The sequence below is a fragment of the Ranitomeya variabilis genome, chromosome 7, assembly GCF_051348905.1.
Source record: "Ranitomeya variabilis isolate aRanVar5 chromosome 7, aRanVar5.hap1, whole genome shotgun sequence".
Classification (NCBI taxonomy): domain Eukaryota; kingdom Metazoa; phylum Chordata; class Amphibia; order Anura; family Dendrobatidae; genus Ranitomeya; species Ranitomeya variabilis.
The window spans coordinates 36,226,568-36,291,333 of record NC_135238.1 but is presented as its reverse complement, the minus strand read 5'-3'; the positions used below and the strand labels follow the sequence as shown (position 1 = coordinate 36,291,333).

The window sequence follows — 64,766 nt, the reverse complement described above, 5'->3', positions numbered from 1 at the left end:
AAATATTCCAGGATGGCCCGCCAACACCGAAGAATGAACCTCGGAGATGACTCTGTTGGTCCATCTATCCGGGACAAACAGTCTCTCCGGTGGACAGCGATCAGGTCTATCCGCCTGAAACTCTTGCAGCACACGTCGCAAATCTGGGGAGATGGCAGACAAAATCACCCCTTCAATAAGGATACCAGCCGGCTCTGAATCTCCAGGAGAGTCAGGCACAAAACTCCTAGAAAGAGCATCAGCCTTCACATTCTTCGAACCAGGCAGGTACGAAACCACGAAATCAAAACGAGAGAAAAACAACGACCAACGAGCCTGTCTGGGATTCAGCCACTTGGCCGACTCGAGGTAAATCAAATTCTTGTGATCAGTCAAGACCACCACACGATGCTTAGCTCCCTCGAGCCAATGTCGCCACTCCTCAAATGCCCACTTCATAGCCAACAACTCCCGATTACCGACATCATAATTCCGCTCGGCAGGCGAAAACTTTCTTGAAAAGAAAGCACATGGCTTCATCACAGAGTCATCGGAGCTTCTCTGCGACAAAACAGCCCCCGCTCCAATCTCGGAAGCATCAACCTCCACCTGGAAAGGAAGTGAGACATCTGGCTGACATAAGACCGGAGCCGAAGAAAACCAGGGCTTCAGCTCCCGAAAGGCCTCCACAGCCGCAGGGGACCAATTAGTCACATCAGAACCTTTCTTGGTTAAATCCGTCAAAGGCTTAACAACACCAGAAAAATTAGCAATGAAGCGACGGTAAAAATTAGCAAAACCCAAGAACTTCTGAAGACTCTTAACAGATGTAGGCTGCGTCCAGTCATGAATAGCCTGAACCTTGACTCGGTCCATCTCAATAGTAGAAGGAGAAAAAATGAAACCTAAAAAAGAAATCTTCTGGACTCCAAAAAGACATTTTGAGCCCTTCACAAATAAAGCATTGTCACGCAGGACCTGAAAGACCATCCTGACCTGCTTAACATGAGACTCCCAATCATCTGAAAAAAACAGAATATCATCCAGATACACAATCATAAACTTATCCAGATATTCACAGAAGATGTCATGCATAAAGGACTGAAAGACTGAAGGAGCATTAGAAAGTCCAAAAGGCATCACCAGGTACTCAAAATGGCCTTCAGGCGTATTAAATGCAGTTTTCCATTCATCACCCTGTTTTATACGCACAAGGTTATACGCACCACGAAGATCTATCTTGGTGAACCAACTAGACCCCCTAATGTGAGCAAACAAATCAGTTAACAATGGCAAAGGTTACTGAAATTTGACCGTGATTTTATTCAAAAGGCGATAATCAATACAAGGTCTCAGGGAACCATCCTTCTTAGCCACAAAAAAGAATCCTGCACCAAGAGGGGATGAGGACGGGCGAATATGTCCCTTCTCCAAAGACTCCTTTATATAACTCCGCATGGCAGCATGCTCCGGCACCGATAAATTGAAAAGTCGTCCCTTAGGAAACTTACTACCAGGAATCAAATTTATAGCACAATCACAGTCCCTATGAGGAGGTAGAGAATTGAGTTTGGGCTCCTCAAATACATCCTGGTAGTCTGACAAAAACGTAGGGACTTCAGAAGGAGTGGACGAAGCAATTGACACCACAGGAGCGTCACCATGAATTCCCTGACAACCCCAACTTGACACAGACATAGCTTTCCAATCCAGGACTGGATTATGAGTCTGCAACCATGGTAGACCCAACACGACGACATCATGCAAATTATGCAATACAAGAAAGCGAATCACCTCCTGATGAACAGTAGTCATGCACATGGTCACTTGTGTCCAGTACTGAGGTATATTCGATTCTGCCACGCTGAATGCAAATGGACAAATCATCAAGATCAACTGCTGGCAGCTGCCTGTGCAATTACCAACCAATGAATTCCCAGATGTGCTCAATGGGAGACAAGTCTGTAGACGCCAAAAGCAATGGTAGCACATTTACTCCATACAGGCTGCTCAGAGTAGAACTTTTGATGTTTTGGGTCCCCTTTTTTGGGTCTTCAGAGGGAATCCTCAACTGAATTAGGAACTGAAACTGGAATTTGGTCTGAAAAGAGGCTTAAAGAGATCTTCCACCTTCATATTAAATGTAACTATGCAATTATAATGTTTAGTCAGTATACCTTACATGATCCATTCTGCTATCGCTGCTTCAATCTCTGAGATAATTACCACATCTTCATCCACAAAATGGCCACTACATAGGCATGAGGAATATTGTGAAAAGTCTGAACCCTGCATCCCCAAACTCACAAGACGTGTTAGTGTATGATGTGCATGCTGTCACAATTCCCTTGTAAGAATTGCATACCTGCAGCCACCTTCGCAACACCATCAGTGGTAAGGTCCACATAACAACTAATACGTGGACCAATAAGCACGCACAGGGATGTTACATTTCCCTAACTGCCCACTGGGTAAATATAGTTGCGGCTGGGCCAGAGGCGGAAGGTCTCATGTCCTACCACCACCGAGGATTGCTGGATGTTTCTCTGTCCTGTTTCTTCCTCCTACTCAGCTTCCTCCACCATCTAATCATCTGCTCACAGTAAGATCTGTACCACCAACTTGAGCACAGCCAAGTCTCAAATACACCCGATATTAATGTTTGAAAATAAAATGTTTTATTTTCAAACATTAATATCAGGTCTATTTGCGAAGCGTAAAGTTAATTGAGATTGGGGGGCACTCATTTTTTCTAGAGCTCATTAATAGCATAGGCACATAATCATTCATTAATACATGCATTCTTTGTTAGTTACCGTTCACTTCTGGCTAGATGGCTGGAGCACGTACCGTGCATGCGCTGCCTATCAATGCGGGGACTGGTGATCAACACAGGCGTTGCGTCGGTTTGGTAACATGTCTGGTCACATGACCAGATCATGTGGCCTGCTGATGTGCACCTTGAGTGCCCCTCTCCTCTTGGTGACACTGTGAGGGAGCGGCAGGGTCGTAGTCGTGGCTGAGAGTACGTTCTTAAATGCGCCCTGGTCTCCCATCACATGAATATAATGTCCTCTCTGCAGCATACCTTCTGTTTTACCGTCTGCACTGTCAGGGTCCCATCGAGCTGGCTGAGGTTCGGCTGCCGGCATTGATGCATATAAAGAAACAGAGTCTATTTCAAACTTATAACATAAAACTTTCTTCTGTTAGCAGCACATCGTTTTCAGATACAGCATAAGCACATAGTTCCATTCAGTCCACATTCTCCACTTTCCATGAACAATGCAGCGTATAACTTTACACCAGCATCCTACTCTTCAAGACTCTCTCTGTCAGAGGTACAGTTGAATGCACCACCATGAAAAGAAAACAGAGAGGTCTCCTTAAGCTGTTAATTGTCCTTATCTTGACTACCATACACAGTGGCAACAGTTCTCTTGTCACTGTCTGAGGTACCACAGCAAGTCCCAAAGTCAGATTGTATCCTGGATTATAATACGTTTATGGGTTTTTTTGATCTCTCAGATCAGGTCCTCAAACAATACAGTTTCATGGGAAAAACTAAAGTATGGTACAAAAATTTGTCTGTGCACTTTAATTGAAACCTTATGGCCCCCATTATTGTTAAGCTATAGTACATTCCATAACTATCCTTGTGTCTAATATTTAAAATATAGGCTGTTAGGAATGAATATTGCTATTTGTCCCTTGTATTGTGTATCCGATCCTCAAACAATGAATTATTCTATATCTGCCTCTGAAATTGCACTCCCTGTTTAATCACGCCTCTAAAGTACACCACTTTCTTACGATTGCTTTTTTTATGAAAAAGGTAAAAATACAAGTGAAAATGGTCATCGGAGCTTGTTTCCTGACCCATCGGAGGGAGGGTGCATTAGGGGTCCTATTACCTTAGTCTCTGACCCATTCCTTTGCATGGGGTGGTTTCGACATTGACTTCATCTGCCTAGGGTGCCAAAACACATTGTCCCGGCCCTGATCCTGCTATAACTAAAAATTAATTCAAACATTAGTATGTGAATTTTATACCATGGAAGTGGTACAACTGCAGAACAGGTAAGATAAAATATTAAAATCATATTCATTTAACCCACTATACAATATCACATTATAATACACATTGGCCATCCTGTATTTGGGTGAAGTGCATGATGCAATATATGTAAAAACAAGGTTGGGCAAAGATTGTGAAAGATTAAGCTAAGACTGTCTGGCAAATTTAAATGGCGATTGGCCAATCTGCTGGTTAATAAATATTGACACATGTAGGAAAAGTAAGCCCAAGTGTATAAATATGAGATCAGCAGCACAATCAGAACGGACTCTTACCAGAACTTCGCTATGGCTTTTATTGCCTACTTTTTGGCTAGAGCCGATGTGTTAGTATACTTTTCAATTTTCATTGCATTATTCATCTATTGGATACATGGAATTAAGAAGAGCACAGCAAAGATGCCCCCTGGACCGATGCCTCTGCCGGTCATTGGAAACCTCAACCTGGTGGACCTGAATAGGCCCTACGAATCTCTGATGAAGGTAAGATACTGGACTTACTGTATAGTCAAGGAGGGTGGGGGCAAAGAAATTGAGGGTGGTTGGTGAATGAGACCGGTATGAATAGGTTCAAGGTGAGCATTAAAGGTCTGGAGGTCTTGTCATTTACTGCATTATACACAAACCACTGATGCGAATGGACACTGTGTAATGCTACATTTCTTTTGTGGTGGCGAGGGAGAAAGATTGAATACTTACTGTCATAGTTTCCCTAGAATAATAGCTGGCTACTGGAGCTGGACACTTTGTGATCAAATTATTGTCGAGGCACCATCTAATTAAATAGGGATTGTTCAAAGTCAAGAAACCCTTGAAGTCGCGTAGACTTGTCATGTTGCTGGGGCTGTGTTAATTTACTCATTTAGTGCCCTATTACTTTAATGAAACCATGGGAGAAGAAAAAATGGATTAATAAAAATACCATAGCATTTAATATATGGCCAAACGTAACTTCAATAATATTTCCAAGAGCGTTGATCATTATACCTGTATATGTAAACTATGGCCAATATTATAGGGTTGGTTCTCCCTCCTGGTGCTATAACAATTTCCAGTATTTTGAGGAGTTTTCTATCAAATATTACAATTATTGTAGAAATTTTTGTCCATTGAGGCATTAGTAAAGTTGGGCATTGCTTTTGGGTTCTTTGACTTTCCCCACGATTAACAGTTGATCACCATGGATGAAGAAAAGCCAAATCTACATTGGCCAATTGATGGCTGCACCAGATTGTTCTGAGTGGACATTCTCTTTAATAATTTTCAGAGTCGAGATCTGAGTTTTGTTGAGATCTGTCACCACGCTTTACATTTTTACCAGTTTTACCAGTTTTGCTTCATATGCAGAGTCATGGTCTTGTAGTGACTGAATATTAAATATCTTATACCATTGGGTTGAAGTGAGACAATTAACCATAGGAAATTGATTTTCTAATGAAATTACTGTATATCACTTCCTACGGGGGTTAAAATATACAGCAGAGGGCCCCTATTAAACCTATTCAAAAATTCCTCTAGTAATGGCAGATCTTTTAGTTCAGCTTAATGCCATGAAAAAGTGTAGTCTTCCATTTCATTACAGGATATGTAAGTACATTTTAATGGTTAACATTTGAGAAAGGCATGGACATATGAAATCATCAAAGAGTAACTAAAATTATAATGCATTTTTTACATTTGAAGGCACTTTTCATGCAGAGAAGTAAGCAGAGCACACCGAATAGACTGCGGATACACGGGAAAGTCATAGTCACTCTATTGTATCCATACACTATTCTTTGTATTCTCATGGGCAGGAGCTGTGCAGTCCTGCCTCCCATGTTCACCCTTCTCCAGCTACATGGACTCAACAACAACTGTGGCTTGTTGGAAATGTACCTTAATTGGCCCCGTGTGAGTGACATTGTGGTTTAGGACACAATTTTTTTGTCCTTTGCAGAAATAATATTCAAATATATGTTTATATAACTATAAAATACAATATTTTACAGCTTTCTGAGAAGTATGGCGAAATATTTACTGTACATTTTGGACCCAAGAAAAAGGTGATACTTGCTGGATATAAGATTGTAAAAGAAGCACTTGTTACACGAGCTGATGATTTTGGAGAACGGGCGATTGAACCAATCTTCGAGGTTTTCTCTCATGGATTAGGTATTTAAAGAACTTTAATATTGTGCATTCCATGAATCAAAAATCCACAACAGTGACCTGTTAGGGGAGCAGAATACTATAAAGTACAGTAACTATTAGAGATAAGTGAACCCTTTCAAGCTTAGTTTTGATTCGCTGAACATTTAGATGTTCGTAGAACATGTTCGACAAATGTACCCGAACAACATTAGATTCAATGGGAGGCAAAACCAACACCTTAAGGGGTGACAAAAAGCTTCCCAAACGGCTAAAGTTAGGAGCAGAAACCATGAAAAGGAGCATGAATTGACCCACAGTAGAAATTTGACAATGGCACAGCAGCAGCAGCCGTGGGTCATGCATGAGGTATCAGGGTCTGGCCCAGCATTTACAGCTTGGAATTGAAGTTTCAATGAGCATCTGGTGGTTAAGGGAGCAATGTAAGTCTTCTTAGCTGTGAGACCTGATTCCTCATGCAACACCGACAATTTTTTTTTATATATATATTCCAGCCACACTCAGCTGGCACAAACATCAGTTTCATACAGAAATATTGGTAGAAAAATGTAAGTAAAGTAACACAGGTAATTGACAGAAAGTAAGTGCAGGCCTGCCTGTCTGGGAGCCCTACTTACACAGGTAACCCACCAGATGGAGACCCAACTTCGAGTCTCCATATTTCAAAAAATAATTGTCACACATCACTAAAATGGCATCAATTTCCGCAGAGTAGTGTAGAGCAGCGGGGTTGGTGCAGTGCGATAGACAGTCTGGGACCACAGAAAGTTCAACATAAACAGTGTCTTTATTTTCAGACTCCCATACAGGAGTGATATCCTCTGGATCGCAGCCGGGTTTCCTCAAATACATTCTGTGTTCAAAACCCGTTGCCATGGACAATGGCACTGCCATGCCTCTTGGGTGCGTCAGCCGCCTTGAAGTCCCTGGCTCTTCGTTAGCTTCACACAGACTTGGGTTGTACTGAGCCTCCTGCTCTGCAGCTTGCAAACTACAAACTGACACACCCAAGGCCAAACTAACAGGTTTTAAATGGAATCTTGCCCAAAGAGCCACTTCCGAAATCCGGAGTGGAGAGAGGGATTCACCCCACTACCAAACCTGCAAATCCCTCTAAAAAAAAAAGCCCTTGACTGGTTTTCCAAAAAATCTGACTGGGTCAACTACTTGGACCCAATCCACTCTTTCTTTTATTTTGCCTTGTGATTCACAGGTGTTCTGCTGTGAAACACAAGGCACTCCAGTGGGTTTAATAACATTCCTTCTGCATCCTGGGGGACACATATCAAACCTCGTATATGATCCCCCTTACTGCCTCACAGTAGAAACAGTATAATAGGTCTCTGACACACCTTACATCACAGGCAACCCACCAGATGGAGACCCGACTTGGAGACCCTTCATTTCAAAAAATAACTGTCATGCACCACTGAAGTGGCATCAATTTCCACAGAGGAGAAACAATATAATAGGACTCTGACAGACCTTACACCACAGGCAACCCACCAGATAGAGACCCAACTTCGAGTCTCCACATTTCAACAAATAATTGTCACACACCACTAAAGTGGCATCAATTTCCACAGAGGAGAAACAATATAATAGGACTCTGACAGACCTTACACCACAGGCAACCCACCAGATAGAGACCCAACTTCGAGTCTCCACATTTCAACAAATAATTGTCACACACCACTAAAGTGGCATCAATTTCCACAAAAGTAGAAACAGTATAAAAAGCCTCTGACACACCTTCTACTACAGGAAACCCACCAAATAGAGACCCAACTTGGAGTCTCCACATTTCAAAAAATAATTGTCACACACCACTAAAGTGGCACAAATTTCCACAGAGTAGAAACAGTATAATAGGCCTCTGACACACCTTCTACTACAGGTAACCAACCAGATGGAGACCCAACTTCGAATCTCCACATTTCAAATAATAATTGTCACACACCGCTAAAGTGGCATCAATTTCCACAGAGTAGAAACAATATAACAGGCCTCTGACACACCATCTCCTACAGGCAACCGACCAAATTAAGACCCAACTTGGAGTCTCAACATTTCAAAAAATAACTGTCATGCACCACTAAAGTGGCATCAATTTCTACAGAGTAGAAATAGTATGATAGGCCTCTGACACACTTTCCACTACAGGCAATCCACCAGATGGAGACCCGAGTTGGAGTCTCCACATTTCAAAAATAATTGTCACATACCACTAAAGTGGAATTATTTTCTACAGAGTAGAAACAGTATAAAAGGCCTCTGACACACCTTCTACTACAGGCAAGCCCCAAAATAGAGACCCAACTTGGAGCCTCCACATTTCAAAAAATAATTGTCATGCACCACTAGTGGCATCAATTTCTACAGCGTAGAAACAGTATAATAGGCCTCTGACACACCTACCACCACAGACAACCCAACAGAAGGAAGCACAACTTGGAGTCTCTACATCTCATAAAATTGTTTGCATAAGCAACAGTATCAACAACAGGCACAGAAGACACTACAAAGAAGGCACAGACTGCAATAACGCGATATCAATGCATGACAATAAAACGACACCATCCCTTAGTCTTCCCAGTCTGCGACTGGGGTGCAAAAGTCATTGGAGATCCATGACTTGTTCGTTTTGATGAACGTTAGGTGTCCTACACTTTTATGAGACAGCTGGATGCACTTCTCCATCAGGACACCACAAGCAGCGTTGAAGAGACGTTCTGACAGAACACTGGCTGCCTGGTATGACAAAACCTCCAAGGTGTGACAGGCAAGCTTAGGCCATTCTTCCATTTTTGAAGACCAAAATGCAAAAGGTCCCAACCCCCCTTGATGGAATTGATATTGAGCTCCAGATACTCCTGTACCATCCTCTCCAGTCATTCACAATGTGTCAGACTTGTACTCTGTTCTGCTGGTGCATGGGCTGGTCTAAAAAAATGCATGAAATGACTCACAGAAATTGCTTATACAACTTACACTGCTGCTGCTACCAATGTTTTTGTGATGACGTCATGATGTTGCCAGGGTGAATGGTTTAGAACTGGGATAAACACAGTGTGCCATACTGGTGTATTGGGGAAAACCACTCTTAGTAAACCTAAGATGGCCCTAACCATCTTAGTAGCAATTTCAAAACTGTGTAGAAGGGTGCAGAGGTACTTCATCTGTGCCCACTCCACAAGCGTGATTTGCACCACATCCGGACTGCATTGGCCCAGACTATGCAAAAGGACATACTGCCGCAGGGCTCTTTGCTGCTGCCACAGTCACTGCAACATGTGGAATTCTATCGTGTCGGAAAATCGTAAATCAAATGGTTAACCAGTATGCCGAAAGACCTCTGTAGCAATGCAAGTCGATGACCTGTGGGGTGCCATCGTTGGAAGTGAAAATGCAGTGACCTTGCTTTCTGTAACATTGCATCCAGGCAGGGATAGTGGCAGAGAAATTGCTGTACCACCAGGATGATGACGTGAGCCATGCAAGGCACATGTGTGAAGTTGACCGGGTGTAGGGAAGCCACCAATTTGCACCATTATTGCACACAGCCTTCCCTCACTCCAGGTTCAGTGGACACAGCATTGCTCTAACTTAGAATGGATAGGTGTCCATACCTCTTGAGCTGTGTGACTGCGATCCCCAAGGCATATTAAGTTAAACACTGACTGAATGCAGTGAGTCATGGCTGCACTGTACAGAGATGAAGGATATTCTATCTATACTGTTGGATTGTGTGTTTTATTAAGGGAGAGGTTAAGGGCACAGATGGAGGCCCTAGAGGAGGTGGAGGAGCCAGAAGCAGTGGAAGAAGTGTTAGATACAGAGGTTTGTCCCGCAAGCATTGGGGATTCAAACACTTCCCCCACAGCCACCAGAGTCACCCAGTGCCCAGTCAGTGAGATGTAGCATCCCTGCCCATGTTTGCTTGCCCAGGTATCAGTAGTGAAATGCACCCTGGCAATCTGGCCTTCTCATTTGCCCCGAAAGACAGTTTTATCACATATGATTTGGATTAACTAATTGGCAGTCTAGGCTGCACCTGAATATTAGAGCTAATGATTTTTAAGTGGAAATCTGGCCTTATGATGTTCCACTGAAACACAGTTATATCACAAACAATTTGGAACAGCTAATTGGCCCTCTAGGCTGCACCCCATTATTAGGCCTAACGATTTTTAAGTGGAAATCTGACCAACTGATTTGCCACTGAAACACAGTTTTATCAAAAACGATTTGGATTAACTAATTGGCCCTCCAGGCTGCACCCTAATATTAGGCCTAACAATTTTTAAGTGGAAATCTGGCCTTCTGATTTGCCACTGAAAGACAGTTTTATCACAAACGATTTAGCAAATGGGGCCTCCAGAGTCCGCCACACAGTTTTCCCACAATCTACTTTGATGCTGGAAGATTGATTTCACACTGGACAGGATCCTATCTAGTGAACTGACAAGTTCACTTTCAGCAGAAGCACTAGCGCAGGAGCGACCTCTCTGCACTGTGACACTGAGACAATGGTGCCAGCAGAACAAAATGTCTGATTTTTATTTTCCCAGGGACATGTGATTTTGGCAGCCAATTACAGAAGACCTTGCGTCATGATGTTGAGGATGGTTTCTGAGCCCTGATTGGCTGCCAGAATCAACACACATTAAGTTAAGAAAGAAAAAAAGGAGCGCGCTGCTCCTCTAACCTCTCCACACACCCCCATCAAACACGTCCCACCATCCCCCGCTCATCATAGAGCACCACTATCCTAGCCAAAGTAATAACAAAAGCATTAGTGGAAACGCGATGATTTACCCATTTGTGACCACATTTTGCCGACTTTGAGTAAAAATGCTCATGACCGTGAATACGAATCCGAGTGTGCTGCTTTTGTGCTGAATTTAAGATTGGCGAACGTTTTCCGAACAAGTTTGCTCATCTCTACTAACTATAGCTGATTCTGATAATTGAAGATTCACTGAAAACATAAACAAATGTAATTTATGGACAAATGTTATGAATTGAAGAAGACGTTTAACACCTACGCTAATTCTTAGAAGTTGTGCAAAGACTGCAGAAAGTTGTAGTGGTTATTGACTATACTTCTCCATTGTTCTTACTCCGACTTCATCATCGTCATCATTCTACTTCCTTTATATCCTTTTATTTATTTTGCAAATTTTTTATTGAATTTTGCACAAAATAATAAATGTTGAAATGAATCTGCTGATATTTATTGAACAAATCCAGGGAAACAAAAGCCTAAACTTTTTTCAGTCAAGGATGAAAATGAACAAGGAAAACACAAAAGAAAAATGGGAGGGGATGGATGTGATAAGCTCATTCCTACAAAGTATTCAGCAGTCCTCTTTTTTGCTTTAATCTACATTAACCTTCATCTTCTTCTACTTCTATACATCATTCATCTTCTGTTTCCTTCTTCTCATCATCTACATTATTCTTCCTTCACCTTTTTCATCTCCAGTTTTCTCATTATCATCTTCATTCTATTTTTCTTCCTTCTTCGCTTCTTCATCCTCATCCATCAACTTCTAAATAATCCACTCATTGAATTCTTTAGGTTACAATCCTGTTTTCTATTTAGTAAGACTAATTCATTCTTTTTCCTATATAACTATGTTTTAGGCATAACATTTTCCAATGGAGAAACATGGAAATCCACGAGGAGGTTCACAATATCAACACTTCGAGACTTTGGAATGGGGAAGAAAAGTGTGGAAGCCAGAATTCAAGATGAATTAATGTCCCTTATAGAAAGTGTTAAATCTCAGAATGGTAAGATATATATTTCCCATACATCTCATAACTTTTATACAATTTAGTTTCTTGTCTATCTCTCTCTTCAATCCCGTCTACAGAATCCAAATTGTCAATCCGCACCGCAGTTAAAGTACTATGCTACTCCTAGGAGTTTTACAAACGCCCTTTCACATATAGCGGATGCTTCCATTACGTATTTAAGGATTTGCCACAAATTGTCAAGTTTTTACTGGAAATTTGCATCACATTTTTCTGCACATGGAAAACATCTCCAGCTTCTAAACGTATCATTAGGATTTCAATTGTCATTCTGGCTGTAAGTTTAAAATTGTATAAGGTTGATTCAGTGATCTTCTGTCATCTACTGAACATTGTTTTAATTTTGTGGTTGCAAATGTCTTTTCATGTTGAGTCACTATTTAGTTTTACAATTTTTTATTCATTTATATTTTAACCCTATTTTTTTATTCTTCTAGGCAAACCATTCAATACTCACATGCTGATAAACAGTGCAGTTTCCAATGTAATCAGCTCTATTATCTTTGGGAAAAGGTTTGATTACGATGACCCAACATTTAAAAAATTAATCAGCTTGATAGATGAAAATGCCAAACTGGTCGGTACACCCAAAGTGTTGGTAAGAAAACAGTCAGATTTTATGTCTTAACGTTTTAGTGAATTCTTAGAATAGTTTGAGGATCACCTTTAGGACTAATGGTGTCACGATTCTTTTGTTGGGTATTCCGGGACAAGGGGCTCCTTCCCTGTCCCTAATGCTAGGGGTACCCTAGCTTACCCTATTCCCCATATTACTTCTGAAGGTGAAGACGCCGGGGCCACATACCTTGCCTTAGCTCCTGAATCAGCTCTCAGTCTGTACCCTTCCCTCATCCAGGGAAGAGAGGAGTAGTAGTGTACCGGTAAACACCAACCAAACTAACAAGGTCTTCCAACTAGTATTCTGTTTCCCCTTTCTCAAATTTTGTGGGTTACTCTACCGGAGCAGAACAGTCCTTCTCAGATGCTCACCAAATACAGTCATGACTAGGGTTGAGCGAAACGGGTCGGCAATTTTCAGAAGTCGCCGACTTTTGGCAAAGTCGGGTTTCATGAAACCCGACCCCTGTGTGGGGTCGGCCATGAGGTCGGCGATCTTCTGAATCTGGAATCGGAATTCCGATACCGATTCCCGATATGTTTAAGATATCGGGAATTGGTATCGGAATTCAGATTTAAGTGTAAAATAAAGAATTAAAATAAAAAATATCGCTATACTTACACTCTGACGGGCCCTGGTACTAACTGGGAACCTTCCTTCCTTAGAATCAGCCTTCCAAGACCTGCGGTGACGTCACGGTGACGTCGCGGCTTGTGATTGGTCGCACGGCCCCCATGTGACCGCTCGCGTGACCAATCACAAGCCGCGACGTCACCGTGACATCACCGCAGGTCTTGGAAGGCTGATTCTAAGGAAGGAAGGTTCCTGGTTAGTACCAGGGCCCGTCAGAGTGTAAGTATAGCGATATTTTTTATTTTAATTCTTTATTTTACACTTAAATATGGATCCCAGGGCCTGAAGGAGAGTTTCCGCTCCTTCAGACCCTGGGAACCATTGGAAACCCAATGCACTGCATTGGGTTTCGAGTTTCGGCCGACCCCGACCCCGACTTTTTTATAGGATCGGCCGATTTCACTCAACCCGACTTTTGAAAAAGTCAGGTTTCGTGAAACCCGACCCGATCCTATAAAAGTAAAGGTCGCTCAACCCTAGTCATGACCAAAAGTGTTAGCACCCTTGTAATTGCTCCAGAAAATGAAGTATTTCTGCAGAAAATATTTCAATTACACATGTTTTGTTATACACATGTTTATTTCCTGTGTGAAAAAAGACAGAGGCAAATTGGACATCATTTTACACAAACCCCCCAAAATGTGCAAGGCAAAATTGTTGGCACCTTTACATTATTCAAACATACTGACTAAATTGCTATTAAGCTACAGTCAGTCAAATTAGTGTTTCTTATTTTTTTTATTAAAAGATACAACTTTATTTAAACACATGTAAAATACATATACAAATAGATAAAAATAGTGCCTCTAACCAAAAACAAATCTGTTACAAGGGGCCAGCTGAAGTGTATACAATCAAAAAATTCAAGTATAACGCCGACAGGATATATAAATACTCATTTAATTAATTGCTCAAAAAAGATATGGAATACTAGCTGAGGAAACATTTTTTTTCCAAAATCATACCACCATCATAGCTGCTCCTACTGGGATGCTAGCTAGGGGAATTTCCAAAGTCATACTGATATCATAAATACCTACACATATTCAAAGAATTGTAATGGAATTCCCTATTGCATGGAAACAAGCTATCCTTTTAAAGTGCAAAGTGCATACAAATTTTTAAATTTCCATATCTAATATTCCATAGCAAAATATGCGTCTCAAAAATACATGTGGTATAGGCAAAAAACACTAGTAACCATAGCCGCTAAGAGCTACAATATCACAGAACCCCGCACTATTAACCATAATGTGTGCGTCATGCGGTTTTAGAAATAATAAAGAGTTACGATCCCTCATAAACACATATTACCTGACTGAATGTGTCTCTTCCAAAAGTGTGATGCCGCGTGGCATGCTGTGCCTCCGAGATCCCCGGCCCCCAGGAGGAAGCTAACGCAAAACGCGCATCGGGGATCTCGGAGGCCAATTTATGCGCTAAACGCTCTCATTTTTTCATATTTCTAGTGCAGTAATGCAATTCAATTTTCATGTTTCATGTTTGCATGTTTTAGCGCCGCAGTGTGCTGCCTTATTTATTTGACTGTATACGAGTTGGTGACTCTAGGTTCAGCACCTGTTCACACTTATTCTATGTTTGAAAGTGACGGTCAGTTTTTTAAAATTTGTATATAAAAACCTGGTCATATGTATAGTACCTGTATGAGCAGGATTCAGAAAGGAAAAGTCCAATGTGGACACAGCATAGAAAGGCGTTTATGTGCACGGCTCACAAGGAAGGGTGGGAACCTTCCTAGTCTTGTAGAAACAAGAAAACAATTGGTTAAAACAAACACATGAGCCAAGCACACAGTGAACAGGCCTGTAGGGTCACCGTTCACACCACTAAGAAACTGAAACACAAAAAAAGACACAGTAAAACCAAAAAACACTGTGTTGCAGAAAATGTCAGTAAGCAGGAAGTGCTAGTAAAAAGATGGAAAAACACAGGGTATTTGGTTAATACGTTTTTTGCAAAAACTGTATATTAAGCCGCTCTACCAAACGTCAAGGTATACCCGTATTAGAGCAGTCCTAGCTAATGTATGTAATCCCTATCTGATATGTTTAAAAACCTGGTCATATGTATAGTACCTTTATGAGCAGGATTCAGGAAGGAAAAGTCCAATGTGGACACGTAGCATAGAACGACTTTTATGTGCACGGCTCACAAGGAAGGGTGGGAACCCACCTAGTCTTGTAGAAACAAGAAAACAATTGGTTAAAGCAAACACATGAGCCAAGCACACAGTGAACAGGCCTTTAGGGTCACCATTCACACCACTGAAACCCAAAAAAAGACACAGTAAAACAAAAAAAACATTCTGTTGCAGAAAAAGTAGCCCATATACATTATAAAAGTGATACTGCAATTACACATAGAGGTTGCAGTATCACCTATATAATGTATAAAGACTGTTGTATATACATTATGTAGGTGATACTGCTACTGCTGTATATACAATATATACAGTAGGTGATACTGCAACTGATGTATATATACTGTATTATGTAGGTGCTACTGCGACAGCTGTGTATAATCGCAGTATCACCTACGTAATATATACAGCAGAAGCAGTTTATTATATATATTGTATATACAGCAATCTATATACTTTATACAGGTAAAACTGAGACTGATGTATATACAGTGGGGAAAATAAGTATTTGATACACTGCTGATTTTGCAAGTTTTCCCACCTACAAAGAAAGCAATGGTCTGTAATTTTGATCATAGGTACACTTCAATGGGAGAGACAGAATCTAAAAATTAAAACCAGAAAATCACATTGTATGATCGGTACATAATTAATCATCATTTTATTACATAAAATAAGTATTTGATACACTAGAAAAACAGAACTTAATATTTGGTACAGAAACCTGTGTTTGCAATTATAGAGGTCAGATGTTTCCTGTAGTTCTTGACCAAGTTTGCACACACTGCAGCCTGGATTTTGACCCACTCTTCTATACAGATCTTCTCCAGATCTTTCAGGTTTCGGGACTGTAGCTGGACAACATTAAGTTTCAGTTCTCTCCTAAGATTTTCTATTGGGTTCAGGTCTGGATACTGGTTGGGCCACTCCAGGCCCACTCCAGGGCCTGGCAATGCTTCTTACGGAGCTACTCCTTAGTTGCCCTAGCTGTGTGTTTTGGGTCATTGTCATGCTGGTGGACCCAGCCTCGACCCATCTTCAGTGCCAAAAAGTCGCGATACATCCATCCTCCCTTCATTTTGGTGCAATCGTTTTGTCCCCTTTGCATAAAAGCACTCCCAAAGTATGATGTTTCCCCCACCATGCTGCACAGTTGAGAATGTGTTCTTGGCGTTGTACTCATCCTTCTTCTTCCTCCAACAAGACGAGTGGAGTTAATACCACAAAGTTATTTTTTGGTCTCATCTGACCACATGACCTTCTCCCATGTCTCAAACGGATCATCCAGATGGTCATTGGCGAACTTCAAACAAGTAAGGCACGTCTTTATTGTTCAACCATCACAACCCCTTTGGATACCAGACCAATGTCCTTCCCCATAACCTCCCTCTCCAACATCACTGAAGTGAAGCTTAATCTTCTCCTCTCCAATTCACAACTCACCACTTGTGCACTCGACCCTATCCCATCCTATCTCCTCCCCAACCTCACCACTACATTTATCCCATCCCTAACCCATCTCTTCGACCTATCAATAAATTCTGGTACATTCCCTTCTGCTTTCAAACATGCCACAATCACGCCTATCCTTATAAAGCCATCCCTCAACCCAACCGATATGTCCAGCTATTGTCCCATATCACTACTCCCATTAACTTCCAAACTCCTGGAGCAGCATGTCCATGCTGAACTTTCTTCTCACCTCTCATCTAACTTGCTGTTTGACAATCTACAATCTGGTTTCCATCCCTATCACTCCACTGATTCTGCCCTGACCAAAATTACTAAATACTTAATTACTGCCAAAGCTAACAGACAATTCTCCATACTCCTCCTTCTAGACCTGTCCTCTGCCTTTGACACAGTTGACCACTGCCTCCTACTACAGATCCTCTTTTCCTTTGACATTAAAGACCTCCCCTATCTTGGATCTCCTCATACCTTTCCAACCGCACATTCCACGTCTCCCACTCCCACACTATCTCTTCATCCTGCCCACTCTCTGTTGAAGTCCTTCAAGGCTCTGTCCTAGGACCCCTACTCTTCTCAATCTATTTCCTTGGCCTGGGACAACTCAGAAAGTCCCATGGTTTCCGGTACCACCTATATACTGGTCTATCAGCCATATCCTTCTTCTTCTCCTCTTGCTTCCTCAAACTCAAAGTGTACAAATCTGAACTCATCATATTTCCTCCAGCTCACAGATCTTCCTTGCCTGATCTATCCACTGCCTCGGAGTAACCCATGACTCTGCCTTGTCTTCAAAATGCACATCCAAGCTCTTTGCACCTCCTGTCACCTCCAGAATCCATCCTTTCCTCAACCCTTAATCTACTAAAATGCTTGTACATGCCTTAATCATTTCCCGCCTTGACTACTGCAACATCCTCTTCTGTGGGCTCCATGCTAATATTCTCGCATATCTCCAGTACATCCTTAACTCTGCTGCCTGACTAATTAATCTCACTCCTTGCTACTCCTCCACTTCTCACCTCTGTAAATCTCTTCACTAGCTCCCAATTCCTCAGCGTATCCAGTTCAAATTACTAATACTGACCTACAAAGCCACCCATAACCTGTCTCCTCCATATATCTCTGAACTAATCTCCCGATATCTTCCCTCACGTAATCTCCGGTCCTTCCAAGACCTTCTTCTCTCCTCCACACTTATTCGTTCCTTACCCTATTGCCTCCAAGACTTCTCCCGAATATCCCCCATTCTCTGGAAATCTGTGCCCCAACACCTCCGATTATCAACCACATTCGGCCCTTTCAGGCGCAACTTGAAAACCCATGACCCTATGGCCTCCTCCCTGTCAGGACTCTGAACTTTTTTTTACCTTTTGTGCATTACTGCCCTTTTCCAAGATGGTGTCTTTGGTCTCATGTGCACTGTGTCTCCCTGCTATAAAACTCCACCCCAGCCTTCAGTCTGTGCTAGAGTATTATGCCTTGCATCCACCTCCTGACCTCTGATTACTCCCTGGCTATATACCTGCTCCTGTGAACCTGTGTGGTGATCCTGCTACTCTGCTCTGAGTTCCTGCTGCATACACCAGTTCCAGTAATCCTCCTTCATCTGCTGCTCGTGTTTACTTCCATCTGCATTTGCTGGACATGTAAGCTGTTTCTGCTCTGCAAGAACCTGCGACTATTAACCAGGCCTCCCTGGTTGAGATAAGATATGATTTGAACTGCCTTATAAGCTTATCTATCTGTGCCTGGACTAAGACAAGGATTTATTCGTGTCAAGTATCCTCAAGAAAAACTGTGCTTCATAGACTTTCTGCTTGATTGCATTTTCCTCTGAAGTTTCCTATAGACTGCTAAGCTGCGTTTAATATTTGCACCAAGTGTTGTGGACTTGAGTTTCTCTCTGCACCTGTTTTAATCACCGTGTGATAATATAGACTTTACTTCTTATAAAACTGTGTCCTGTAGTTGTCTTGTTCCACGCAAAGAGTTTCCTGAGTTATCCCCTATAATTATTACAGGATACTGTAGCCATAAAAAAAAGGAGACTGCTGGAACAATGACTGCAGAAAGAAGATTAGAGCTGGTGTTTTCCATAATTAGATCACTGCAGAAAGATGTGGAAGGTCTGCAAAAGAAGTTTGGAAGCTTTGATCACAATCAACAAGTGTTTGGACAAACTTTGCAGGACTTAAGCAACCGCATGGCAGCCCAGGAAAACAAACTTGCTGGCATAGAGTCCCAGTATGGATGGGCTTTTCAGGACATAAGCACGCAAATAGCTGCACAAGTGACTACCCTCTCGGCAACCGCCACCAGCTAGCCCACCTAAGTTGCCCCCATTCAGATTTAATGGTGATAGCGACAAATTTCATGGCTTTGTGAATCAATGTATGCTATATTTTGATGTGCATGCTGACCATTTTCCTACTCATAGATCCAAAGTATTGTGTGTAATAATGCTACTGACCTCACGAGAGTTTGCCTGGGCGAATCCGATGATTGAGTCTCGTGACCCACGGTTAAATAAGTTGGATGATTTCTTGGCCGCTATGGCATTAATGTTTGATGACCCTAATCGCCGTGCAACTGCTGAATCTGCTTTGTTGTCTTTACGCCAGGCTAAACGTTCTGTTATTGAGTATGCCACTGAATTCAGGAGATTAGTGGTAGATACTAATTGGGACAGTTATGCACAACTGCCTATTTTTAAAAGGGGCTGTCTAGTATTATAAAAGATGAACTAGCTCACTCTGAGTCACCACAAGAGCTAGAGACATTTATACAGCATTGCGTGTGCATAGACATTCACCTTACTGAGCGTAGGCAGCAAAAATTTGCTGCATATAACCGTATTTCTAACTTTTCCCTTCCTTCCAAAGAGCCTGCAGGTAAAACCTCTCGGGAGGTGGAGGAGGTGCCCATGCAAATTGATTCCATGCAGAGGCGCGAGATCAATGAGCGCCGGGAGCATCGCCTTCATGAAAGTCTATGTTTCTACTGCGGCCACTCTGACCACTTCTTGATCGATTGTCCTAAGTGTCCTAGACGGCCTAACAAGGTGCTAGCACCAGTAGGGGAGTATGACAACTGTGATGATGAATCTGACATCTCTGAATATAGCCTGCCTTTAAATGCTGTATTCCATTCACTTACTATGACTTCACCCCACAAGGAGCTGAAGGAGAAGAACTCTCACTGTTCTCTCCCTATTAAGATCCTGTGTTCAGGACAGTGGATTTCCTGTGCAGCTATGATTGACTCTGGTGCAGGTGGCAATTTCATGGATATCGCATTTGCCAAGGAACATGGTATTGAAATTCAGCAAAGAGCCTCTCCAATTACCATGGAAACAGTGGATGGGTCACCTTTAATCTCTGGGCCTGTGGATCAGGAGACCGTACCCCTTGAAATTTTGTTGGAGCCTATCATCAGGAGCAACTTTCTCTCTTGCTAATTTCTTCTCCTCATTTTCCTGTGATTTTAGGCATTCCTTGGTTGCGTTCTCTGAACCCAATTATCAACTGGGAGACCAAGGAGATTATCTTTCCAACAAGGAGCAACTCAGTGTTAACAGAGGCTGTCCCTGAGTCCACGGCTACGGAACCACATGTACAGGTATTTTCTTTACCTCCAGCATATAAAGAGTTCTCTGACATCTGTGACAAGAAGAATGCAGATCAGCTACCTCTACACAGGCATTATGACTGTCCCATTGAGCTGCTTCCTGGGGCAGCTTTTCCTTTTGGTAATGTATACCCTTTGGCAGCACCTGAGCTTCAAGCCTTAAAGGAGTATATTGATGAAAATCTGGCCAAAGGCTTCATACATCCTTCTTCCTCACCAGCAGGGGCACCTATATTTTTTGTAAAAAAGAAGGATGGGACCCTGAGACCGTGTGTTGACTATCGGGAACTCAATAAGGTAACCGTACGAAACCGTTACCCTTTGCCTCTGATTCCCGAATTACTGGAAAGAGTCCGCCATGCTAAGGTGTTCTCTAAACTGGATCTTCATGGGGCTTATAATTTGGTGCGTATTTGTCTAGGGGATAAGTGGAAGACAGCATTCCGATGCCGGTATGGACAATTTGAATATCTCATGATGCCCTTTGGGCTTTGTAATGCCCCTGCAATGTTTCAACACCTTTCTAATGACATTTTCAGAGATTTGTTGGACCAGTTTGTGGTGATCTATTTGGACGATATCCTAATCTTTTCTGACTCTCTACAGGAACTTGAAGAACATGTCAAAGCTGTTTTAAGACGTCTGAAAGAGAACCATCTGTATATCAAGCCGGAGAAATGCGAGTTCCATCGTTCTGAGATACAGTTCTTAGGTTATATCATCTCTCCCCAGGGGCTGAACATGGAATCTGGTAAGATTCAGGCTATCCTTGACTGGCCAGTACCCAAGAACGTTAAGGAGGTCCAACGTTTTATTGGTTTTGCAAATTTCTACAGACGCTTCATTCGAAATTTTTCTGATATTGTCCGTCCCATTACTTCCTTGACAAGGAAGGAAAAGCCCTTTAAGTGGTCATCACAGGTTCAAGAAGCTTTTGATCGGCTTAAGGTCTGTTTAACATCAGCACCGCTGTTGATACACCTAGATCCAACACTTTCATTCATTGTGGAGGTGGACGCTTCTGATAATGCTTTGGGGGCTATTCTCTCCCAAAGAACTGGAGAGAAGGGTCTACTACATCCTTGTGCTTTCTTTTCCCGTAGACTAACCTCAGCAGAGAAGAATTACGACGTGGGAGACAAGGAATTGCTGGCTATTATTGCGGTTTTCAAAGAATGGAAGCATCATCTGCAAGGAGCTGCACAACAGATCATAGTGCTAACTGACCATCGCAATTTAGAGTTCCTTAGATCCGCTAGATGTCTTTCTCCTCGTCAGGCTCGTTGGAACTTATTTTTAAATCAATTTAACTTTGCTATCTCGTAGCGTCAAGGTTCTCGTAATGGGAAGGCTGATGCTTTATCCTGAATCCATGCTGCGGATTCCGTACCTGGAGCCCCGTCCAAGACCATTCTATCTGATGCCAATTTCATCGGAGTTATCCACGATCAGGACTTGTGGAAGGAGTGTAGGGAGGCCTATGACGGTGATGTATTTTTGGCCAACCCACCTGTGGATATTAATCTTGTCTTTAAGGGTGGCATGTGGTTCAGAGATCGACGTATCTTCGTCCCTGAGGTCATCCATCTGCAGATCCTCAAGTTGGTACATGACTCCAAGTTGGCTGGTCACAGGGGGGTACAGAAGACACAAGAGTTCCTGAGCCGATTCTTCTGGTGGCCAACTTGCCTGAAGGATACTAAGGACTATGTTCTCTCTTGCGTGGTATGTGCCCGTTACAAGACTCCTCATGTGGCACCTACGGGTCTTCTACAACCATTACCTGTTCCGTCCCGCCCTTGGGGGGCTATATCAATGGACTTTATTGTGGAGCTGCCTACATCGGGGGGCATGAATACAATCATGGTGGTAGTTGATCGCCTGACTAAAGCTGCTCATTTTGTTCCATGCACCAGCCTCCCCTCAACTAAAGATACAGTGAACTTGGTTATACAGAATGTGTCAGTTGCATGGGGTTCCAGATGAGATCATCTCTGACCGTGGAGTACAGTTCACTTCAAGATTCTGGAAGGGGTTTTGCTCTGCACTCAATATTAATGTCTTTCTCTCTTCCGCTTACCATCCCCAGACAAATGGTCAGACTGAACGGACCAACCAGACGCTGGAACAATATCTAAGATGCTATGTCAGCCATCTCCAGGATGATTGGTTGGAGTTGCTGCCGTTAGCCGAATTTTCATATAATAATTCTCAGAACGACTCCACTAAATTTACACCTTTCTTTGCCAATCTGGGTTATCATCCGTGTATTTTACCTAGGTCTCCAATTAATTCTCCGGTTCAGGCAGTGGAGGAAAGGCTGACTGTGATGAAACAAAATCTGGAGGTTCTGAAGGAATCCCTGACCACAGCTCAAGAACGTTATAAGAGATCGTCTGATAGATTCTGTAAACCTGCACCCATGTTCAAGGTAGGAGATTCCGTGTGGTTAGCAACTAAGAATCTGAAGTTAAACGTTCCTTCACAAAAACTTGGACAGAAATTCATTGGCCCTTTCAAGATCAACGGTATTGTGAGCTCTGTGGCCTGCCGGCTGAAGCTGCCTAGGACTATGAAGGTACACCCAGTTTTTCATGTATCTTTACTAAAGCCTGTATCGCCTAATACCTTCCAGGGACGTGTTGTGCCACCTCCGCAGCCTGTGGTGATTGATGGGCAAGAACAATTTGTGGTGGAGGAAATTATTGATTCCAGGATTCGCAGGAATCGGCTCCAATATCTGATAACATGGCAGGGATATCCCCCTGAGGAAGACTCTTGGGAACCTGTGGAAAACATCAATGCCCAACAGAAGATTTCTCGTTTTCATCAGAGATTCCCTGAGAAACCAGGTCCAGGATCGTCCTGAGGCCGCTTCTAAGGAGGGAGTAATGTCAGGACTCTGAACATTTTTTACCTTTTGTGCATTACTGACCTTTTCCAAGATGGTGTCTTTGGTCTCATGTGCACTGTGTCTTCCTGCTATAAAACTCCACCCCAGCCTTCAGTCTGTACTAGAGTATTCTGCCTTGCATCCACCTCCTGACCTCTGATTACTCCCTGGCTATATACCTGCTCCTGTGAACCTGTGTGGTGATCCTGCTACTTTGCTCTGAGTTCCTGCTGCATACACCAGTTCCAGTAATCCTCCTTCATCTGCTGCTCGTGTTTACTTCCATCTGCATTTGCTGGACATGTAAGCTGTTTCTGCTCTGCAAGAACTTGAGAATATTAACCAGGCTTCCCTGGTTGAGCTAAGATATGATTTGAACTGCCTTATAAGCATATCTATCTGTGTTTGGACTAAGACAAGGATTTATTCGTGTCAAGTATCCTCAAGAATAACTGTGCTTCATAGACTTTCTGCTTGATTGCATTTTCCTCTGAAGTTTCCTATAGACTGCTAAGCTGTGTTTAATATTTACACCAAGTGTTGTGGACTTGAGTTTCTCTCTGCACCTGTTTGAATCATTGTGTGATAATATAGACTTTACCACTTATAAAACTGTGTCCGGTAGTTGTCTTGTTCCACGCAAAGAGTCTCCTGAGTTATCCCCTATAATTATTACACTCACCACTAGCGGAGCTACCGCCTCACCAACAGCAGAGCTGCTGCAAACCCCAACCTACTGTATCCTTCCCCACCATCCTGTAGAATGTAAGCCCACAAGGGCAGGTTCCTCTACCCTCTGTATCAGTCTGTCATTGTTTGATTGTTTACTGTAAGTGATATCTGTATTTTGTACAACCCCTTCTCGTGTACAGCACCATTGAATCAATGGTGCTATATAAATAAATAATAATAATAAAACGGGCCTGGACATATGCTGGCGTGAAGATGGGGACCTTGCGTGCCCAACAGTATTTTAATCCATGATGGCATAGTGTGTTAAGAAAGTCTAGAGACATAAAATAAACCATGCAAATCTACAAGGAGAATGTACCAACTTAGGCCCATCTACACGTGTTTTGCATGCATGTTCTGTGTTTTTTGTTTGTTTGTTTTTACAGATAAAACACTTATCTATTATAGTCTATCGAAAGGGTGGGCAATTAATTTTCCTGAGGGGTCACATGAGAGACCATGACTGTTGTGCAGCACTGAACCAATAGGCTAAAATTAATTCTGCTCAATATTAATATTAACATATTAATTATAATTATTCTATATTAATATTAATTGCATGACTTAATATTAGGCAGAAATAAGTTCGCTCAAATCCCCTATATATCATATGAGCCCACACACAGTCCCTTACATACCAAGTAAGCTCACACGCAGCACTATATACCGTAAGAGCCCACACACAGCTCTATATATACCGTAAGAGCCCCCACTTAGTCTCCTATATACAGTATGTGCCCCTACATAGCCTCATATATACAGAATGTGCCCGATGTAGCCTCACATGTACAGTTTATGCCCCACGTAGCCTCTGATATGCAACATGTGCCTCACATAGCCTCTGATATACAGAATATACCTCATATAGCCCCCTATGTGCAACATGAGCCCCCACATAGCATCTTATACACAGCATGTGCCTCACATTGCCTCTTATATACAGCATGTGTCCCACATAGTCCCCTTATGTAGAGTATGAGCCCCACATTGCCTCTTATATACAGCAAGAGCCTCACATAGCCCCTTATATATAGTATGAGCCCCACATGGCCTCTAATATACAGCATGAAATCCACATAACCTTTTATACAGCATGAGCCCCCTAAATACATTATGAGTCCCACACAGCCCCCAATATACATGCAAATATCCCATACACATGGGAAAAAAAGCAATAACACAACCTCACTTTGCTCTGTTCCCCCGGCACTCTACCTCTGCTCTCTGTCTCTCTGCAGTGCACAGCTGATGCAAGGAAATGACGTCATCGCAACTGTTGGCTCACATGCTGATTGGTGGACGATGGAGCCAGTGACCCCTACTCCACCAATTTATTTATCACTGTCTGCATCTTTAGGATGCGGAGAGCAGTGACAGTGAGCGGTGGATGGGGGAGGGAACGGTGTGGCCAGGTCTTTGCCCAGGTCTGGACTATGGTCTTTTTCACATGTCATGTCCAATTTGCCTCTGTGTGCTTCATGACTAAGTTCCCACTGGCCATTTTTTGCTGCATTTTTTTCTGCAGCAAAACCTGAGTGCTTGGCAGGAAAGAATCTGAGGCAAAAGCACAGGTTTTGCTGCATTTTTTGCGGTGGTTTTGGTGCGTTTTTCCGTGTATTTTTTTCATTCAATTCAATGGGTGCAAAACGCTGAAAGAAGTGACATGCTTTATGTCAAAAAACCATGCAAATCACAAAATACCGATGACAAAAAAACAATGTGTGCACGTGATTTCTGAAATCTCAGGTTTTGCTGGTACTGTGAAAAACAGCTGAAAATTAGCATAAAAAAAGCATTAAAAAATGCAGCAAAAATGCCCAGTGTGAACTTAGCCTTATGCTAGTAGAGACTTAGGAAACATCAATCATTATTTTTCTCATGAGAAAAATGAGTGACACGCATGAATGGTAAAAAAAAAGTGGCGCCCCTCAGGGTCCAGTCACCACAGAGGTACTGCACCTCAGCCAGAGGTGTGGTACTTCGCTCTCGGGTAAGGGGGGCACTACTCAGGACCCACACATTAGCATCCAACACTAGACCTCTATGGGACTGGAGGGAACTAGGTAGAGGGTGTGGGTGGAGGAAGTAGAGAGGGGTTGTCATGGAAACAGGAGGGAGGAGTCAGGAAGACTCTGGAAAGGCAGTGAGTGGGAAGGAGTGGAGCAGAGAAGACATGAGAGAGAGTTGGAGCTGGGGACTTGAGCAGTGAGGAGCTCGTCCCAGCACCAGAGAACAGAAAGAGAGAACAATGAAGATAGAGAGAAGCTCCTGACAGAAAGAAGAGAGAGGAGTACTAGGGGCACGGGTAGTGAGGAATCCACCTGTGGGGTCCGTATCTACGCCGACTGTAGTTGGGTGGAGGGACGTGGTCACTGTGGGGGAACTGGCTCCCAGACTAGTGTAGAACTATAAGGCTTAGCTAGCCAGCCAGAGGCTGTGGTATCTGTATGTTCCATAGCCACAACCACACACATTCGCTGAAAAGGTAGCCACCTAGGATCAAGGGGACCTGAAGGAAGTCACCCGACAAGATCCGAGGCTGCTGGCTTGGGATACTGTGTGTGAAGGCGCAGGGCAGGAGAGGCGGGAGCCATTTCAGCGAGATGGCCAGGGAAGGCACATAAGAAGGAGGTTCTGGCAAAGTGGACCCCAAATTACCTGAGAGCTGGCTGGACCACAGACCCAGAGGACACAGCACCCGGCTGGGACTTTGTTTAAGAACTGTGAGTAAAAGTGTGGAAACTGCACTCTGCTGTGTCCTCTGAATTATTACTGCATCACCTGCCCTGCATCACAATATCCATCATTAACTTTTACTCTTTAACTGCCCTGGGGCCTAGCTCTACCAGTGGAGAGCTGAAACACCTCAGCTGTGTCACCATCTGCCCCAGTGGACCTGAACCGCAGCGTCGGCCATTTCCCTATTGCCGAGTACCATGGGTGGCGTCACAAACTAACTCCCTATAGACTTTATTTTCCCTTCATTTCATTCCCATTTTTATTGGATGCCCAGGGCCACGGACCGGGTCACTGCTGCCATGACCACCCCCTTAAGAACATCAGATCCTGTTCCGAGTACCCCACGGCCCTGGCGGGAGCTCCAAAAACATCCACACAGACCAATAACAAATAAAAATCAGATCCACTACACTGAAGACAATTGTGTTGAACAAAATTAAAAACTGAATTGGGCCCAATTCATAAATTATCCTTGGCTGGATTCTAATCTAGGTTCCTAGGGATGAATGGTGGAGTGCTAACCACTGATTGGCCGAGCTGCTCCCAATTTAAACGTTTATTGAACAGGTCTGTACTTTTTGTTGCACGAACATCTAAAGAGGAATTGTTGATTTCCACAGCTGTATAATTATTATCCCTTCCTCGGATCACTCCTTGGCCTACATAAGAAAATACAGCAGAACATACAAGATCTGAGGAGTTTTATTTCACAATGTTCGATGAATCGACAATTGGATTTAGATGCAAATGATGTCACCGGATATATCGATGCATATCTTCTGAAGCAGGAACAGGTGCGTTACTTTCTTATATGGTGCATATTACTAATACTGGGAGCATCTGAGCCTTGTACTATCCAGTTGGTCAATGCTCAAAATATTATATTACAGCAACAACACAATAATATTCATTCTAAGACTTATGCAGAGAGCAGGAGCACTGATCTCTGGGGCACTGCAAGGGTTGTTCAAGATGAGGAGCCACAGACCAAACTACAATATTTTTAAGACTATAGGATGGACCTTAGGCTGGGATCACACTTGCGAGTGTGATGCGAGAAACTTGCGTGTTGTGAACTCTGTTTTCAGGCTCCCTCTTGTGGTCACAGGTGGTATTGTGTGATTTTTGTTTTGGGCTCCCCCTGGTGGCTTTGTTTGTTATTCTGCGGGTCTGTGGCTGGATCAGCTGCCTCGTTATTCACTTGGGAGTTTCCTATTTAGCTCTGTTTCACTTCCACTTGTTGCCGGCTGTCAATGTATTCAGTGCTATTCTGATTACTCCTGATTATCTTCGGTTTCAGTCTCTTCAGGAGAAGCTAAGTTCTGTTTAATTATTTTTTGCTCATCAGTCTGCAATATGATTTCTGTGTATGATGAGTTTAGTCCAGCTTGCTAATATGTGATTTCTTGCTGCTGGTTAGCTCTGGGGTACAGAGTTGCTTCCCCCGCACCGTTAGTTGGTGCGGGGGCTCGAGCAATCTCTGCGTGGATATTTTGAATAGGGTTTTTAATTGACCGCACAGTTCCCTTTCTATTTTCTGCTATCTAGTGTTAGCGGGCCTCATTTGCTAAATCTAATTTCATCTCTGCGTTTGTGCTTTCCCCTTAACTCACCGTTAATATTTGTGGGGGGCTATTCTATATCTTTGGGGTCATTTCACTGAGGCAAGTGAGGACTTTCGTTCCCTCTAGGAATAGTCAGTTTCTTAGGCCGTGAAGAGACGTCTAGGATTTTCAGGTAACGTTCCACGGCTACCTATAGTTGTGTGTGGATAGGATCAGGTTGCGGTCAATTCAGTTACCACTTCCCCAGAGTTTGTAGTCTGTTTAGTTACTTAGCTAGTCCTCTTGCGATCCTTGCCACTAGGATCATAACACTTGCGTGAGTCTTTCGCATCAATACCCGGCACTGGCGCCGGCACTCAGGTCCGGTATAAATACATGCAGCCGCAGACTCCAGTCCCGAGTGCCGGCGGCAATGCCGGGTATTGATGCGAGAGACTCGCACAAGTTTGTCCAATTGTCCAATTGCAATTTAGGCAACTAGATTAATGAGACCATTCCTTCGAAAATCTACTATTTCAGGTAAAAAAAAGTTAAACAAAAGGTAAGGTGCCTATCGTATAAAAAACAGATTGGTTGCAATTGTCTTGGAACCAGCTGCTTATATTGATTACCATGGGGATTATTATGTGTTTTCAGGAATCATCAAAAGCTGAGACATATTTTAATGAAAAAAATCTACATACTTGCGTCCGGGATGTTTTCAGTGCTGGAACTGAAACTACAGCTGCAACGCTCCAATGGGGAATTTTACTGATGATGAAGTATCCAGAGATTCAAAGTAATTCTTACTGCCTTTTTTACAGTTACATAAGACTGTAAATGAACAATTACAGTTTCTAAACACTAGGCAACCCCCTCTTTCACAAGGCTACCACTTTTTTTCAGACCAGATTTTCTACTACATATTTAAAGTTCTGTACAGTAGGTGTATCTATAAATTATCAATTAGTTTGAGGTCATATGAGTGCACTTATTTTACATTAATTGAATGTTTTATAGTTGCTAAGTTTCTAGGAAAATTGGCATAGAAACATTCTGGAAGCATGATGCTGCCACCCACCCTACACAGTAGGGAAATGTGATTTTTGGCAGAGTGAGGCGTTTAGCTTTCACTATTATTTATTTGGAAAAACTGTGGCAGACGAGGAGGTGCAGAAGGTAAAGATTCAGTACGTGCAAAATCCCTCAGTGTCATACAATAAAAAATATTACTCTATTACTGACCCTCCTAACTGTCATGCATGTGGGGGTGCGCATAATTGGTACACCCAATGTGCCATGGGGCCGGGCTTGCCTAGAGGGGCATAGCTAAGCGGATGCCTGGTTTTCACTGGAGCTCCTGATGGCGGAGTCAGGCTTGAGCTGCAGGTAGTCACCAGGTACCACTCCTAGGCAGACTCTGGTACCACAGCTACTGGAGTTAATGGAGTAAATAGTAGCTGCTATCCCCTGGGGTCAGTTTTGAAGACAGAAACAGACTCATGCTCTGTTAAGTCTACACTGGTTCTGGATTCTCAGGCAGAACAGACACTGACACTTAATCACAGAGTGCGCTGGATTTGGAGACTCGGATAACAGTCTGGACAACATGAAGTACAGGGATAGGTACACATGGGTCTCAGAAACTGGCTCCGGTTCCAATGGAGGAGCTTTATAGCTCAAGGACCAAGAGTTCAGGTTTAGGATCTGGCCGCACAAGGACAAAGGGTTCAGGTTCAGGACCTTGCTGCATATAGACATGGGGTTCGGGTTCAAGACTTGGCTGAACAAGGACCAGGGGTTCGGGTTCAGGGAATGGCAGCCCATGTTCCAGGGAATCTGGTTCAGGGACTGAGACCTAACAATTCTCTAGTAGAACAAACTCACTAATGGAACAACGTTGCTTAGACACCTCCCAATTGGGTAGAGTGTAGTGTTGAGCGATACTTTCCGATATCGGAAAGTATCGGTATCGGAAAGTATCGGCCGATACCGTCAAAATATCGGATCTAATCCGATACCGATACCCGATCCCAATGCAAGTCAATGGGACGAAAATATCGGAATTAAAAAAAACCCTTTATAAACTTGTAGGTTCATTCTACATGAAGGAAAACAACTAAGAATAATGTAGGATGTATTGGGGGACGTGGCGGAGACATTAAAGGCACAGAGGTTTAGCCCAATGTAATAGAATAGCAGGATTTTGGTTTTTTTTATGACGTTCGGCGGTAGAAAGATTTTGACTATGTTAATTTTTTTTTTATTTTGTCAGATATTGATGTTTCACTACTTCCATGCCCTTCACCTTCTTTTTTACTTCTCCCACACTTTCTTCTTCATTATCCTCATCATCAGCTTCTTTGACATCAACTATCTTCACCTTATTCATCTTCTTCTTCATCTTCTACCTATTATTTTTTTTGGTTACATTGTTCATATTCTTTTTATTTTACTATTATCTTCATCATTTTCTACTTCTTCATCATATTCTTATTTGTGACAGGCATTCCCGTAGTTGTTATCTATAAAAGTTTGAAGATTACACCTTCCGTTCTGCCTGTCACAAAAGAGTTACATTTGTCCGCGTTCAGTTTGGCCTGCAGCATCAGGCTTTATCCAGGGGCACCACGAGGAGGAACGGACTCACCCCCATACACTGCTTAGTCTTCTTCTGCTTATAATTTAGATAATATTTTTTGCTCTGATATTTAGTGTTATGCTTAATGTTCTTCTGCTCTTTGTTCTGCAGCCTCTTGTTCTTCTGCTTCTCGGTCTTCCAGGTCGTCATCGTCTCCAGGGTCGTCGTCTCCTGGGTCGTCGTCATCGGGGTGGTCTTCAGGGTCATCGTCTCCAGGGTCGTCGTCATCACGGTGGTTGTCGTCTCTGGTGTCGTCGTCATCTTAGGGGTGGTCTTCCGGGTCATCGTGTTTAGTCTCTTGAACTTGGAAATGTAGCAGAAGGTACAAGAAGGCTGAGAAAATGCCCAGAACCAGCTGATGGAACTGGAACTCGGATGGCTACCCGAAGGTCCAAGAGCCAATGGAACTACCGAGGACCAGCTGACGTTACTGGAACCCGGTTACTAAGCAGGAGGTACCCGTGCCTGAAAGCACTACCAAGGACCACCTGACGTTGGTGGAACTCGGATACCCAGAGGGAGGCACCTAAGCCAAAGGCTCTGCCCGGAACCAGCTGACGGTACTGGAACCAGGATGGGGAGCAGAAGGTACAATAGCAAAAGACACTGCCGAGAACCAGCTGACGGTGCTGGAACCCGGATGGGTAGCCGAAGGTCCAAGAGCCAATGGAACTACCGAGGACCAGCTGACGTTACTGGAACCCGGTTACTAAGCAGGAGGTACCCGTGCCTGAAAGCACTACCAAGGACCACCTGACGTTGGTGGAACTCGGATACCCAGAGGGAGGCACCTAAGCCAAAGGCTCTGCCCAGAACCAGCTGACGGTACTGGAACCAGGATGGGGAGCAGAAGGTACAAGAGCACGTGTCTGCGTGGCTTTTGCAGGACACGATGCCGGCTGCACAGCAGGGGAACAGCTGGCGGTGCTGGACCCCACTGACACATTGGCTGGTGTTTTTCTCTGTGCAGCTAGCAGTACCGGGCCCCAACTGGCGGTGTTAGAGCCCGGGGTCAGCAGGAGGAGGAGCAGGAGGAGGAGCAAGGGGGAGGGGAGTGTAGGCCGAAGCCTGCAGTGGCGGCAGCTTTGGGTCTGTTGTGCCTGCGTGGCGGTCGCAGGACACGTTGCCGGCTACACAGCAGGGGAACAGCTGGCGGTGCTGGACCCCACTGACACATTGGCGAGGTGTTTGGCTCTGTGCAGCCAGCACTTCCGGACAGCAACTAGCGTTGTTGGAGCCCGGGCTCTGCCGGTGGAGCAGAGTGTAGGCCGAAGCCTAATTGAACCGATTTCAAAGGTAACCTTTAACCCCCCCTCAGGGGTTACAAACTAGAAGAGCCACAGCTTATGCAGCAGTAGTGCCGCACAAGTCAAAGGTTGCTCTTTTAATTTTGCTCCTTGCACACGCCGAATGAAACACGTATAACATTTAGCCCTTTATACAGTCAAACTGTGTTGGAGGCGCGAGTTCCCTTTGTAATGAGACGCAGCACAGATGTCAAGAATCCCACCTTGGTGCTGGGTGCAGCCTCCTGAGCGTTGTTATTTGCTGTACAGGAGTCTGCGCTGTCGTGTTATCCCCCGGCCTAGCGCTGTTAGCGCTGCCCATCTTCTGACCTCATGTAATGTCGGCCGGTGCGGTTCGCGATGACCATGAATCCCAGCCCCGCAGTGTCTTAACATTGTTAAAACACTGCGGGGCTGGGATTCATGGCCTGGCGCAGCACATATGTTCGCCTCTGACACTCGGGTCCTTACACCCGCTTCAGACTGTGCGGCGTCAGCTGATCCCTTATCGCATGCCGCGGCCATGAAGCCGCACAGTCTGAAGAAGGCGGAAGGAGATGAGGGACAGGCGAAGATATGCACCGCTCCTGCCCATCAATCACACCCTCGCAGTCCCAAGAAATAAGACACCGAGGGGCGTTGTGTGGGTCAGGGCGGCCGCAGAGGCGCAGGCAGCCAAAGAATGATGCCAGAAGACGGGCAGCGCTACCAAGGGGGTTGCAGCGTGTCATTACAAAGGAAAGTCACACCACCGGGACGGTTAAATGGTCACACAGAGGACACATTTTAGACGTGTTTTCAGTTCCACATGTGCGAGGAGAATACGTTTATGAGCCACCTTGCACACATGCAGCATTACCGCTGTACGAGGTGGCTGTAAAACGTACAAACGCCTGGGGGAGGGGGGACAGGTTCCCTTCAATTTCAGTTCTTGTGTCTGCGTGGCTTTTGCAGGACACGATGCCGGCTGCACAGCAGGGGAACAGCTGGCGGTGCTGGACCCCACTGACACATTGGCTGGTGTTTTTCTCTGTGCAGCTAGCAGTACCGGGCCCCAACTGGCGGTGTTAGAGCCCGGGGTCAGCAGGAGGAGGAGCAGGAGGAGGAGCAAGGGGGAGGGGAGTGTAGGCCGAAGCCTGCAGTGGCGGCAGCTTTGGGTCTGTTGTGCCTGCGTGGCGGTCGCAGGACACGTTGCCGGCTACACAGCAGGGGAACAGCTGGCGGTGCTGGACCCCACTGACACATTGGCGAGGTGTTTGGCTCTGTGCAGCCAGCACTTCCGGACAGCAACTAGCGTTGTTGGAGCCCGGGCTCTGCCGGTGGAGCAGAGTGTAGGCCGAAGCCTAATTGAACCGATTTCAAAGGTAACCTTTAACCCCCCCTCAGGGGTTACAAACTAGAAGAGCCACAGCTTATGCAGCAGTAGTGCCGCACAAGTCAAAGGTTGCTCTTTTAATTTTGCTCCTTGCACACGCCGAATGAAACACGTATAACATTTAGCCCTTTATACAGTCAAACTGTGTTGGAGGCGCGAGTTCCCTTTGTAATGAGACGCAGCACAGATGTCAAGAATCCCACCTTGGTGCTGGGTGCAGCCTCCTGAGCGTTGTTATTTGCTGTACAGGAGTCTGCGCTGTCGTGTTATCCCCCGGCCTAGCGCTGTTAGCGCTGCCCATCTTCTGACCTCATGTAATGTCGGCCGGTGCGGTTCGCGATGACCATGAATCCCAGCCCCGCAGTGTCTTAACATTGTTAAAACACTGCGGGGCTGGGATTCATGGCCTGGCGCAGCACATATGTTCGCCTCTGACACTCGGGTCCTTACACCCGCTTCAGACTGTGCGGAGTCAGCTGATCCCTTATCGCATGCCACGGCCATGAAGCCGCACAGTCTGAAGAAGGCGGAAGGAGATGAGGGACAGGCGAAGATATGCACCGCTCCTGCCCATCAATCACACCCTCGCAGTCCCAAGAAATAAGACACCGAGGGGCGTTGTGTGGGTCAGGGCGGCCGCAGAGGCGCAGGCAGCCAAAGAATGATGCCAGAAGACGGGCAGCGCTACCAAGGGGGTTGCAGCGTGTCATTACAAAGGAAAGTCACACCACCGGGACGGTTAAATGGTCACACAGAGGACACATTTTAGACGTGTTTTCAGTTCCACATGTGCGAGGAGAATACGTTTATGAGCCACCTTGCACACATGCAGCATTACCGCTGTACGAGGTGGCTGTAAAACGTACAAACGCCTGGGGGAGGGGGGACAGGTTCCCTTCAATTTCAGTTCTTGTGTCTGCGTGGCTTTTGCAGGACACGATGCCGGCTGCACAGCAGGGGAACAGCTGGCGGTGCTGGACCCCACTGACACATTGGCTGGTGTTTTTCTCTGTGCAGCTAGCAGTACCGGGCCCCAACTGGCGGTGTTAGAGCCCGGGGTCAGCAGGAGGAGGAGCAGGAGGAGGAGCAAGGGGGAGGGGAGTGTAGGCCGAAGCCTGCAGTGGCGGCAGCTTTGGGTCTGTTGTGCCTGCGTGGCGGTCGCAGGACACGTTGCCGGCTACACAGCAGGGGAACAGCTGGCGGTGCTGGACCCCACTGACACATTGGCGAGGTGTTTGGCTCTGTGCAACCAGCACTTCCGGACAGCAACTAGCGTTGTTGGAGCCCGGGCTCTGCCGGTGGAGCAGAGTGTAGGCCGAAGCCTAATTGAACCGATTTCAAAGGTAACCTTTAACCCCCCCTCAGGGGTTACAAACTAGAAGAGCCACAGCTTATGCAGCAGTAGTGCCGCACAAGTCAAAGGTTGCTCTTTTAATTTTGCTCCTTGCACACGCCGAATGAAACACGTATAACATTTAGCCCTTTATACAGTCAAACTGTGTTGGAGGCGCGAGTTCCCTTTGTAATGAGACGCAGCACAGATGTCAAGAATCCCACCTTGGTGCTGGGTGCAGCCTCCTGAGCGTTGTTATTTGCTGTACAGGAGTCTGCGCTGTCGTGTTATCCCCCGGCCTAGCGCTGTTAGCGCTGCCCATCTTCTGACCTCATGTAATGTCGGCCGGTGCGGTTCGCGATGACCATGAATCCCAGCCCCGCAGTGTCTTAACATTGTTAAAACACTGCGGGGCTGGGATTCATGGCCTGGCGCAGCACATATGTTCGCCTCTGACACTCGGGTCCTTACACCCGCTTCAGACTGTGCGGCGTCAGCTGATCCCTTATCGCATGCCGCGGCCATGAAGCCGCACAGTCTGAAGAAGGCGGAAGGAGATGAGGGACAGGCGAAGATATGCACCGCTCCTGCCCATCAATCACACCCTCGCAGTCCCAAGAAATAAGACACCGAGGGGCGTTGTGTGGGTCAGGGCGGCCGCAGAGGCGCAGGCAGCCAAAGAATGATGCCAGAAGACGGGCAGCGCTACCAAGGGGGTTGCAGCGTGTCATTACAAAGGAAAGTCACACCACCGGGACGGTTAAATGGTCACACAGAGGACACATTTTAGACGTGTTTTCAGTTCCACATGTGCGAGGAGAATACGTTTATGAGCCACCTTGCACACATGCAGCATTACCGCTGTACGAGGTGGCTGTAAAACGTACAAACGCCTGGGGGAGGGGGGACAGGTTCCCTTCAATTTCAGTTCTTGTGTCTGCGTGGCTTTTGCAGGACACGATGCCGGCTGCACAGCAGGGGAACAGCTGGCGGTGCTGGACCCCACTGACACATTGGCTGGTGTTTTTCTCTGTGCAGCTAGCAGTACCGGGCCCCAACTGGCGGTGTTGGAGCCCAGGGTCAGCAGGAGGTGGAGAGGGAGCAGAGTGTAGGCCGAAGCCTGCACTGGAGCAAGTTGAAAGGGAAACTTTAACCCCCCCCCCAGGCGTTTGTAGCTGAAAGAGCCATCGTGTACAGCACTAATGCTGGAAAAGGTAAACTTAGCTCTTTTAATTATGGTCCTTGCACATGCTGAACCTAACACTTATGAAAAGTGTCCCCTCCTACCGTGATACCGTCCGGTAGGTGGAACTTTCCTTTGTGATGTGACGCAGCACAGCCGTCATTCTTACCCCCTTGGCGCCGTGCGCCGCCTCCTCAGCGTTGTTTGAATCAGTCCCGGAGCCTGCGCTGTTAGGTTAGCCCTTGGCCATGCACACATTTTGCGCTGCCCGCCTTCTGACATCATTTGGTGTCAGGCTGGCTGCGCCTGTGCGGCCGCGCTGGCCGAGATCCCGCCTCGTACTGTCTTCTGATTTCATCCCACTGGGGGCCTGAGATCCGTGGCCATGCGCAGTGCATATCCTCGCCTCTCACTCCCCTCCCTACGGCTTCTTCAGACTGTGCGGTGTCACGGCCGTGGCATGCTATTAGGGACCAGCTGACACCGAACAGTCTGAAGAAGCCATAGGGAGATGAGTGAGAGGTGGAGGTTCAGATATGCACTGCGCATGTCCATGAATCTCAGGCCCCCAGTGGGATTAAATCAGAAGACAGTACGAGGCGGGCTCTCGGCCAGCGCGGCCGCACAGGCGCATCCAGCCTGACACCAAATGATGTCAGAAGACGGGCAGCGCAAAATGTGTGCATGGCCAAGGGCTAACCTAACAGCGCAGGCTCCAGGACTGATTCAAACAACGCTGAGGAGGCGGCGCACGGCTCCAAGGGGGTAAGAATGACGGCTGTGCTGCGTCACATCACAAAGGAAAGTTCCACCAACCGTACGGTATCACGGTAGGAGGGGGCACTTTTCATAAGTGTTAGGATCAGCATGTGCAAGGAGCACCACGAAAAGAGGCACTTTTTCCCTTTGCATCATTCCTGCTGCACAAGGTGGCTCCTTCAGTAACAAACGCCTGGGGGGGGGGGCAGGTTCCCTTAAATTTAACTTGTTGTGCCTGCGTGGCGGTCGCAGTACACGTTGCCGGCTGCACAGCAGGGGAACAGCTGGCGGTGCTGAACCCCACTAACACATTGGCGAGGTGTTTGGCTCTGTGCGGACAGCACTTCTGGACGGCAACTGGCGGTGTTGGAGCCCAGGGACAGGTGGAGGAGGAGGAGGTAGGAGGAGGTAGGAGGGATTGCCACACACACAGCAGGGGAACAGCTGACGTTACTGAACCCCAATAACAGAGGAGGGACTGTTGGGACTGTGCGTACAGCACTACCAGGCAACAACTGGCGGTGTTGGAGCCCAGGGACAGGTGGAGGAGGAGGAGGTAGGAGGAGGTAGGAGGGATTGCCACACACACAGCAGGGGAACAGCTGACATTACTGAACCCCAATAACAGAGGAGGGACTGTTGGGACTGTGCGTACAGCACTTCTGGACGGCAACTGGCGGTGTTGGAGCCCAGGGACAGGTGGAGGAGGAGGAGGTAGGAGGAGGTAGGAGGGATTGCCACACACACAGCAGGGGAACAGCTGACATTACTGAACCCCAATAACAGAGGAGGGACTGTTGGGACTGTGCGTACAGCACTACCAGGCAACAACTGGCGGTGTTGGAGCCCAGGGACAGGTGGAGGAGGAGGAGGTAGGAGGAGGTAGGAGGGATTGCCACACACACAGCAGGGGAACAGCTGACGTTACTGAACCCCAATAACAGAGGAGGGACTGTTGGGACTGTGCGTACAGCACTTCTGGACGGCAACTGGCGGTGTTGGAGCCCAGGGACAGGTGGAGGAGGAGGAGGTAGGAGGAGGTAGGAGGGATTGCCACACACACAGCAGGGGAACAGCTGACGTTACTGAACCCCAATAACAGAGGAGGGACTGTTGACTGTGCGTACAGCACTTCTGGACGGCAACTGGCGGTGTTGGAGCCCAGGGACAGGTGGAGGAGGAGGAGGTAGGAGGAGGTAGGAGGGATTGCCACACACACAGCAGGGGAACAGCTGACGTTACTGAACCCCAATAACAGAGGAGGGACTGTTGGGACTGTGCGTACAGCACTACCAGGCAACAACTGGCGGTGTTGGAGCCCAGGGACAGGTGGAGGAGGAGGAGGTAGGAGGAGGTAGGATGGATTGCCACACACACAGCAGGGGAACAGCTGACGTTACTGAACCCCAATAACAGAGGAGGGACTGTTGGGACTGTGCGTACAGCACTTCTGGACGGCAACTGGCGGTGTTGGAGCCCAGGGACAGGTGGAGGAGGAGGAGGTAGGAGGAGGTAGGAGGGATTGCCACACACACAGCAGGGGAACAGCTGACGTTACTGAACCCCAATAACAGAGGAGGGACTGTTGACTGTGCGTACAGCACTTCTGGACGGCAACTGGCGGTGTTGGAGCCCAGGGACAGGTGGAGGAGGAGGAGGTAGGAGGAGGTAGGAGGGATTGCCACACACACAGCAGGGGAACAGCTGACGTTACTGAACCCCAATAACAGAGGAGGGACTGTTGACTGTGCGTACAGCACTTCTGGACGGCAACTGGCGGTGTTGGAGCCCAGGGACAGGTGGAGGAGGAGGAGGTAGGAGGAGGTAGGAGGGATTGCCACACACACAGCAGGGGAACAGCTGACGTTACTGAACCCCAATAACAGAGGAGGGACTGTTGGGACTGTGCGTACAGCACTACCAGGCAACAACTGGCGGTGTTGGAGCCCAGGGACAGGTGGAGGAGGAGGAGGTAGGAGGAGGTAGGAGGGATTGCCACACACACAGCAGGGGAACAGCTGACGTTACTGAACCCCAATAACAGAGGAGGGACTGTTGGGACTGTGCGGACAGCACTTCTGGACGGCAACTGGCGGTGTTGGAGCCCAGGGACAGGTGGAGGAGGAGGAGGTAGGAGGAGGTAGGAGGGATTGCCACACACACAGCAGGGGAACAGCTGACGTTACTGAACCCCAATAACAGAGGAGGGACTGTTGACTGTGCGTACAGCACTTCTGGACGGCAACTGGCGGTGTTGGAGCCCAGGGACAGGTGGAGGAGGAGGAGGTAGGAGGAGGTAGGAGGGATTGCCACACACACAGCAGGGGAACAGCTGACGTTACTGAACCCCAATAACAGAGGAGGGACTGTTGGGACTGTGCGTACAGCACTACCAGGCAACAACTGGCGGTGTTGGAGCCCAGGGACAGGTGGAGGAGGAGGAGGTAGGAGGGATTGCCACACACACAGCAGGGGAACAGCTGACGTTACTGAACCCCAATAACAGAGGAGGGACTGTTGGGTCTGTGCGGATAGCACTTCTGGACGGCAACTGGCGGTGTTGGAGCCCAGGGACAGGTGGAGGAGGAGGAGGTAGGAGGAGGTAGGAGGGATTGCCACACACACAGCAGGGGAACAGCTGACGTTACTGAACCCCAATAACAGAGGAGGGACTGTTGGGACTGTGCGGACAGCACTTCTGGACGGCAACTGGCGGTGTTGGAGCCCAGGGACAGGTGGAGGAGGAGGAGGTAGGAGGAGGTAGGAGGGATTGCCACACACACAGCAGGGGAACAGCTGACGTTACTGAACCCCAATAACAGAGGAGGGACTGTTGACTGTGCGTACAGCACTTCTGGACGGCAACTGGCGGAGTTGGAGCCCAGGGACAGGTGGAGGAGGAGGAGGTAGGAGGAGGTAGGAGGGATTGCCACACACACAGCAGGGGAACAGCTGACGTTACTGAACCCCAATAACAGAGGAGGGACTGTTGGGACTGTGCGTACAGCACTACCAGGCAACAACTGGCGGTGTTGGAGCCCAGGGACAGGTGGAGGAGGAGGAGGTAGGAGGAGGTAGGAGGGATTGCCACACACACAGCAGGGGAACAGCTGACGTTACTGAACCCCAATAACAGAGGAGGGACTGTTGGGACTGTGCGGACAGCACTTCTGGACGGCAACTGGTGGTGTTGGAGCCCAGGGACAGGTGGAGGAGGAGGAGGTAGGAGGAGGTAGGAGGGATTGCCACACACACAGCAGGGGAACAGCTGACGTTACTGAACCCCAATAACAGAGGAGGGACTGTTGACTGTGCGTACAGCACTTCTGGACGGCAACTGGCGGTGTTGGAGCCCAGGGACAGGTGGAGGAGGAGGAGGTAGGAGGAGGTAGGAGGGATTGCCACACACACAGCAGGGGAACAGCTGACGTTACTGAACCCCAATAACAGAGGAGGGACTGTTGGGACTGTGCGTACAGCACTACCAGGCAACAACTGGCGGTGTTGGAGCCCAGGGACAGGTGGAGGAGGAGGAGGTAGGAGGAGGTAGGAGGGATTGCCACACACACAGCAGGGGAACAGCTGACGTTACTGAACCCCAATAACAGAGGAGGGACTGTTGGGACTGTGCGGACAGCACTTCTGGATGGCAACTGGCGGTGTTGGAGCCCAGGGACAGGTGGAGGAGGAGGAGGTAGGAGGAGGTAGGAGGGATTGCCACACACACAGCAGGGGAACAGCTGACGTTACTGAACCCCAATAACAGAGGAGGGACTGTTGACTGTGCGTACAGCACTTCTGGACGGCAACTGGCGGTGTTGGAGCCCAGGGACAGGTGGAAAAGCAGAGGAACACAATGTAGGCCGAAGCCTGAGAAAGTCGAAAGGGAACCTTTAACCCCCCCCCCAAGGCGTTTGTAGCTGAAAGAGCCAGCTTGTGCAGCACAAAAGATGCAAAAGGAAAAGGTGGCTCTTTTCATCATGCTCCTTGCAAACACAGAACTAAACACTTATAAAATGTGTCCCCTGAAACCGTGAAACCGTCCCGGAGGTGGGACTTTCCTTCGTAATATGACGCAGCACAGCCGTCATTCCTCCCCCCCGGGCGCCGCGCCCCGGCTCCTCAGCGTAGTTTGATTCCATCCCGGAGCCTGCGCTGTTATGTTATCCCTTGGCCAGGCACACTTAGCGCTGCCCATCTTCTGACATCATTTGGTGTCAGGCTGGCTGCGCCTGTGCGGCCGCGCTGGCCGAGAGCCCGCCTCGCAGTGTCGTCAAATGTAATCCCACCGCGGGCCTGGGATCCGTGGCCATGCGCAGTGCATATCCTCGCCTCTCACTCCCCTCCCTACGGCTTCTTCAGACTGTGCGGTGTCACGGCCGTGGCATGCTATTAGGGACCAGCTGACACCAAACAGTCTGAAGAAGCCATAGGGAGATGAGTGAGAGGTGGAGGTTCAGATATGCACTGCGCATGTCCATGGATCCCAGGCCCCCAGTGGGATTAAATCAGAAGACACTGCGAGGCGGGCTCTCGGCCAGCGCGGCCGCACAGGCGCAGCCATCCTGACACCAAATGATGCCAGAAGACGGGCAGCGCTAAGTGTGCCTGGCCACGGGATAACATAACAGCGCAGGCTCCGGGACGGAATCAAACAACGCTGAGGAGCAGGGGCGCGGCGCCGGGGGGGGGAGGAATGACGGCTGTGCTGCGTCATATTACGAAGGAAAGTCCCACCTCCGGGACGGTTTTACGGTATCAGTGGACACATTTTATAAGTGTTAAGTTCTGCGTGTGCAAGGAGCTAAACCAAAATAGCTACCTTTTCCTTGTGCAGCATTACTGCTGCACAAGGAGGCTCTTTCAGTAACAAACGCATTGGGGGGGGGGACAGATTCCCTTACATTTCAGTTGTTGTGTCAGCGTGGCGGTCGCATGACACATTGCCGGCTACACAGCTGGGGATCAGCTGACGTTACTGAAACCCAATAACACTGGGTCGTATGTTTTGACTGTGCAGACGGCACTTCTGAGCCTCAACTGGCGGTGTTGGAGCCCAGGAATTTAAGTTCGGGTGGTAGAAAGATGAACACAACAGGAGACCTGGATAACGTATACAGTGACCTAATTATTTAATCAGGAGGAGGAGTGGCAAATTCCTGCGAGATCCAGGCCTTGTTCATTTTCAGGAAAGTAAGCCGGTCAACGTTATCGGAGGATAGTCGCATGCGACGGTCAGTTAGTACACCACCTGCAGCACTAAAGACACGTTCCGATAATACACTGGCCGCAGGGCAAGACAGCACCTCCAATGCATACTGGCTTAGCTCTGGCCATGTATCCAGCTTTGAGACCCAAAACTTGAAAGGGGAAGAGCCGTCTGGGAGTACAGCAAGAGGGCAAGACATGTAGTCTGTCACCATCTGACGGAACCGTTGCCTCCTGCTGACTGGAGCCGTCTGTGATGGTGTAGACTTTTGTGGGGGGCACAGAAAACTGTGCCACAGTTGGGCCATACTGGTCTTGCCTTGGGCAGAGGCACTGCTTCTGCTCCCTCTTTGTGCAGAGCCTCCACCACTGCCTGGACGCACTGAGCTGCTTTGGAATGCACTAGCAGCACTTCTCTCAGTTGGAATGGAGAAGATGATGGAATTGACCAGTGTGTCTTGGTACTCCCGCATTTTTCGCTCCCGGTTCAACGGTGTGATGAGGCTTTCTACGTTGTCCCAGTAGCGAGGATCGAGGAGGGTGAACACCCAATAATCAGACATGTTGAGAATGTGGGCGATGCGGCGGTCGTTTCTCAGGCACTGCAGCATGTAATCCACCATGTGCTGCAGACTGCCAACTGCCCAAGAAACGCTGTCCCCTGCTGGAGGCGTGATATCTGCCCGCTCGTCATCACCCCACCCTCGCTGTACACACTGAGTACTGGACAATTCGGTAACTCCCTCCTCTGGACGGATGTCTTCCTCCTCCATTGACTCCTCCTCATCCTCCTCACAAACTGTCCCCTGCCTACGCGTTTGTGAGGAACCACGTGGCGCTGACTGTCCAGAAGATGATGGAAATGGTGAATCCTCATCCTCCACCTCTTCCACAACATCATCCCTTAGCGCTTGCAGTGATTTTTCAAGCAGGCAGATAAGGGGGACAGTCATGCTGACTAGTGCATCATCTGCACTCGCCATCCGCGTGGAATAATCAAAGGGACGCAAAACCTGGCAGACGTCATTCATAGTGGCCCACTCTGTGGTTGTGAAGTCTGTACGGCGCTGAGTGCGACTTCTTTACGCCTGAAGCAGCTGGTACTCCATTACAGCTTGCTGCTGCTCACACAACCGCTCCAACAATGTAACGTGGAATTCCACCTGGTAGGTAGGTCACATATGATGCGATGTTCCGGCAGGCGGTGTCGGCGCTGCAGAGCCGCAATGCGCGCTTTTGCCGTGCTGGAACGCCGCAAGTGAGCACACTCTAGGCGGACCTTGTGCAGCAGTGCATCAAGATCCGGATAGTCCCTCAAAAAGCTCTGCACGACCAAATTGAGCACATGTGCCAGACATGGGATGTGAGTGAGGTTGCCGAGGCCCAGAGCTGCCACCAGATTTCGGCCATTATCACACACTACCATGCCTGGCTGGAGATTCGCTGGCACAAACCACACATCGCTCTCCTGCTTGATGGCATTCCAGAGCTCCTGCGCTGTGTGGCTACGATTCCCCAAAAAAATTAATTTCAAGACGGCCTGTTGACGTTTGGCCACGGCTGTGCTCATGTCGGTCGTAACAGGTACACGTTCATCACGGGTCCATGTGGAGGTGGACTGTGACGGCTCCTGCAGCGATGATTCTGAGGAACTGGTGTAAGAGGAGGAGTCAATGCGTACAGAATGGATTCCTGCAATCCTTGGAGTGGGCAGGACACGTCCTGCGCCACTCGCACGGTCTGTACCCGGCTCAACGACATTAACCCAATGGGCAGTGAGGGAAAGGTATCGCCCCTGTCCATGTTGACTGGTCCACGCATCGGTGGTGAGGTGGACCTTGCTACTGACGGCGTTCAGTAGCGCGTGTTTTATGTGTCCCTCCACATGCTTGTGCAGGGCAGGGACGGCTTGCCTGCTGAAGTAAAAGCGGCTAGGCACATTGTACTGTGGGACTGCCAATGACATCAAGTCACGGAAGCTGTCAGTCTCCACCAGCCTGAATGACAGCATTTCCAGTGACAGAAGTTTGGCAATGCCTGCAGTCAGAGCCTGTGCTCGTGGGTGGTTTGACGAGAAAGGCCGCCTTTTCTCCCATGCCTGTACTACCGATGGCTGTAGACTGGGCTGGGAGTGTGTGGATGACTGGGAAAGTGGTGCTGCGGGTGGAATTACAGCGGGTCTGTGGACAACAGGGCCAGAGGTTCTTCCACGGCGATCCTGGGAGGAAGCCGAACCAGCTGCGTGTGAGCTAGAGGAAGAGGCAACACGAGCTGAAGAGGTGGTAGCTGCCGCTGTTGGTTGGCCTAGCTCTTCAGTGTGTTTTTCTAACTCCGCCGGGTGCCTGTTGCGCACATGTTTCCACATGTTGGAGGTATTGAGGTTGCTGACATTTCGACCTCTTTTGACTTTTTGATGACACACCTTGCATCTGACATAGCAAATGTCATCTGCAACTGTGTCAAAAAAGGACCAGGCACTGCAAGTCTTGGGAGCGCCCTTTTTGGCTTTTGGAAGAGACATGCTCCTAACGGGTGCCAAAGCGGAGGCTGCAGGATCCGCAGTCTTCCCCCTCCCTCTCCCTCTTTGGGCCGTACGGGGAATCTCTTCCTCAGAGCTGCTCCCACCACCTTCCTGTCCCTCACGCCAAGATGGGTCAAGGACCTCATCATCTACACTACCCTCTGCCCCCAACTGCTCCTCCTGGGTAGTCTCAGCAGCAGAGCACGCACCAGTAAGTGGCACCTGAGTGTCATCATCAGCTGATGCGGCCTGCGATGTGGTGACCGGAGCCACTGGCCCACCCGCCTCTTCAGAGGAAGAGAGAAAAAGCTGTTGGGCATCACTGCACCCTGCCTCTTCTTCCATTTCTCCAATGCTGCTTGGCTGGCCCCCTGTTTCCAAGCCAAGAGATTCAGAGAACAGAAGTAGAGACGGCTCCTGTCCTGGGCTCTCTGTCTGCCTGGGCAATTTGGCAGGTGGTGAAGAGACAGATGGCTGCTCTCCAGTGCTCTGTGTCTGAGAGGATGTGGCACTAATTGAAGTTGATGCATTAGCTGCCATCCATCCGACAACGGCTTCAATTTGGTCTTCATGCAGCAGCGGTGTACGGCGCTCTGACACAAAGCTGCGCATGAACGACTGTTGCCTGGTGAAAGTGGGTGCTGATGAGTCACCGGTGCCCGCAGCAGGCACAGAATCCCCACGTCCCCTCCCTGCTCCGCACCCACGCCCACGCCCACGTGCCTTACTCACTGCCTTCTTCATCTTGGTTGACTGATAAAGATAAGCAGAAAAGTACTAACGGCTTTGTGTGCTTATTCCTGAGCAACTCCTCCTAACAGGTATAAGAAACACTAATTTTCTAAAGTGTGGACTAGACTTTAATATGAGCTAATGTGGCCTACACAAATGTAAAGTGGTGTAACTGGTGTGTTTGGTGAACTTTATTATTTATTTATTTTTGGGGGGCTGAACTGACAACGGATAGAGCTGCAGTCACACGGAGACCGTGCAGACAGACGTAAACGGCGCTGCAAGGCCCAAAAACCCTCCTCTACGTTATCCTATGTAGTGTTTTTCCACAAGTTAGCTGGAGACGGGTGGAAAGACACTAATAGGATTTTTTTGAAAAAATGTGCAGCAGCCTGCACTACTTAAAACTAAATGAAAATTGATTTGGCGGTATGACGCAGTGAACAACCCTGAGCTGGAGACAACCAGGCTATGGCTGCTCACAGACTACAGGGCGAGCTGCAGTCACACGGAGACCGTGCAGACAGCCGTAAACGGCGCTGCAAGGCCCAAAAACCCTCCTCTACGTTATCCTATGTAGTGTTTTTCCACAAATTAGCTGGAGACGGGTGGAAAGACACTAATAGGAATTTTTGGAAAAAATGTGCAGCAGCCTGCACTACTTAAAACTAAATGAAAATTGATTTGGTGGTATGACGCAGTGAACAACCCTGAGCTGGAGACAACCAGGCTATGGCTGCTCACAGACTACAGGGCGAGCTGCAGTCACACGGAGACCGTGCAGACAGCCGTAAACGGCGCTGCAAGGCCCAAAAACCCTCCTCTACGTTATCCTATGTAGTGTTTTTCCACAAATTAGCTGGAGACGGGTGGAAAGACACTAATAGGATTTTTTTTAATAAATTAGCAGCAGACTACACTACTTGGAAAAAAAAAAGAACAGTATGAGGCAATGAACCACCCTCCCTGAACTGAATACAACCAGCTATGGATGGCCTATGTGGCTGCACTCAGACTAGAGAGTGGGCTGCACTCACACACACACACACACAGACCTTGCAGATCGCTGTGAAAACAGCGCTACAAGGCAAAAGCAAGGTGAATAGTAGGTGAACACAGCGGTTGCTAAATTAGCCTTTGGAAAGCACAAAGAAGCAAATCGCTATCTCTAAACTGTCCCTCAGTCAGCAAACAGCGTCCTGTCACTAACTGAATTCACAGCAGAGTGATCGCAAAATGGCGCCAGCGACTTTTAAACTGCATCATGACATCATTTCAGCAGCCAATCACAGCCTTGCCAGTAGTTTCATACCCTCCATGCTAAACAGGATGTGCCCACACTTGGAATCATTCTCATTGGCTGAATTTCTGCATTTTGAATCTTGGAACTTCCGATTCCGGTATCCGATACGCGGCAAGTATCGGAATCCCGGTATCGGAATTCCGATACCGCAAGTATCGGCCGATACTTGCGGTATCGGAATGCTCAACACTAGTAGAGTGTCTTATATACAGGATGCCTCTTAGCCATTGGGGAACAGCTGACGTTACTGAACCCCAATAACAGAGGAGGGATTGTTGGGACTGTGCGTACAGCACTACCAGGCAACAACTGGCGGTGTTGGAGCCCAGGGACAGGTGGAGGAGGAGGAGGTAGGAGGAGGTAGGAGGGATTGCCACACACACAGCAGGGGAACAGCTGACGTTACTGAACCCCAATAACAGAGGAGGGACTGTTGGGACTGTGCGGACAGCACTTCTGGACGGCAACTGGCGGTGTTGGAGCCCAGGGACAGGTGGAGGAGGAGGAGGTAGGAGGAGGTAGGAGGGATTGCCACACACACAGCAGGGGAACAGCTGACGTTACTGAACCCCAATAACAGAGGAGGGACTGTTGACTGTGCGTACAGCACTTCTGGACGGCAACTGGCGGTGTTGGAGCCCAGGGACAGGTGGAGGAGGAGGAGGTAGGAGGAGGTAGGAGGGATTGCCACACACACAGCAGGGGAACAGCTGACGTTACTGAACCCCAATAACAGAGGAGGGACTGTTGGGACTGTGCGTACAGCACTACCAGGCAACAACTGGCGGTGTTGGAGCCCAGGGACAGGTGGAGGAGGAGGAGGTAGGAGGGATTGCCACACACACAGCAGGGGAACAGCTGACGTTACTGAACCCCAATAACAGAGGAGGGACTGTTGGGACTGTGCAGACAGCACTTCTGGACGGCAACTGGCGGTGTTGGAGCCCAGGGACAGGTGGAGGAGGAGGAGGTAGGAGGAGGTAGGAGGGATTGCCACACACACAGCAGGGGAACAGCTGACGTTACTGAACCCCAATAACAGAGGAGGGACTGTTGGGACTGTGCGGACAGCACTTCTGGACGGCAACTGGCGGTGTTGGAGCCCAGGGACAGGTGGAGGAGGAGGAGGTAGGAGGAGGTAGGAGGGATTGCCACACACACAGCAGGGGAACAGCTGACGTTACTGAACCCCAATAACAGAGGAGGGACTGTTGACTGTGCGTACAGCACTTCTGGACGGCAACTGGCGGAGTTGGAGCCCAGGGACAGGTGGAGGAGGAGGAGGTAGGAGGAGGTAGGAGGGATTGCCACACACACAGCAGGGGAACAGCTGACGTTACTGAACCCCAATAACAGAGGAGGGACTGTTGGGACTGTGCGTACAGCACTACCAGGCAACAACTGGCGGTGTTGGAGCCCAGGGACAGGTGGAGGAGGAGGAGGTAGGAGGAGGTAGGAGGGATTGCCACACACACAGCAGGGGAACAGCTGACGTTACTGAACCCCAATAACAGAGGAGGGACTGTTGGGACTGTGCGGACAGCACTTCTGGATGGCAACTGGCGGTGTTGGAGCCCAGGGACAGGTGGAGGAGGAGGAGGTAGGAGGAGGTAGGAGGGATTGCCACACACACAGCAGGGGAACAGCTGACGTTACTGAACCCCAATAACAGAGGAGGGACTGTTGGGACTGTGCGGACAGCACTTCTGGATGGCAACTGGCGGTGTTGGAGCCCAGGGACAGGTGGAGGAGGAGGAGGTAGGAGGAGGTAGGAGGGATTGCCACACACACAGCAGGGGAACAGCTGACGTTACTGAACCCCAATAACAGAGGAGGGACTGTTGACTGTGCGTACAGCACTTCTGGACGGCAACTGGCGGTGTTGGAGCCCAGGGACAGGTGGAGGAGGAGGAGGTAGGAGGAGGTAGGAGGGATTGCCACACACACAGCAGGGGAACAGCTGACGTTACTGAACCCCAATAACAGAGGAGGGACTGTTGGGACTGTGCGTACAGCACTACCAGGCAACAACTGGCGGTGTTGGAGCCCAGGGACAGGTGGAGGAGGAGGAGGTAGGAGGAGGTAGGAGGGATTGCCACACACACAGCAGGGGAACAGCTGACGTTACTGAACCCCAATAACAGAGGAGGGACTGTTGGGACTGTGCGGACAGCACTTCTGGACGGCAACTGGCGGTGTTGGAGCCCAGGGACAGGTGGAGGAGGAGGAGGTAGGAGGAGGTAGGAGGGATTGCCACACACACAGCAGGGGAACAGCTGACGTTACTGAACCCCAATAACAGAGGAGGGACTGTTGACTGTGCGTACAGCACTTCTGGACGGCAACTGGCGGTGTTGGAGCCCAGGGACAGGTGGAAAAGCAGAGGAACACAATGTAGGCCGAAGCCTGAGAAAGTCGAAAGGGAACCTTTAACCCCCCCCCCCAAGGCGTTTGTAGCTGAAAGAGCCAGCTTGTGCAGCACAAAAGATGCAAAAGGAAAAGGTGGCTCTTTTCATCATGCTCCTTGCAAACACAGAACTAAACACTTATAAAATGTGTCCCCTGAAACCGTGAAACCGTCCCGGAGGTGGGACTTTCCTTTGTAATATGACGCAGCACAGCCGTCATTCCTCCCCCCCGGGCGCCGCGCCCCGGCTCCTCAGCGTAGTTTGATTCCATCCCGGAGCCTGCGCTGTTATGTTATCCCTTGGCCAGGCACACTTAGCGCTGCACATCTTCTGACATCATTTGGTGTCAGGCTGGCTGCGCCTGTGCGGCCGCGCTGGCCGAGAGCCCGCCTCGCAGTGTCGTCAAATGTAATCCCACTGCGGGCCTGGGATCCGTGGCCATGCGCAGTGCATATCCTCGCCTCTCACTCCCCTCCCTACGGCTTCTTCAGACTGTGCGGTGTCACGGCCGTGGCATGCTATTAGGGACCAGCTGACACCAAACAGTCTGAAGAAGCCATAGGGAGATGAGTGAGAGGTGGAGGTTCAGATATGCACTGCGCATGTCCATGGATCCCAGGCCCCCAGTGGGATTAAATCAGAAGACACTGCGAGGCGGGCTCTCGGCCAGCGCGGCCGCACAGGCGCAGCCATCCTGACACCAAATGATGCCAGAAGACGGGCAGCGCTAAGTGTGCCTGGCCACGGGATAACATAACAGCGCAGGCTCCGGGACGGAATCAAACAATGCTGAGGAGCAGGGGCGCGGCGCCGGGGGGGGAGGAATGACGGCTGTGCTGCGTCATATTACGAAGGAAAGTCCCACCTCCGGGACGGTTTTACGGTATCAGTGGACACATTTTATAAGTGTTAAGTTCTGCGTGTGCAAGGAGCTAAACCAAAATAGCTACCTTTTCCTTGTGCAGCATTACTGCTGCACAAGGAGGCTCTTTCAGTAACAAACGCCTTGGGGGGGGGGGACAGATTCCCTTACATTTCAGTTGTTGTGTCAGCGTGGCGGTCGCATGACACATTGCCGGCTACACAGCTGGGGATCAGCTGACGTTACTGAAACCCAATAACACTGGGTCGTATGTTTTGACTGTGCAGACGGCACTTCTGAGCCTCAACTGGCGGTGTTGGAGCCCAGGAATTTAAGTTCGGGTGGTAGAAAGATGAACACAACAGGAGACCTGGATAACGTATACAGTGACCTAATTATTTAATCAGGAGGAGGAGTGGCAAATTCCTGCGAGATCCAGGCCTTGTTCATTTTCAGGAAAGTAAGCCGGTCAACGTTATCGGAGGATAGTCGCATGCGATGGTCAGTTAGTGTACTAACACCACCTGCAGCACTAAAGACACGTTCCGATAATACACTGGCCGCAGGGCAAGACAGCACCTCCAATGCATACTGGCTTAGCTCTGGCCATGTATCCAGCTTTGAGACCCAAAACTTGAAAGGGGAAGAGCCGTCTGGGAGTACAGCAAGAGGGCAAGACATGTAGTCTGTCACCATCTGACGGAACCGTTGCCTCCTGCTGACTGGAGCCGTCTGTGATGGTGTAGACTTTTGTGGGGGGCACAGAAAACTGTGCCACAGTTGGGCCATACTGGTCTTGCCTTGGGCAGAGGCACTGCTTCTGCTCCCTCTTTGTGCAGAGCCTCCACCACTGCCTGGACGCACTGAGCTGCTTTGGAATGCACTAGCAGCACTTCTCTCAGTTGGAATGGAGAAGATGATGGAATTGACCAGTGTGTCTTGGTACTCCCGCATTTTTCGCTCCCGGTTCAACGGTGTGATGAGGCTTTCTACGTTGTCCCAGTAGCGAGGATCGAGGAGGGTGAACACCCAATAATCAGACATGTTGAGAATGTGGGCGATGCGGCGGTCGTTTCTCAGGCACTGCAGCATGTAATCCACCATGTGCTGCAGACTGCCAACTGCCCAAGAAACGCTGTCCCCTGCTGGAGGCGTGATATCTGCCCGCTCGTCATCACCCCACCCTCGCTGTACACACTGAGTACTGGACAATTCGGTAACTCCCTCCTCTGGACGGATGTCTTCCTCCTCCATTGACTCCTCCTCATCCTCCTCACAAACTGTCCCCTGCCTACGCGTTTGTGAGGAACCACGTGGCGCTGACTGTCCAGAAGATGATGGAAATGGTGAATCCTCATCCTCCACCTCTTCCACAACATCATCCCTTAGCGCTTGCAGTGATTTTTCAAGCAGGCAGATAAGGGGGACAGTCATGCTGACTAGTGCATCATCTGCACTCGCCATCCGCGTGGAATAATCAAAGGGACGCAAAACCTGGCAGACGTCATTCATAGTGGCCCACTCTGTGGTTGTGAAGTCTGTACGGCGCTGAGTGCGACTTCTTTACGCCTGAAGCAGCTGGTACTCCATTACAGCTTGCTGCTGCTCACACAACCGCTCCAACATATGTAACGTGGAATTCCACCTGGTAGGTAGGTCACATATGATGCGATGTTCCGGCAGGCGGTGTCGGCGCTGCAGAGCCGCAATGCGCGCTTTTGCCGTGCTGGAACGCCGCAAGTGAGCACACTCTAGGCGGACCTTGTGCAGCAGTGCATCAAGATCCGGATAGTCCCTCAAAAAGCTCTGCACGACCAAATTGAGCACATGTGCCAGACATGGGATGTGAGTGAGGTTGCCGAGGCCCAGAGCTGCCACCAGATTTCGGCCATTATCACACACTACCATGCCTGGCTGGAGATTCGCTGGCACAAACCACACATCGCTCTCCTGCTTGATGGCATTCCAGAGCTCCTGCGCTGTGTGGCTACGATTCCCCAAAAAAATTAATTTCAAGACGGCCTGTTGACGTTTGGCCACGGCTGTGCTCATGTCGGTCGTAACAGGTACACGTTCATCACGGGTCCATGTGGAGGTGGACTGTGACGGCTCCTGCAGCGATGATTCTGAGGAACTGGTGTAAGAGGAGGAGTCAATGCGTACAGAATGGATTCCTGCAATCCTTGGAGTGGGCAGGACACGTCCTGCGCCACTCGCACGGTCTGTACCCGGCTCAACGACATTAACCCAATGGGCAGTGAGGGAAAGGTATCGCCCCTGTCCATGTTGACTGGTCCACGCATCGGTGGTGAGGTGGACCTTGCTACTGATGGCGTTCAGTAGCGCGTGTTTTATGTGTCCCTCCACATGCTTGTGCAGGGCAGGGACGGCTTGCCTGCTGAAGTAAAAGCGGCTAGGCACATTGTACTGTGGGACTGCCAATGACATCAAGTCACGGAAGCTGTCAGTCTCCACCAGCCTGAATGACAGCATTTCCAGTGACAGAAGTTTGGCAATGCCTGCAGTCAGAGCCTGTGCTCGTGGGTGGTTTGACGAGAAAGGCCGCCTTTTCTCCCATGCCTGTACTACCGATGGCTGTAGACTGGGCTGGGAGTGTGTGGATGACTGGGAAAGTGGTGCTGCGGGTGGAATTACAGCGGGTCTGTGGACAACAGGGCCAGAGGTTCTTCCACGGCGATCCTGGGAGGAAGCCGAACCAGCTGCGTGTGAGCTAGAGGAAGAGGCAACACGAGCTGAAGAGGTGGTAGCTGCCGCTGTTGGTTGGCCTAGCTCTTCAGTGTGTTTTTCTAACTCCGCCGGGTGCCTGTTGCGCACATGTTTCCACATGTTGGAGGTATTGAGGTTGCTGACATTTCGACCTCTTTTGACTTTTTGATGACACACCTTGCATCTGACATAGCAAATGTCATCTGCAACTGTGTCAAAAAAGGACCAGGCACTGCAAGTCTTGGGAGCGCCCTTTTTGGCTTTTGGAAGAGACATGCTCCTAACGGGTGCCAAAGCGGAGGCTGCAGGATCCGCAGTCTTCCCCCTCCCTCTCCCTCTTTGGGCCGTACGGGGAATCTCTTCCTCAGAGCTGCTCCCACCACCTTCCTGTCCCTCACGCCAAGATGGGTCAAGGACCTCATCATCTACACTACCCTCTGCCCCCAACTGCTCCTCCTGGGTAGTCTCAGCAGCAGAGCACGCACCAGTAAGTGGCACCTGAGTGTCATCATCAGCTGATGCGGCCTGCGATGTGGTGACCGGAGCCACTGGCCCACCCGCCTCTTCAGAGGAAGAGAGAAAAAGCTGTTGGGCATCACTGCACCCTGCCTCTTCTTCCATTTCTCCAATGCTGCTTGGCTGGCCCCCTGTTTCCAAGCCAAGAGATTCAGAGAACAGAAGTAGAGACGGCTCCTGTCCTGGGCTCTCTGTCTGCCTGGGCAATTTGGCAGGTGGTGAAGAGACAGATGGCTGCTCTCCAGTGCTCTGTGTCTGAGAGGATGTGGCACTAATTGAAGTTGATGCATTAGCTGCCATCCATCCGACAACGGCTTCAATTTGGTCTTCACGCAGCAGCGGTGTACGGCGCTCTGACACAAAGCTGCGCATGAACGACTGTTGCCTGGTGAAAGTGGGTGCTGATGAGTCACCGGTGCCCGCAGCAGGCACAGAATCCCCACGTCCCCTCCCTGCTCTGCACCCACGCCCACGCCCACGTGCCTTACTCACTGCCTTCTTCATCTTGGTTGACTGATAAAGATAAGCAGAAAAGTACTAACGGCTTTGTGTGCTTATTCCTGAGCAACTCCTCCTAACAGGTATAAGAAACACTAATTTTCTAAAGTGTGGACTAGACTTTAATATGAGCTAATGTGGCCTACACAAATGTAAAGTGGTGTAACTGGTGTGTTTGGTGAACTTTATTATTTATTTATTTTTGGGGGGCTGAACTGACAACGGATAGAGCTGCAGTCACACGGAGACCGTGCAGACAGACGTAAACGGCGCTGCAAGGCCCAAAAACCCTCCTCTACGTTATCCTATGTAGTGTTTTTCCACAAGTTAGCTGGAGACGGGTGGAAAGACACTAATAGGATTTTTTTGAAAAAATGTGCAGCAGCCTGCACTACTTAAAACTAAATGAAAATTGATTTGGCGGTATGACGCAGTGAACAACCCTGAGCTGGAGACAACCAGGCTATGGCTGCTCACAGACTACAGGGCGAGCTGCAGTCACACGGAGACCGTGCAGACAGCCGTAAACGGCGCTGCAAGGCCCAAAAACCCTCCTCTACGTTATCCTATGTAGTGTTTTTCCACAAATTAGCTGGAGACGGGTGGAAAGACACTAATAGGAATTTTTGGAAAAAATGTGCAGCAGCCTGCACTACTTAAAACTAAATGAAAATTGATTTGGCGGTATGACGCAGTGAACAACCCTGAGCTGGAGACAACCAGGTTATGGCTGCTCACAGACTACAGGGCGAGCTGCAGTCACACGGAGACCGTGCAGACAGCCGTAAACGGCGCTGCAAGGCCCAAAAACCCTCCTCTACGTTATCCTATGTAGTGTTTTTCCACAAATTAGCTGGAGACGGGTGGAAAGACACTAATAGGATTTTTTTTAATAAATTAGCAGCAGACTACACTACTTGGAAAAAAAAAAAAAAAAGAACAGTATGAGGCAATGAACCACCCTCCCTGAACTGAATACAACCAGCTATGGATGGCCTATGTGGCTGCACTCAGACTAGAGAGTGGGCTGCACTCACACACACACACACACAGACCTTGCAGATCGCTGTGAAAACAGCGCTACAAGGCAAAAGCAAGGTGAATAGTAGGTGAACACAGCGGTTGCTAAATTAGCCTTTGGAAAGCACAAAGAAGCAAATTGCTATCTCTAAACTGTCCCTCAGTCAGCAAACAGCGTCCTGTCACTAACTGAATTCACAGCAGAGTGATCGCAAAATGGCGCCAGCGACTTTTAAACTGCATCATGACATCATTTCAGCAGCCAATCACAGCCTTGCCAGTAGTTTCATGCCCTCCATGCTAAACAGGATGTGCCCACACTTGGAATCATTCTCATTGGCTGAATTTCTGCATTTTGAATCTTGGAACTTCCGATTCCGGTATCCGATACGCGGCAAGTATCGGAATCCCGGTATCGGAATTCCGATACCGCAAGTATCGGCCGATACCCGATACTTGCGGTATCGGAATGCTCAACACTAGTAGAGTGTCTTATATACAGGATGCCTCTTAGCCATTGGTTGTTGGTATCTTTTGAGCTATGCGCTGACCATTTAAGAACAGAGCAGCATGCACTCTAGGCCCGTCACCGATAAAGCATGCACAGATAGCAGGAAGCAGGGTGCATGCCTTGCCAAATACAACATCGCATGGCCGGGGCGGTAATTATCTCTTGAGCTGCATAGAGGGGGAAGGAGATCCATGCGGGGATGCAGGCATTAGCGCTACACTCTAGGTGCTTTTGTTTTTTGAAGATTTCTTACTCTGGACAGATGATTTACATAACCGTACCCTAAAGACTGTTCAGAGACTTAAATATTCTGTTGGCTCCATCACCTGATTGAAACTTTTTACTAACTGTGGTACAAGTTCTCATTTCATTCCAAATTCTGGAAAAATAAAACCATTAGAAAAATAAACTTAACATAAGTGTACTCCATTAAGAATTTCATGTTTTTCATAATGAATGGACGTGAGTAGTTATTAAGTACATTCAATTAAAATTTTATTTATTTTAGACAATTTACTTATTTAGATTACCTTTGTTATTTTTTAAACTATTGTATATAATTAATTGCTTCAGTCATAATAATCTTATTGGTATATACTAATATACTCTTAGTAAACGTACATAGTTACAACAGTCAGAAAAAGATCAGGAGAGATGAGAATTAACAAGAATGTAGACATATCAATGTACTAAATATATTGTCAGCCTATCCTTGCTTAAACTGGCCCTGGTAGAAGAAGTACAAGTAGTAGTAAAAGCTTATAATCTAGCAATTTTAATTGCATTGGCATTGCTGTACACGTACAAAAAGTAACAGAATATGGTTTTTTTACTTTATAGAGAAGGTACAGGATGAAATTAAAACACATATTAAACCAAGACAGCTACCAACAGTTGAAGATCGGAAGAACATGCCTTATACTGATGCAGTAATACATGAAATACAAAGGTTTGGAAATATTGCCCCACTAAACCTGTCACATTCAACTCCAACTGATGTGTATTTCCGGGGTTACCTGATCCCAAAAGTGAGTTTATAAAAATTGTGGTTATGCTCAAGGATTTTTTTTCTTTTGAACAATTAGTAAAAGGGACTGCCATGGGGTCCACAGCCATCGCAATAAATTCACATTTTTGGAAAGGAAATTTATATAATTAAAAATGATATTTGGTGACTTATTGTTCACAGGGTACAGAGGTTATTCCATTTCTGACATCAGTTCTCTATGACAAGACTCAATGGAAAACTCCCTATGAGTTTAATCCCAATAATTTCTTAGATGAAAATGGGAAATTTGTCCGAAATGATGCATTTATACCTTTCTCAGTAGGTAAGTAATAAGGTCTATAAAGATGCTAAATAAAATCATTTTACATGTCACTCAAGTGACAAAACACTCCCTAACAGAATGACTATATTTTATTAAGAAATAATGTGTTTTTCAAAATCCTATATTTTGTGTTTGAAAAAATTCAAAAAGTTCAAAACTGTTGTATGGTCTTATTAAGATGCTCAGCACATCATGGTCACTTTATAATTTTTCAGCAATAAAGCTTACAGTATATTTCCCGAAGTCTTCACTATGTTTTGCTTCATTTGGGGCAAGAATTTAGTTTGCCACTCTATCCCTCTGTCTACATACCTGGACCAAGGATTGAGCCCCCCTTAAAGTCAGCAGCAAGACTTATGCCCCACAATCAAGCTATGCCGCTGACATTATGATTCTTTTAAATTCCACTTGCAAGTATGTATACACTTAGAAGAGTAGGAACCACTAGTCCGCATATGCAGTTTCGTCATGTTCTCAAGTACTTATGAAGTTCAGCTTTAATTTCTAAATGGTTTTGGCTGTATTTGGGGCAATGAAAAGAAGCATGGTCAACGTTTTCATCACTTTTCAAGAACCAGTTCTGAATTGGCATCCTTTTGGAGGATGGAGCATTGTGGTAATATTCTATGAACTCTAGGGCTTAAGGTACCGTCACACTCAGCAACTTTGCAACGAGAACGACAACAATCCGTGACGTTGCAGCGTCCTGGATAGCTATCTCGTTGTGTTGGACACGCAGCAGCGATCTGGATCCCGCTGTGCCATCGCTGGTCAGAGCTAGAAGTCCAGAAATTTATTTCGTCGCCAGGTCGGCGTGTATCATCATGTTTGACATCAAAAGCAACGACCCAGCAATGTTTGACATGGAGCTAACAACCAGCGAGAGGGAGAAGTGAGTCGCCGTTACGTCACTAGATCGCTCCTGCATCGTTCTGGAGTTGCTGTGTTTGACGTCTCTACAGCGACCTAAACAGCGACGCTCCAGCGATCTAGTTTAGGTCGGCTCGTTGTCTATATCGCCGCAGCGTCGCTGACTGTGACGGTACCTTAAGTCTGGATACATAGAATCCCAGAGCCATGCACAGAAAACCTTCAGTCAACAATGCTTTCCAGGGGGTTCTATGAAGCTTTTGTGGCTTCCTGGAGTTCTACCTTTTGTCCAGGAGCCTCAGGAACATTTAAGAGAGAGTGTTGTGTTATGGTTATGGTCAAGATATAATTTCATCATGACATGATTAAATCGGTAATCCCATTTCTACAGGAAAAAGAGCTTGTGCTGGGCAAAGTTTGGCCAAGATGGAACTTTTCCTGTTTTTTACTGGACTTCTTCAAGCATTTACTTTCTGTCCGCCTCCAGGAGTTTCCAGAGAAGATCTAAATCTCAAGCCTGGCATTGGATTCTTATTAATGCCCACACCATTCATGACATGTGCGAAGCCAAACTATTAGTGCATGTTGAACAGTAGAGATCAATGTTTGGGTTGATTATATTTTAATATACCGCATTTTCCGGCGTAAAAGATGACTTTTTAACCCCTAAAAATTGTCCCAAAAGTCGGGGGTCGTCTTATACGCCGGGTACGGCATGTGCAGGGAGCGATCCTGGATGTTCCCAGGGTCTGAAGGAGAGGAAACTCTCCTTCAGGCCCTGGGATCCGTATTCATGTAAAAAATAAAGAATAAAAATAAAAAATATGGATATACCGGTACTCACCCCTCCGAGAAGCCTGGCTGTCACCGCTGCAAGCATCTGCCTCTGTTCCTAAGAATTGCAGAGCGTGAAGGACCTTCGATGACGTCGCGGTCAGGTGACAGGTCACATGAGCGGTCACGGACCAATCACAAGACAGCGACGTCATCGAATGTCCTTCACGCTCTGCAATTCTTAGGAACAGAGGCAGACGCTTGCAGTGGTGACAGCCAGGCTTCTCGGTGGGGTGAGTATATCCATATTTTTTCTTTTTATTCTTTATTTTTTGCATGAATATGGATCCCAGGGCCTGAAGGAGAGTCTCCTCTCCTTCAGACCCTGGGAACCACACGCCGTATAAGATGACTGGGCATATAAGATGACCCCCGTCTTATACAGCGGGCATATCCCAAATTCCATATTTTATATGGAAAAGTTGGGGGTCGTCTTATACGCCCAGTTGTCTTATACACCAGAAAATACGGTATTTAATTTTGTACCTTGTTTAAAATTTCATTATCAAATATCTTTAGGTGTAAGTTGTGCTATTAAATCACACAATGCACAGTTTGCATACCTTAGTGGACCAAATCTTGCAATGAAATCCTCCAATTATCCTAATGTACCTTTAATTTAAAGGAAACTTTTTTTAGTTTTAGTAACACTGAACTGAGCTGAATGTTTTGACTAAGTCTATCTTCTAGCACAAATAAATATTTGAATGTGCTGTAACTGTGGGTAGTTATCTTTTATAAGATCAGTTTGTTTTCTTCAGACTTTTTGTGCCTTTTAGTTTTTGTCATAGGAAATATGAATTTTAGGGCCCTATAGGGAAGCATTACTGGATAAAGTCCTGGATGGCAGGTATGTGTCACCGAGGTGACTGGTCTCAGTGATGAGGTCCCGGAATAGAGTGCTTCAGTAACAACAGGTTACTGAGAGGATATTTAGTGCAGTGCATTTTGGGTCTGGGATTTAAGAGCGACCAGAAGAGCTTGGGTGGGAAAGGTCGATCCCATACACTCCAGCCCAGGTCTTGCAGGTGTTATAAAAGGCAGCTGAGTTGGCTCAGGTGTGTAATCAGGACCCAGGGCCATTACATATTCTCTTGACTAATATCAGTGAACATATTCTGTACAGGTAAGGTCTGTAAAAGACCATTACACCCAATGGCATCAGTGAGAGAGTGGCAGAGGAAATTGCTCTAAGGGGCCTCCAGGTATAAGGAATGGTTTTAATTGCTGCTGTTATTATTTGCCACACAGACCAGAAAATACAGATGCTTTTCGCAAAATCAGAATATTATCAAAAAGTAGTTAATTTATTTCAGTTCTTCAATACAAAAAGTGAAACTCATAAATTATATAGAGTCATTACAAACAGAGTGATCTATTTCAAGTGTTTATTTCTGTTAATGTTGACGATTATGGCTTACAGCCAATGAAAACCCAAAAGTCATTATCCTATATAGAGTCTTAGAGGACTGTAGTATACTATATGAAGTACTATGGGGATTACAGTGTGGGGAACATCATACATTATGGGAGCTAATGTGGGGTCTTTGTATAGTGTGGGGGCCATCAGACAGTGTTGGAGCCATCAAACAGTTTGGGGGCTACTAAGGGGTCAGTGTAATGTTTGGGGGCATTATACTGTGTTTAGGGGAGCATCATACTGTGTAGAGAGGAGCTGTATGCGGGAGACTCAGGACATTATTAAGGCTATGTGCACACGTTGCAGAATTGCCGCGGAAATTTCCGTGGCAATTCCGCAACTCCTGCCGCGGGTATATCGCATGCGGAATTGGCATGTGTATTCCCGCTAAACACTATCATTTTGCAAGCGTAATTAGCTTGCTGAATGCTAGCGTTTTCCAAGCGTTCTGTAGCATCGCTAGGAAAACTGATTGACAGGTTGGTCACACTCGTCAAGCATAGTGTTTGACAAGTGTGACCAACTTTTTACTATTGATGCTGCCTATGCAGCATCAATACTAAAAATATCTAATGTTAAAAATAATTTAAAAAATTTAAAAAATGGTTATTCTCACCTTCCAACGGTCCCCGATCTCCTCAGCGGTGCACGCAGCGGCTTCTGTTCCCAGGGATGCTGTGTGCGAAGGACCTGGGATGACGTCACGGTCACGTGACCGCTACGTCATGCCAGGTTCTTCACACACAGCATCCCTGGGAATGGAAGCCGCCGCGTGCACCGCTGAGAGGCGGGAAGACTCCGGGGGCCATCAGATGGTGAGTATATCACTATTTTTTATTTTAATTCTTTTTTTTAACAGTGATATGGTGCCCAGTCCGTGGAGGAGAGTCTCCTCTCCTTCACCCTGGGTGCCATCCGCACATGATCCGCTTACTTCCCGCATGGTGGGCATAGCCCCATGTGGGAAGTAAGCGGATCAATGAATTCCTATGTGTGGGGAATCCCCGCGATTCCGCAAATTAATGAACATGCTGCGTTTTTTTCCGGAATGCATTTCCGCTCTGGAAAAAAACGCAGCATGTGCATACAAAATGCGGATTGCATTCTTTTAATAGGATGCTTAATGTGAGCGTTTTTTTCGCGGTTTTATCGCGTTTTTATAGCAAAAAATCCGGAACATGTGCACACAGCCTAAATGTTAAGTAGGCACTTATTGTTATAGAGGCACTTTTTATTTTGACTGTCAAAGGGGCATTTTTACTTTCTAGGGGGCAAAATGTGGGCACTGTATTCTAGGGCACTTGCACAGGGCATTAATATATTCTAGAGGTTTGTTTTACCATCTGGAGGGCACACAGTAACACAGCAGGTGCAGTAATAGGGACACATATGGCAGCAGCGACTCAGTATTGTGTTATCAGCAGGATAAGGAGTTTGTGCAGGTTGGGGATAGATGGGGACGTGAAAATGCTGAAAATGTGAGAAGTGAAATGTGTCTTTGTTGTAATTTCTACAGCCGAGTCCTGGCTGAAGATGTTGTCATGTTGGTCTTGACCAGATGGAAAAGACGGGAAAAGTGAATGACTCCATCATAAAGAACATCAACTGTAAGTCACTATCCGTAACTTTACTGTAATGTCTTATATGTTCTGCAGGACTGGTATCTACCACTACAGTGCCTACAAGTAGTATTCAACCCCCTGCAGATTTAGCAGGTTTAATAAGATGCAAATAAGTTAGAGCCTTCAAACTTCAAACAAGAGCAGGATTTATTAACAGATGCATAAATCTTACAAACCAAAAAGTTTTGTTGCTCAGTTAAATTTTTATAAATTTTAAACATAAAAGTGTGGGTCAATTATTATTCAACCCCTAGGTTTAATATTTTGTGGAATAACCTTTGTTTGCAATTACAGCTAATAATCGTCTTTTCTAAGACCTGATCAGGCCGGCACAGGTCTCTGGAGTTATCTTGGCCCACTCCTCCATGCAGATCTTCTCCAAGTTATCTAGGTTCTTTGGGTGTCTCATGTGGACTTTAATCTTGAGCTCCTTCCACAAGTTTTCAATTGGGTTAAGGTCAGGAGACTGACTAGGCCACTGCAACACCTTGATTTTTTGCCTCTTGAACCAGGCCTTGGTTTTCTTGGCTGTGTGCTTTGGGTCGTTGTCTTGTTGGAAGATGAAATGATGACCCATCTTAAGATCCTTGATGGAGGAGCGGAGGTTCTTGGCCAAAATCTCCAGGTAGGCCGTGCTATCCATCTTCCCATGGATGCGGACCAGATGGCCAGGCCCCTTGGCTGAGAAACAGCCCCACAGCATGATGCTGCCACCACCATGCTTGACTGTAGGGATGGTATTCTTGGGGTCGTATGCAGTGCCATCCAGTCTCCAAACGTCACGTGTGTGGTTGGCACCAAAGATCTCGATCTTGGTCTCATCAGACCAGAGAACCTTGAACCAGTCAGTCTCAGAGTCCTCCAAGTGATCATGAGCAAACTGTAGACGAGCCTTGACATGACGCTTTGAAAGTAAAGGTACCTTACGGGCTCGTCTGGAACGGAGACCATTGCGGTGGAGTACGTTACTTATGGTATTGACTGAAACCAATGTCCCCACTGCCATGAGATCTTCCCGGAGCTCCTTCCTTGTTGTCCTTGGGTTAGCCTTGACTCTTCGGACAAGCCTGGCCTCGGCACGGGAGGAAACTTTCAAAGGCTGTCCAGGCTGTGGAAGGCTAACAGTAGTTCCATAAGCCTTCCACTTCCGGATGATGCTCCCAACAGTGGAGACAGGTAGGCCCAACTCCTTGGAAAGGGTTTTGTACCCCTTGCCAGCCTTGTGACCCTCCACGATCTTGTCTCTGATGGCCTTGGAATGCTCCTTTGTCTTTCCCATGTTGACCATGTATGAGTGCTGTTCACAAGTTTGGGGAGGGTCTTAAATAGTCAGAAAAGGCTGGAAAAAGAGATAATTAATCCAAACATGTGAAGCTCATTGTTCTTTGTGCCTGAACTACTTCTTAATACTTTAGGGGAACCAAACAGAATTCTGGTGGGTTGAGGGGTTGATTAATAAATGACTCTCTGAAAAGACTTTTCACAATTTAAAAAAAAAATAAACAAAGAAATAACATTCTTTTTTGCTGCAGTGCATTTCACACTTCCAGGCTGATCTACAGTCCAAATGTCACAATGCCAAGTTAATTCCAAATGTGTAAACCTGCTAAATCTGCAGGGGGTTGAATACTACTTGTAGGCACTGTATATGGTCACTAACATCAGTCTTGGTCTTTGTATAAAGATTTTTATTAGTAACAGCGCGGTCATCTGCTGGGTTCTCCTACATCCACTATTAGGGTGTGCCACCATAGTTGTAATCAGGGTTACCTGGTTAGGGGCCATCTCAGAAGTTTCGCACCCCGAACCAAAACCCTAGCTACGCCTCTAAGCTTCATGCTAAGTTTATGATGGTAATAATAATAAATCTGCCACAATATACAGTATATACTGACAAGGAAAAGGGTAACAATGTTTTGATCTTTTGACTTTTAAGCTCTATAGCTCACCATCCACTACTGCTTCGAACGTGACACTACTATAATTTTATAGATAATTATATTGGCTATCTCACACAGAAATTTTTCTTGCAACTATTTAATCAGCTTCCTGCTCCACTAGTAACTCCATCAGCTGGTTCAAACTTCAGTTGATCTTCAAACTTCAGCTTAGCACTGTTCTGTCACTTGTCATCAGTGGGGCTAAGTAACAAAGTCCACGGCCTCCTTCCAGATGATCCACCAATCCTGGGATTCCTGGATTCTGATGGGAAAAGATTCTCCAGATGTTCCTTATCTGCCCAGGGATGAGATACCCTCCAAAACTCAGCAGGGTTAACTCTTGAAGGAACACAAACAGCATTAGTCATACTTATCTTAGCCCATTAATCAAACAAAAAGCCCTACGTGCACACATAGGAAATGTGGTGCAGAATTTTCTGCGCTAAATCTGCATCTCCTGGCAGAAAACGCAGGTGCAGATTTGATGCAGTTTTTGTGCGTTTTTATTGCAGATTTTGTGCAGTTTCTGTGCAGTTTTTGTGCAGATTTTACCAGTGCGGATTTTTATCTTGGAGGGGTGCAGAAATGCTGCAGAACTGCACAAAAGAAGCGACATGCACTTCCTTGAAATTTGCAGCGTTTCTGCGTGGATTTTTCTGCACCAGTACAGATTGTACTGTAAATCACAGTGCAGATCTGCAGCGTTTCTACAGTAGAAAAATCTGCTGCCGATCTGCACTAAATCTGCACTTAATCTGCATCGTGTGCACAGGCCCTTATTATAATTTCATGTGCCCCTTTAGTTTATTACACAGGAGTTAACATTTTCATCTGGACTACAGCAACGCTCTACTAATCGGTCCCACTCTTACTAAACTTTCTACAGCAGCCATGATCATATTTCTTTCCATCCACTACACTGATCCGTCCCTACTACGCCAGTCATTGCAGTGGTTGCCCACCTACTACAGAGTTCAATATAAACTTATCACTCTCACCTACAAAACGCTCCACGGTTCTGCACCATCATATAACTCTTTCCTCATCTTAGTCTGGAACGCACATCATACTCGGTATCGGGTCCAGTACTCAAAGGGGATGTCACGGTGGCGGCGACCCAGTGCGTAACCCTGGGCGCCCAAGTAATAGAACTAGATCTTCAAAGGAGTTTTGATAATAAAGTTTGTTCGTGATGCCACCTGTGGTATTCGGGCAGAGGGGACCGACGCTGCCTAAAGGGGTCCACTGGGGTGATGTTATGGCAGTAAAGATGGTATAACTTCCCACAGGTGAAGTAGGTCCCCAGGGCTCCCAGTGTATAGATGAGGATGGTGAGTGGTGCAGTAAGAAATGGAGGACACAGGTTTGCAGTCTCTTTACCTGATTTACTGAAGACTTCAGGCAGCCACAGTCCA

General features: G+C 47.2%; 1 protein-coding gene across 1 annotated transcript; it reads left to right on the top strand.

Annotated features, from left to right (window-relative positions):
• Positions 1-4,326: 4,326 nt before the first annotated feature.
• LOC143784901 (cytochrome P450 2K4-like) lies at positions 4,327-58,282 on the top strand. Its single transcript, XM_077273526.1, has 9 exons — positions 4,327-4,539; positions 6,048-6,210; positions 11,857-12,006; positions 12,468-12,628; positions 27,528-27,701; positions 29,109-29,250; positions 56,175-56,362; positions 56,524-56,665; positions 57,927-58,282. Exons 1-9 carry the CDS (start codon positions 4,345-4,347, stop codon positions 58,112-58,114), a joined length of 1,503 nt encoding a protein of 500 aa, XP_077129641.1. The 5' UTR covers positions 4,327-4,344; the 3' UTR covers positions 58,115-58,282.
• Positions 58,283-64,766: the final 6,484 nt, after the last annotated feature.

What these genes read in the sequence shown, in the direction of transcription:
- LOC143784901 (XM_077273526.1), top strand. Translation starts at nt 4,345, where the DNA reads ATGGCTTTTATTGCCTACTTTTTGGCTAGAGCCGATGTGTTAGTATAC. An exon ending in TCGGTACACCCAAAGTGTTG is followed by an intron (nt 12,629 to 27,527) that starts GTAAGAAAACAG and finishes TGATTTCCACAG; the next exon opens with CTGTATAATTATTATCCCTT. An exon ending in ATTTATACCTTTCTCAGTAG is followed by an intron (nt 56,666 to 57,926) that starts GTAAGTAATAAG and finishes CCATTTCTACAG; the next exon opens with GAAAAAGAGCTTGTGCTGGG.